General features: G+C 38.4%; 1 protein-coding gene and 1 long non-coding RNA gene across 2 annotated transcripts; one reads left to right on the top strand and one right to left on the bottom strand.

The window, feature by feature from the left end:
• Positions 1–17,864: 17,864 nt before the first annotated feature.
• On the top strand, positions 17,865–27,650 carry LOC136845065 (uncharacterized). The gene is made up of 3 exons (XR_010855055.1): positions 17,865–17,973; positions 22,627–22,717; positions 27,513–27,650. It is a non-coding gene; the product is annotated as an uncharacterized lncRNA (long non-coding RNA).
• Positions 26,769–50,041, bottom strand: INTS7 (Integrator complex subunit 7). Its single transcript, XM_067114886.1, has 19 exons — positions 49,828–50,041; positions 48,273–48,411; positions 47,683–47,806; positions 45,732–45,892; positions 44,775–44,904; positions 42,724–42,840; positions 40,597–40,837; positions 40,091–40,190; positions 39,671–39,902; positions 37,148–37,175; positions 36,834–36,982; positions 36,415–36,548; positions 35,873–36,098; positions 34,882–35,136; positions 34,120–34,362; positions 33,052–33,234; positions 31,778–31,918; positions 31,348–31,446; positions 26,769–27,116 (listed from the first exon to the last, which is right to left on the bottom strand). Exons 1-19 carry the CDS (start codon positions 49,922–49,924, stop codon positions 26,835–26,837), a joined length of 3,081 nt encoding a protein of 1,026 aa, XP_066970987.1. The 5' UTR covers positions 49,925–50,041; the 3' UTR covers positions 26,769–26,834.
• Between the last annotated feature and the right edge of the window lie 877 nt (positions 50,042–50,918).

Genomic DNA, 50,918 nt, shown 5'->3' with positions numbered 1-50,918 from the left:
GTAATGGTGCTTCTGGCAACGATATGGGATAGGCCACCACCGGGACGTTTTTAAAGTTTCATGGGCTGCGGCTTATTCAGCATTATACCGAGACCAACAAAAGATAGATCTATTTTCAGTGGCCTTGATCATACGCTGTACCGGAAATGGCGTGCAGAAAAGGATTGCGCCAAACAAACATATGCGCAGTTTTGTACCTGTTTCCAGAAACGAATTGGTATTTTCTGAAATTGATATTATTATTATGACTTACTATTTTAATGTTGGCATTACGTAACTTCTTTCTAATCACCATAATATTATTTTAGGAAGCTTGAATTTCTAGTCAGTGATTTTGGATTGTTAACATTATGGACTTTTGAATAGTTTAACAATTATTATTATTGTTATTATTATTTTTAATCATTGTTTGGGTGACTGTAACAAGATGGTGCTTTGGAAAAAGTTCCCTCAGAAAAATATGCCGAGTTGATGCCATCTTGAAAGCTGTGGTTTCAGAAATTTTATTATAACGTTTCATTCCAAGCGGCATTACGTAACAAACTCTTTCTCTTTCTCGCTCTCTCTCTCTCTCTTTTTTCTCTCTCTCAAAATGACTCTCTCTTTCTCTCTCTGTTTATTGAATTATACTATAATATATAGTCCTGAAATTCAGGGTGTATGCGTATTACTGTATATTATATATTTATACACATACATATATATATATATATACAGAGATAGATATATATATATACAATACAATAAAAGACATGGAGGCAAAAATATCAGTTACAGGGAAGAAAGATAAGTAATAACACAGTTTTGACTCACAGGGAGGGTATGAAAAGTGCCCTTCAACTCAATGACCGGGTTTCATTCACGTAAACCAATAAAAAAAAGAAAAAAATTAAATTAAATTAAAAGTGAGAAATATGACCCATTTTTAGTTTTCTGTGAAAGAAAACTATTGTTTGCCTTTGTCTGGGGTGACTGTCCGCACTTTGCTTTCCGTTCCCCCTCAGATCTTATTGTGTACTGCCATCTTGAAAGCTGTGGTTTGGTATGTTGGTCATCCGTTTCAATCCAATCATCAAACATAACAAAATTGCAGCCCTCTAGCCTCAGTAGTTTTTATTTTATTTAAGGTTCTGTTTATATAAACGTGCTTCCGGCAAAGATGTAGGACAAGCCACCACCGGGCCGTGATTAAAGTTTCACCGCGGCTCACATAGCATTATACAGACCACAGAAAGATAGAGAGTGGCCTGGATTATACGCTGTACAGAAAAGAGAGAAGAAAGAGCTCAGAGATTACTTGTTTCTTGTCATTAAAAGTTTCACTTTAAAAGGGATAAAATATAAAAGCTTACAGGGAAGAAAGATAAAATCTGGGGATAAAAGTTTGACCTGGAGGATAAAAGTGCAAAATCCAGATAAAAAGTATAAAAACTGGGGATAAAAATATAAAATCTGGGGATAAAAAAATAAAAGAATTAGGATTAAATTAAAAGCTGAGGATAAAATTTTAAGTTTGGGGATAGAAAGAAAAATCTGTGCCGGATAAAAGTATGTCCGTCCGGATTATAAAAGCTCCGGGATAAGATATAAAATCTGGGGATAAGGGCTATAAAATCTGGTATGGGATCATCCACCCTCCAATCATCAAAAACAAATTGCAGGGATAAAACCTGGGGATAGTTTTTATAAAATCTGGGGATAAAAGTATAAAACGTGGGGATAAAAGTAAAAAACTAGGATAAAAGTATAAAATCTGGGGATAAAAGTTAAAAGCTGGGGATAAAGCATTATAAAATCTGGGGAAAGAAAGTATAAAATCTGGGGATAAAAGTATAAAAACTGATTGCGGAATAAAAGTATTAAAATCTTGGGATTAAAAGTTTATAAAAACTGGGGATGAAAGTATAAAATCTGGGGATAAAAGTATAAAATCTGGGGATAAAAGTATAAAATCTGGGGATAAAAGTATAAAAACTGGGGATAAAAGTATAAAATCTGGGGATAAAAGTATAAAATCTGGGGATAAAAGTATAAAAGCTGGGGATAAAAGTATAAAAGCTGGGGATAAAAGTATAAAAATCTAGGGATAAAAGTATAAAAAATAGAAGGATTAAATCTATGTCTCCATCTAAAAAAAGAAGTAAGAGAGAGAGAGAGAGAGAGATGTCTCCATCTAGAGAGAGAGAGAGAGAGAGAGGGAGGAGAATCATGCTTTACATATTGTGTGACAATTTTTATTTATTTTTTATTTATCCATGATACAAAAATAATGGTGGTACAGAGTCCCATGACTCTCAATAAACCATTTATTTTTGCTCTCTGATGGGAAATACATTTTAGATGCTTCATACCGTGATTTCCAAATTTTCCTATTTTTCCTTTTTCTTTTTAGTTTTTGGAGAGAGAGAGAGAGAGAGAGAATGGTTTCTATCGTGAGTTACAAATCGGAATGCGTGTATTAATCGTCAATTGAAGCAATATATATATATTATATATATATATATATATATATATATATATATATATATATATATATATATATATAGAGAGAGAGAGAGAGAGAGAGAGAGAGAGAGAGAGAGAGAGAGAGAGAGAGAGAGAGGAAAAAATTGAGGCCCAACAACTACTTGAAGTCAGAACGGTGTTGAAGTCAGAACGGCGAGCGTCCAATCTATCTTCCGCACTCCATCAAAGCCCCGGGGTCTCGTTTATTCCAGCACGCAGCAAATTACACAACTTTTCCAGAGTTTGCTCTTTCTATTTCCTTCATTCTTCCTCTTCTCCGTTTTCTCTCTTCTCTTCTGTTTTCCTTTCTGAGAGAGAGAGGGAGAGAGTAAGTTCCCAAACTAGCCTCTTAAATATGGACTGTTCCGTAAAACCCGTCAGGCAAGCTCTTCACAAGCTTTGGAACTCCCCCTCCCCCTTCCTCCGTGTTTTCTCTTCGGAGGCTTTGGCATTCTCCCCCTTCCTCCGTGTTTTCACAGGCTTTAGAATTCTCCCCTTCCTCCGTGTTTTCACAGGCTTTAGAATTCTCCCCTTCCTCCTTGTTTTCTCTTCAGAGGCTTTGGAATTCTCCCCCTTCCTCCGTGTTTTCTCCTCATAGGCTTTGGAATTCTCCCCTTTCCTCCGTGTTTTCTCCTCATAGGCTTTGTAATTCTCCCCCTTCCTCCGTGTTTTCTCTTCAAAGGCTTTGGAATTCTCCCCTTCCTCCTGTCATTTCTCTTCATAGGCTTTGGAATTCTCCTCCTGCCTCCATGTTTTTTCTTCACATGCCTTTGAATTTTCTTGCCACTTTCCTTTTTCCTAACTTTTATTCTTCTGTATTTTATAACTGTTTTATTTCGCGGTTCTTCTGTCATTAATAGCCAGTATTTGTTCTCTCTCTCTCTCTCTCTCTCTCTCTCTCTCTCTCTCTCTCTCTCTCTCTCTCTCTCTCTCTGTACTTCACTGACTATGGAGGTTCTTGACTGAATTTCAAGAGATAAGAATGGGTGTGCCGTAAAATGGCTATTTATTCCAAATAAATAATTTAAAATTTTGCTCATGATAAAAGAGGTCATTAAGATCAGTACTGTCCTGAAAACCCAGGCATTTATATATATATATATATATATATATATATATATATATATATATATATATATATATATATATATATATATATAAAACACATGAAATGATTTTTGAGCTAATTTTCCTATATGGGAGTCAAGTGTGGATGCTGAATGCAAATGAAAGAAAAGATTAATTTTTGTTTAAGTAATATTTGTGGTATAATAAAAACTAAAAGGGTAAGAAATGTGGATATACATGAAAGTGGTAAAAGGACGATGGATCAGAGTATTTTGAGATGGTTTGGTCATGTGGAAAGATCAGGTGACAGTTTGGTGAAAAGAGCTTACAGTTCAGAAGTGCTTGGAAGAAGGGGATAGGAAGACTTAGAAAGGGCTGGATAGGTGGAGTGAAAGAGGTACTGGAAAGGAGGGCTCATGCCATCCAGGGAGCGAGAGAATGCGTTTAAGATGAGGTGAGTGGCGCATTGTATGTGGTGGTTTGAACGTCTTACTGATGAATCATGAGTAGGTGAATGAGACAGTCAGTGTTTATAGAAGTATATGTAATATATATACTCCGTAGGAGAGTAGTGCCGTCAGTGCACCTCACACGGTGCACTGTAGGCATTCCTGAGGGTTCTTTGCAGCGTCCCCTCGGCCCCTAGCTGCAACCCCTTTCATTTCTTTTACTGTACCTCTGTTCACATTCTCTTCCTTCTTACTTTCCTCAACCCTCTCCTAACAATTGTTTCATAGTGCAGTTGCGAGGCTTTCCTCCTGTTACACCTTTCAAACCTTTCTATTCTTCCTGTTACTTATGCCTTTCAAACCTTTTTGTTCCTCCTGTTACTTATGCCTGTCAAACCGTTCTCTTCCTCCTATTACGTGTGCCTTTCAAACCTTTCTGTTCCTCCTGTTCCTTATGCCTTTCAAACCTTTCTGTTCATCCTGTTCCTTATGCCTTTCAAACCTTTCTGTTTCTCCTGTTCCTTATGCCTTTCAAACCTTTCTGTTCCTCCTGTACCTTATGCCTTTCAAACTTTTCTGTTCCTCCTGTTCCTTATGCCTTTCAAACCTTTTTTGTTACTCCTGTTACTTATGCCTTTCAAACCTTTCCGTTCCTCCTGTTACTTATGCCTTTCAGACCTTTCTGTTCCTCTTGTTCCTTATGCCTTTCAAACCTTTCTGTTCCTCCTGTTCCTTATACCTTTCAAAACTTTCTGTTCCTCCTGTTCCTTATGCCTTTCAAACCTTTCTGTTCCTCCTGTTCCTTATGCCTTTCAAAACTTTCTGTTCCTCCTGTTCCTTATGCCTTTCAAACCTTTCTGTTCCTCCTGTTCCTTATGCCTTTCAAACCTTTCTGTTCCTCCTGTTCCTTATGCCTTTCAAAACTTTTTTACTCCTGTTCCTCATGCCTTTCAAACCTTTCTGTTCCTCCTGTTACTTATACCTTTCAAACCTTTCTGTTCCTCCTGTTCCTTATGCCTTTCAAAACTTTTTTTATACTCCTGTTCCTCATGCCTTTCAAACCTTTCTGTTCCTCCTGTTACACATTTCAAACCTTTTTGTTCCTCCTGTTCTTTATGCCTTTCAAACCTCACTGTTCCTCCTGTTACTTATACCTTTCAAACCTTTCTGTTCCTCCTGTTCCTTATGCCTTTCAAACATTTTTTGTTACCCCTGTTACACCTTTCTAACCTCCTGTTACGCCTGTCAAGCCTGTCACTCTCAATGTCCCTTTCTGCACTGAATGACCTCATCACAGGTCCCAGCGCTTGTTCTAAAACTTTATATTCCAATTCCAAGTGACATTGAGATACAGATATAAAAATTGTGCATGGAAAGAGAAAGAATAAAACTCTCTCTCTCTCTTTTCTTCTTCTTCTTCTTCTTCTTCTTCTTCTTCTTCTTCTTCTCTCGTTGCATCGAGATTGCACCAGTCATTTCCCTGTGAAATATGGCCACTTTTACAACCGGCCTCCAGAGCCTGTAATGAGAACTGGGAACTTGGGAGAAGAATGAGGCAATAATGTTTTATTTTTCTCGACAGGGGAACTTTGCCTCTCTCTCTCTCTCTCTCTCTCTCTCTCTCTCTCTCTCTCTCTCTCTCTCTCTCTCTCTCTCTCTCTCTCTCTCTCTCTCTGGTATATGTTTTTTCTGTATTCAGAAACATTTTATCACAGGCAAATATACTCTTTGAGGAATCTTTCTCATGCGCCTTTTTTTGAAGGTATATAAATGCATTTTTTGAGTCTCTCTCTCTCTCTCTCTCTCTCTCTCTCTCTCTCTCTCTCTCTCTCTCTCTCTCTCTCTCTCTCTGGCATATTTTTTTCTGTATTCAGAAACATTTTATCACAGGCAAATATATTCATTGAGGAATTTTTCTCATGCGCCTTTCTTTGAAGGTATATAAATGCATTTTTTGAATATCTCTCTCTCTCTCTCTCTCTCTCTCTCTCTCTCTCTCTCTCTCTCTCTCTCTCTCTCTCTATATATATATATATATATATATATATATATATATATATATATATATATATATATATATATATACACACACACACATGATTGTGTGTGCATGTGTGCGTGTCTCTTTTTATGACAGGTAAACACGACCTTTTCAGTCTTAAGAACCCTCCCACCCCCACCCCCACCCCCACCCCTCATTTAAGAGCCAGAATTATTATTCCTCCGGATCCAATTCCTGAGAAAACTCGGGAATTGTATCAACGGTGGCAGCCCTCGCCGGGGGAACGGGTCCTGTTTTCAAGATTGTTTATCCGATAGCAGAAATTGCCTGTGTTTTCCTGGGCTTTGACATCTCTCTCTCTCTCTCTCTCTCTCTCTCTCTCTCTCTCTCTCTCTCTCTCTCTCATATTTAAAGCACTTTTATCATAGGTAAGTATATTCTTGGGGAATCTTTCACATATGCAGTGTCCTCTCTCTCTCTCTCTCTCTCTCTCTCTCTCTCTCTCTCTCTCTCTCTCTCATATTTGTGTCATATTTGAAGCACTTTTAGCATAGGTAAATATATTCTTGAAGGAATGTTTCACATACACATTTTCCTCTCTCTCTCTCTCTCTCTCTCTCTCTCTCTCTCTCTCTCTCTCTCTCTCTTTCTCTCATATTTGAAGTCATATTTGAAGCACTTTTATCATAGGTAAGTATATTCTTGAAGGAATGTTTCACATACACATTTCTCTCTCTCTCTCTCTCTCTCTCTCTCTCTCTCTCTCTCTCTCTCTCTCTCTCTCTCTCTCTCTCTCTCCTTCCAAAACTTAGGAACAAGCACTGGCATTTCCAAGCCTTTGTCCGAACTTGTTCCGGAAAGTTGTGAAGGTGTTCCGAATATGATTCCAAACTCTTTCTTCTTCCTCTTCTTCTTCTGCTGCTGCAAATCGATCGTAAAGATTCGGGGAGGTGAATTGTGGGCCAAGTTAGACTTTCGTCCTTTCCCTTGCCCTTTTCTTGATCTTAAATTTCCTGTCCGTTATCTTGTCTTGATTCCATGTTTATCTTCACCTGTTCGGCTGTCTTCCATGAGCTCTGTTGTGCGTGCTACTCTCTTTGCAGGGTATAATCCATCCTTGTCCCCAGAGTCTTATTACGGCTCCAGAATGGATTCCGTGTCTTCAGAGAGCTTCCGAAACCAGCAACTGTGTTGAGTGTCTTTTTCTATAAGTAAGCCAGATGAATTTTGACTCATCTAGGCTATCCTCCGAGGACTCCGGAGGGAATCTTTGCTCCCTGGAGTCGCCGTGGATCCTCTTGTGCTTCCCAGAGAAGCCCAAAGTCCTTGCTTCAGAAAGTGGGCCTCTTTGCGGGCTTAACTGTGGAGCCCAGGGACCCTGGCTATCCAAGGTGACCTGCTCACGTCCTATCCTGTATAGGCCTGGAAGAGACAGGGTGCCCCTTTTAGGCCAACGTGCCTTCCGCCAGTTCGAATGGGGAATTTGAAAAGTAAACTCTTATTATTTTTGTTTGAATACCATTTGGTAACTGGTGTTACCATTTCTGCACCTTCCTTGCAAATCTGAATTATTTTGAATGATCAGATTAGTACAAAGATTGTAGTACCAGAGAGTCCAAGATAACCTTTATTAAACAGAATCATATGATTTAGTTTTGTATAAAGACACAACGCAGTTCCTGTTTTCTAAAGCTCCGTGAAGACACGGTACTCATTTAGTTTTGTATAAAGACACACAACGCAGTTCCCGTTTTCTAAAGCTCCGTGAAGACACAGTACTCATCCTTGGCTCCGGAGACTTATAGTTGGAGCCAGAGTTGGAGCCAGGAAGGATTCCGTATCTTCACAGAGCTTCAGGAAGCAGCAACTGCATTGTGTGTCTTCTTCACGACTAAATCAAATCAGTCTGACTGACAGAAGCTAGGGAATCCTTAGTCCCCTAGGATTGACGAGGACCCTCTGGTGCTTCCCAGAGAAGCCCAAAGGCCCCGTTTTGTGAAGTTGGGGCCTTTGCCGGCTTCATTTTGGGTAGCTCGAATTCCAGCGTCTCTGGATTTCAGATTTTTGCTTGCAGAATGAGTCCTTATTGGTTTGTTCAAAATCATTTCTGTCTGAGTCGACGCTAATAGTACTTACTGAGTCAAATTTCAGGATTCTCTTAGAGCTTAGCCTAAAGATATTGCTTTTAAAGTTGGGACAAGGTAAAGTTAAAGGAGTTGAACAGCCTAGGCAGTTAGAGACCCAGGAGAACGAAGGAAAACTAGAAGCACTGAAAAACATTGTAAGCATTTAATTTGCTTTTGTAAATAAAAAAAATAGTTTGGTATCAAGTGTTGTATGGGAGTCAAAGACCCTGAAATCTCTCTCTCTCTCTCTCTCTCTCTCTCTCTCTCTCTCTCTCTCTCTCTCTCTCAATTAAACGCATGCCACGTGATTGTACAGAAACAATTATAAGGCCTTGTTAGAAATTTTCGCTAAACTGAATGTTTCCAGCTCTCTCTCTCTCTCTCTCTCTCTCTCTCTCTCTCTCTCTCTCAATTCTCTCTCTCTCACACACACACACACACACACATTAAACACATGCCTTGATAAGTCCAATTTTTGCTCTCTCTCTCCCTTGATAAGTATTTTTGCTTTTTGCTCTCTCTCTCTCTCTCTCTCTCTCTCTCTCTCTCTCTCTCTCTCTGCTGTTTTCTTTTTGCCGGCTAACATCGTTATGTCCTGTGAAAACACACGGGGACGCTGGCACAACATTTCTGCTAAATTCTCCCAGAATTTTTCAGCGCCTGACAATTTTCCTCTTTTCATAAAAAAAAAAAAAAATTCAGTTGTTTGGTTATGTCCTCGCTTGTTTTTGTCCTCGAGATTTATGTTTATTACAGTTATATTGACCATTGTATGACACAATACGGAAATATGTTTCATTTCTCTCTGTCACTGTTTCGAATATTTTTCATATTCAGGTTTTATTTTCTCAATACTTCTTTCACTTGTATTGACTGCGAATAAAATATGAGTATATGAGCAGGTGAGTGTATAATGCTAAGACCATCCACTGTCATGTAAAAATTAGCGTATAGATAATGTTAAAAATAATCCAATTTAAAAAATAAATAAAAATATTAAAAAATTCTCTCAATTTTAAAGATACAAAAAAGAATAAGAATATATAAAAAAATCTTTATATTGATGAACACCTTTCAATTTTACACACGAAAGCTGCAGTAAAATCATATAAAACTGTTTCAGCTGCTAAAATACAAAATAAATCCAATCACGAACTATAGTTTCCGTTGAACAATTAAATAAAATTTCACAGCATCCGATTAGCTATGTCCATTTAATTGTCAGAAATCACTAATATTCTGCTTTGATAGGCAAAATCTTGATTAATTCTCCTCCATGAGAAAAAATATATATACATATATTGTTTGGTATCAAGTGTTGCGTTGCACTCATAGACCCTGAAATCTCTCTCTCTCTCTCTCTCTCTCTCTCTCTCTCTCTCTCTCTCTCTCTCTCTCTCCTAATTATCAAACACGTGCAGCGTAATCTTATATAAGACTGTATTTAAGCTTTCGGGAAAATTCTGGTTGAACCAATATAAAATGTTAAGCTAATGCTCTCTCTCTCTCTCTCTCTCTCTCTCTCTCTCTCTCTCTCTCTCTCTCTCTCTCTCTCTCTCTCTCTCTCTCTCTACCCTAATTAAACGCATGCCACCTAATTGCGCAGGAATAATTATCAGGCCTTGATAAGTATTTTTGCTAAACTGAATACGTCCAACGGACTCTCTCTCTCTCTCTCTCTCTCTCTCTCTCTCTCTCTCTCTCTCTCTCTCTCTCTCTCTCTCGGATAAGCTAAATCACGGGTGCCAGATGCACGAGCTGGAATATCAGGTTTTAACAGCTGCTGTGCCGCAAACAAGGCTCTCTCTCTCTTAACTTCCTAACTTTGGGCCAACTGGAGTTTCCCCGTAAAGTTGAGAAGGCCCAACTTGTTCGGCTACTTAGGAGAGAATAGGAGCCAAAATGATCGTGAAATTGAAGCTGTACTCTACTTGGGAGAGTTCGTTAGGGAGCGGACTGGGCTTTGCATTCGAGAAGGGAGGAAGCCGGGGCTTCCCATTCGAGAAGGGAGGAAGCCTGGGCTTCGCATTCGAGAAGGGAGGAAGCCGGGGCTTCGCATTCGAGAAGGGAGGAAGCCGGGGCTTCGCCTTCGAGAAGAGAGGAAGCCTGGCCTCGCGTTCGAGAAGGGAGGAAGGCGGGGCCTTGCCTTCGAGAAGGGAGGAAGGCGGGGCTTCGCATTCGAGAAGGGAGGAAAGCTGGGGCTTCGTGCCTTCGAGAAGGGAGGAAGGCGGGTCTTGCATTCGAGAAGGAAGAAGGCGGGAGAAGGGAGGAAGGCGGGTCTTCGCATTCGAGAAGGGAAGAAGGCGGGCTTCGCTTCGAGAAGGGAGGAAGGCGGGGCCTTGCCTTCGAGAAGGGAGGAAGGCGGGGCTTCGCATTCAAGAAGGGAGGAAAGCTGGGGCTTCGTGCCTTCGAGAAGGGAGGAAGGCGGGTCTTCGCATTCGAGAAGGGAAGAAGGCGGGGCTTCGCCTTCGAGAAGGGAGGAAGGCGGGGCCTCGCATTCGAGAAGGGAGGAAGGCGGGACTTCGCATTCGAGAAGGGAGGAAGGCGGGGCTTCGCATTCGAGAAGGGAGGAAGGCGGGGCTTCGCATTCGAGAAGGGAGGAAGGCGGGTCTTCGCATTCGAGAAGGGAAGAAGGCGGGTCGCCTTCGAGAAGGGAGGAAGGCGGGCCTCGTGATTCGAGAAGGAGGAAGGCTGGGACGTGCCTTCGAGAAGGAGGAAGGCGGGGCTTCGCATTCGAGAAGGGAGGAAGGCGGGCTTCGGATTCAAGAAGGGAGGAAGGTGGGGCCTTGCCTTCGAGAAGGGAGGAGGAAGGCGGGACCTCGCATTCGAGAAGGGAGGAAGGCGGGAGATTCGAGAAGGGAGGAAGGCGGGCTTTGCATTCGAGAAGGAAGGAAGGAGGGCCGCAGATTCGAGAAGGGAGGAAGGCGGGGCTTCCCATTCAAGAAGGGAGGAAGGCGGGGCTTCGCATTCAAGAAGGAGGAAGGTGGGGCCTTGCCTTCGAGAAGGGAGGAAGGCGGGCCTTGCCTTTCGAGAAGGGAGGAAGGCGGGCTTCGCCTTCGAGAAGGGAGGAAGGCGGGCCTTGCCTTCGAGAAGGGAGGAAGGGGGCCGCATTCAAGAAGGGAGGAAAGCTGGGGCTTCGTGCCTTCGAGAAGGGAGGAAGGCGGGTCTTCGCATTCGAGAAGGGAAGAAGGCGGGGCTTCGCCTTCGAGAAGGGAGGAAGGCGGGTCTTCGCATTCGAGAAGGGAAGAAGGCGGGGCTTCGCCTTCGAGAAGGGAGGAAGGCGGGGCCTTGCCTTCGAGAAGGGAGGAAGGCGGGGCTTCGCATTCAAGAAGGGAGGAAAGCTGGGGCCTTGCCTTCGAGAAGGGAGGAAGGCGGGTCTTCGATTCGAGAAGGGAAGAAGGCGGGCCGCCTTCGAGAAGGGAGGAAGGCGGGGCCTCGCATTCGAGAAGGGAGGAAGGCGGGACTTCGCATTCGAGAAGGGAGGAAGGCGGGCTTCGCATTCGAGAAGGGAGGAAGGCGGGGGGATTCGAGAAGGGAGGAAGGCCTTGCATTCGAGAAGGGAAGAAGGCGGGCTTCGGAGAAGGGAGGAAGGCGGGCCTCGCATTCGAGAAGGGAGGAAGGCGGACCGCATTCGAGAAGGGAGGAAGGCGGGGCTTCGCATTCGAGAAGGGAGGAAGGCGGGGCTTCGCATTCAAGAAGGGAGGAAGGTGGGGCCTTGCCTTCGAGAAGGGAGGAAGGCGGGACTTCGCATTCGAGAAGGGAGGAAGGCGGGGCTTCGCATTCGAGAAGGGAGGAAGGCGGGGCTTTGCATTCGAGAAGGAAGGAAGGCGGGGCTTCGCATTCGAGAAGGGAGGAAGGCGGGGCTTCGCATTCAAGAAGGGAGGAAGGCGGGGCTTCGCATTCAAGAAGGGAGGAAGGTGGGGCCTTGCCTTCGAGAAGGGAGGAAGCCGGGCCTTCGCATTCGAGAAGGGTATTTTTGTAACATGAAAATGAATTGTATAAGATCACATGCAAATGAATGTACAGAAAGAAGTTTTGAAACAAAAATAAAGAAATAGTAGAAAATTCCGGCACAAATAAGACTGAGTAATCTCTCTCTCTCTGTTACACTTGAGACTGCATCTTCTGTCAAGGAGACTTACACAGGTTCATTTGCAATTTCATGTCTTTATTTCTGCAAAATGTTTTTGAAGGTACAAGGGCAATTCTTTTGGCATTCTTTCCACTGTGTAGCTTTTACTGGCGAGGGGAAATTCAAGTTGCCTTAATTTTGCAAGACCATTGAACGAACCTTATAAGAACGTGCTGATAATTGAAATGACGTTTTCAATATCAGTTAACCTGTTTCACTAATGGTGGGATCTACTCTAAAGGCTCACTTTCTTTTTCATTATCAGACTTCTCCTTCTTCTTTTTCTTCTTCTGCTGCTGCTGCTGCTGCTTCTTCTTCTTCTTCTGCCTCTTCTTCTTCTTCTTCTTCTTCTTCGTCTTCTTCTTCTTTTGCTTTCTCTGCATCTTCACGAACACCCGTAATCCTCTTCAGCGCCTCGTTACTTCCCGCGGTAATCACTCCCTCCGATGATGATGATGATGTTGCTGGCTCACGTCAGATTTGCCTTCAAGGCTGTCCTGTGTAGAAGTGTTGTTTTGCTGTTGTTGTTGTTGCTGTTGTTGCTGTGACGCTAGGTCGTGCTAATCGACCAGGCAATCAGTCAGTCACATAGAGGAATTGGATCGGTTGCTATTAGGCGGTTTTTTTGGTATATTTTTGCATAAAACTGTGTCGTTTCTCGCAGTATTTTCCTAAATGTTTCAGTATTTTTATATTAAAATGGTTTTATTTGTGCTTTATACAGTAGATATATATGTATATATGTGTGTATATATTACATATACTTGTGTGTGTGTTTTATATGTATATATAATATCTTTTCAGTAAAAAGGTGTTATCTATTGCAATGATTTTATGGTCTTTTTTCAGTAATTTTGCTACAGAAAAGAACCTGTTTTAAAGAATCTAAACCCATTTAGCAGAATGTCAGTTAGATTGAATCCTAAAATAGACATCGATTTTGGTAAAGTTTCTCATATACATAACTTTTGGAACTTTACTGATTCGTTAAGAAAAATGTTCTTAACAATATTCCTCAACAATGATCGCACTGGTGAAATTCAAAATATGATATCTTAATCATGACCGAAGGATTTCGTGGTGGTCTTTGGTACTGAGGGATATTTGGAGGTCACGTGACTGATATATTGCCGTTCAGTGAGAGAGGGAATTTTGTAGGTCATAGGCCTAAGGTCATGAATGTTTGGGCGTTCTAGTATACAACCCCTTTCATTCCTTTTACTGTACCTCCGTTCATATTCTCTGTCTTCCATCTGAATTTCCTCAACCTTCTCCTAACAGTTGTTTCATAGTGCAACTGCGAGGTTTTCCTCTGTTACACCTTACAAATTTTTTACTCTCAGTTTCCCTTTCAGCGGTGAATGACCTCACCGTAAGTCCCAGCGGTAGGCCTTTGGCCTAAATTTGATATTCCTCTCCATTCCGTAGGCACTAGAGCTGAAGGATATTCGAATAAAACTTATAATAATCTTTCTGCGTTATGAAGTCATTTTTAAGAAGGATGCAACCTTAATTCGCTTCTCAGCAACTGATATCCACAGTCTTCCAAACAATCATTGACTGTATAGTTTTGAAGATGAAATCTTCATTCGTTCACAAACAATTGTCAACGTGACATTGAACCAATTCAGTTCCTTTCACTAAACGCTTCAGTCATTTGCACACCTTTACCAGCGATACTCGATGGAGCCATCTAGAAAGAAGGTAACTGAAGACTTATGTGGAGGTACTTTTCATTTCGTAGCATCTCTCCTTCCTTGATTTTTCCCTCGTTCCTCCGCTGCGAGGTAGACGCACCGATAGGGCCGAATTTAAATAGGACCAGCATCGGAGTTCATTTTACGAGCGCCCATAATCCATTTCAGTGCGTCGTTGTTGCCTGCAGACTAATGATTCCTCCGGCGAGGTTGCCGGCTCGGGACAGATTTGCTCCTTGTGTGTGTGCATGTGTGTGTGTGTGTTTTATAGACAGGACAAGGTGTTTTGTTTTATAAGCATGGTGGTTCTTAAGGTAGGGAGCCTAGGACCCTGACAAATATCCCCTCGTAGTGGGGTACTGCCGTTAGTCCACCTCACGCAGTATACTTTAGGTATTTCTTAAGGTTCTTTGCAGCATCCCTTCGCCCCCTGGCTGCAACCCCTTGCATTCCTTTAACTGTACCTCCGTTCTTATTCTTTTTCTTCCGTCTTACCTTCCTCAACCATCTCCTAACTGTTGTTTCATGGTGCAACTGCTTTGAGGTTTTCCTCCTGTTACGCCTTTCAAACCTTTTTACTCTCAATTTGTTTTTCAGCACTGAATGACCTCATAGGCCCCTTGACCTAAATTCCGTATTCCATTCTATTTCCAAATTTCCTCCTTGGTGTTTTATAGAACTTACGTTAGACGTGACATTCCAACGCTTCAGGAAAACGGGTACCGCCAAATTGGCACTCTAGAGATTGACAGGGCCGACTGTCTCGCTCACGGTACGGACGGAACAGTACCGTTCGTGTACCGCCAACCCTCGTTTACACGTCACCGTACAGATGAAGATTTAGGACGGCCATTTTTTTTTCACTAGGCCTATCAGAAGATCAGTGGAAGCGGCTCCTAATTGAAACGGAGCTTTCATTCCTTTTGCTGTACCTCCTTCCATATTCTCTTTCTTCCATCTTACTTTCCTCAACCCTCTCCTAACAATTGTTTCATAGTGCAGCTGCGAGGCTTTCCTCCTGTTACACCTTTCAAACCTTTTAACTCTCAGTTTCCCTTTCAGCGCTGAATGACCTCGTAGGTCCCAGTGCTTGGCCTTTGGCCTAAATTCTAGACCCCATTCCATTCAAGTGGAAATTATATGTTGTCAGTTTTGTTGGTCGAATATATATGACGATTCTCCAGAAATAATTTAAATATTTTTTAATATTTGAGATAAGAATATTTGATCAATTTGCGAAGGAGAGTAATATTTGACAAGAACAGGAATTCTAATATAAACAAAATACCTTACACTGTCTTTATTTAACATGTTAATAAATGCTATCGTTGTAAGTCCTCCCCAAATATTCCTTATTTTCTCATTGTGTCATTTTATTTAGTCTCCTGTTTCTCTATCGCAATGTAAAGGGGAGTGTTTAAAATAAAAGGAAGAAGTCTCTCATTCATAATATATATATATATATATATATATATATATATATATATATATATATATATATATATATATATATATATATATATATATATATATATATGTATGTATATATATATCACATCAGGTCCTTCATTGAAAAATGATTGAAATGACTAAAGACTAAGTAGGGAACCACAAATTAAGCCTACCGTGACAAATTTTTTGGAATCTGTGGTTGGTAGATGACTAGACAATTCGTTCATTTCCCGGACGGCCGTTTTCTATAGTTCACAAAAGGACCAATTAGGAAATAGATCCTGATTTCTTCATTACTTGATCTCGTCTCTCTCTCTCTCTCTCTCTCTCTCTCTCTCTCTCTCTCTCTCTCTCAGGTAAATTTGACGTTTCATATTAACTTAAAAAACTTGGTGAGCCATTCGTTAATTGTTGATAATTCTCTCTCTCTCTCTCTCTCTCTCTCTCTCTCTCTCTCTCTCTCTCTCTCTCTCTCTCTCTCTCTCTCTCTCTCTCTCAAATGAGTTTTACATTTTATGTGACCTTTGAAAAATGAACTTGGTAAGCCATTTCTTAACTGTTGATCATCTCTCTCTCTCTCTCTCTCTCTCTCTCTCTCTCTCTCTCTCTCTCTCTCTCTCTCTCTCTCTCTCTCTCTCTCTCTCTCTCTCAGTCCATTATTCCCCGTCCAATCCTACTGCGAAACTATTTTTCACTCTGGTGATTGAGTTTCCGGACGGGAATAATAGACGCAATCTGTTACAGCAATCATTTCATTTCCTTTTAATGGATGTTTACCGGCCCCCTGCAAAATTGCACATGCAATTGATTTATGCCCTACGGCCTTATTGTTGTATTTCCGCGCATGCGCCGTTTGTTTGCGTTTTTCGTTTGTTTGTGATATAAAAGAATAGGCCTAGGGAATTTTAGAAAGGTGACCAGTCGTTGCTAAAGCTTACGACATAACTTTAGTTCCCGTTGACAGTGGCCATGGGTCACACTGAGGGCCGAAAGATACCAAAAAGAGTGATTTTATACATATACATACTTATAGGCCTACTCCTCCTAGAAAGGATTCGATTCGGTAAGCGTGAGACCTCGGTTCTCAAAATTGATTTTAGGATGAGACTGCTAGCCCATCGCCTTCTCCTCCCTGGCTTCTCCCCACTATAATGAACTAACTACCAGGTGTACATAATTCGCTACTGGGGTCAACTGAGGTACAGTGGATATCTCAGTAGCCCTATATCGTCCCTTCCTGTTTGTGACGCCAGTTTAAGCAGCCATAAATCAATCAGTAAATCTCTTCCTGCTGCCGGTTTTGGGTGTAAAACCCCCTGACCTAATTTCATTAGAGAGAGAGAGAGAGAGAGAGAGAGAGAGAGAGAGAGAGAGAGAGAGAGAGAGAGAGAGAGAGAGAGAGCTAGCTACGCCTAATTCTAATCTTATTAGCTCCATTACTCTCAATCTTGCGTACGTAATGAATTCCAGAAGCGTTATTAAGCGCCTCCCACTGTGTCTTCATTAGACCTAATTGCAGGGTTTCCCACGTAACGGATTCGAGGATAATAATGTATACGATTGCACCTCTTCTCCATTAAAGGATTTCGCCAGTTAGCACGCGTTCTTCATAACCCAGCACATAATTATATATGTATATGTGTGTGTGTGTGTTTGTACAGCTATTTTAAACGCTGAACCGGTTTCCGGAATTTAATCAGAACAGGAATTATTTTGGGGTAGCACATCAGCGCCACCCTTCCCTGGTCGTTACGTGTTCATTAGTTTCCCCAAAGCATGCCACTCTAAGCGATATATATATACCCTATATGAGACTTTTCATGAGACATACGAGACATTTCACGAGTAGCTCGTTTGAGACTAAGATAGCCCTATGCCAGCGCGGGCTCTTAATCCAGGGCAGGCCGTAATTTTCCATGAATATTTTCATCAGCGTCCACAGAATTGTAAGGGGTACTAACTATTTTGCTAATTGGCTGCTCTATAGCATCACCCGTTTGCTATTGCAATGAATAGACGTACATTACATATAGTGAAGACAACCCCTTTTCCATACTTCAGACCAATATTATCGTATTAAATTTACCATTTCAGGAATACCTTTCGCATTCACTCAACGACCGAGCCATTTCCTTTCTGTCGTAAACGTCATGGTGAGATTATTCGAGAAATTTACCTTGATAATGAAAAAATTGTCGTTTTTTTCTATATTTTTAGTACCAGCCCCTCAGGGATGAAAATTAAAATTATAGGCAACAGACGGTGAATTTCTCAAATTATCTCACCAGTGCTGCGTTATATAAACCCTTTTCCATGTTGTTTAGCCAAAAAGTTATATCAATAAGTAATACCTTTACCAATATCCTTTTCCCAAATCATTGAAGACAGTGCACTCTTCCAGGGTCCTTGTTCGTCTACCTAATAAAGTTGAGTGTTTGAGCATCTTTGCAGGTGGTCGGTTATGTCCAGTTTTTCTTAAGAGGTGATGTTTTGTTTTACTTCATTCGTGGCCTCTGATTCGGGAATATACAGGAGTTTGGAGGTAAATGTTCAGTAAAAATAATCTAAATATAAATGTTTTGTGGGCCTAGGACAATTTTGAAAACAAAGTTTGTGCAAGGCTGAAAACTGACATTCCTAATTTTTAGGATGGCAAATGTCATTGTGATATTACTACACACTTTCGTGTCTCGCTAAATATATTAACCTTATGTTTTTCCCGATTGCCTATCCCGTGTTTTTAGCATTTTATGACCATCATTGATGGTGCAGTCAAACCCCCTTTTTTTTTTAAAATTTTTATTTTGATAAACTTGTTTTTTTTTGTGTTTTGAAGTGAACCAAAACGGTAATTGGAGGAATTTCCATGCCTGTTTTTACCTTTTAAACTTGTTTTTCTACACTTTTGTTCTGTACTGGTGTGCATCTGTTTGTTGTCGGCCAAGTGGAACCAAAATCTTACTTACTGTACTAAATACATGGTTTCTCAAAACATGGTGATTTGAATGATTTTAGTTTATTTCATCGCAAATGAATACTTATCCTTCCCGGCAATGATATATTGTATACAAAATTAATAAAACACGACTTGACCCTTCTCTCCATAGCTAATTTTCAGTAAACAGATTTTTGCCGTTGCTATGGAGAGGGGGTGCAGTATTGACAATTAATTTTTTAATTTTTTCATTTTGTAATGATATATTGTATACAAAATTAATTAACCTGTAATTAACCCCAGAAGTCCATCCAGCAAAACTGTTTCAGTAAACACATATTAGCTATGGAGGGGGATCTTCTGACAAGTCGTAATTTTATTAATTTTGTATACAGTATATCATTTGTGTTTCAAAATCATTCAAATCATCATAATCAACAGAAAAAGTGCATTTAATGTTTGTTAATGTCCATATGGGTACCATGGAATGTCCTCAGTGTTTAGTACTGGCCCAGGGGTACTAAACATACGTTAAAAGGACATTCCATTTGGAACCGTTCAACAAACAGATGTCTTGTGAAGACGTGATGGAAATTATCAAAACCCCTAAAAGTGTTAAAAAACCAATTGCAACCAAAAAAAAGGTTAAAACAGAGCTACTATATAGTTCTACCCCAAAATCTTATAACTGTACTAAATTATGGTCCCAAAAACATAAACCACAGATTAGCAGTAAGAAATATATTTGCTTCATGGCCATGACCACAAAACATTTTAAGAGGACAAAGATGTCACAAGGCCAATCAAAGATATACAACCTAACCTTACTTTCCATGACCTAAACCAGTATCCTTACTTACAGCAGGTGTAACGTAAACCAACCTAGGTCCTTACCTGGCTGGGTAGTATGAGGAAACCTAACCTGACATAAATTAGAATACTGTACTGGGCTGCTTCCTAACCTGACCTAGTGTGTTGTTTCCTTACCTGGTTAAGAAAACTTTGCCACCCTTCCCCCTCCCCAGAACCCTAAGTAGGCCACACCACAAGGTGTAGTAATAATGAGTGATAAATTTCCTGCCAAGGGCATGAACCTAACCTGTTCCGATTATTCATATATTTTATGTATTTTCTACCATTATTTTTTAAGCAGACCACTTTTTTTTTCCTTATATCTTAAAAATTAAGGGTGGACGCTGTTGGGAAGACAAGGACTTTTGGGTTGAGGTAAACCAAAAACAATTGACGTACACCATCAGTAATGGTCAGAAGTACACATATCACAAGTTGAGCTGTCTGAAAACTACATAGTTCATGAACATAATCAATAACAATGAAAAATGGAAAATATTAAGCATTAAGATATGGTAAAGATTATTACAGATATGCTGTACATCTTAGTGTAACCTTGACTTAGGTGCTTGGGGTCTTACTTGTTTGGGGGTTTTGCCTTTATAAGGCCTCTAACTAACCAGCCTAAGAGTGGTGCTAGAAATTAAGTAAAATACAGGTGTACATCCTAACGTAATTTAACCCAGGATACCAGGTTATACTTGGCAGGGGAGGATGGCTTGACCTCTCTGAAATCCCCAACCTACCTGACCTAGACAAGATAAATCATAATAGTGAAATAATGTACAGGTATGCATCTTAAACTAACTTAACCCAAGGCAGTGGGCTGCCTGGCGAGTAGGGGCCTTGTTCAGCCCCTCTTAACTTACTGGAAGTTACGTTTTGTTGGTCTTGTGCTTCTGTGTACAATATGTAATTAAGAAATGAGTAAAACAGGCTCAGTGATCACCATTAGGCTACCATGCAATTGTTACGAATCACAATTGTGCTCCTGGATGTATGGTTTAATGAAATGTCCAAACTGATCTTCCCCTTGGTGTTATAAGGTTTAGGTTTTTCATGTCCAATAGAAATGTTTTGCAAAAGTTATTCTACTAACCATACATGTCTGGCAAGTGAATTAAGCAGACAAGGCATCAGTTAGGTTTAATTTGTTTAACATTGTTTCCACTCTGTAGATTGATTAAAAGTTCAGTTGTTTGTATAGGAATACAAACCATTGACTTTTAGGTAGGAGTATTCATTAGTGTGAGCTTGAAACATTTCCTGACATGAAGTTAACAGCGCTTACGGCATTGTAACTTGATGCAACATCAAGTTACGGCACTGTAAGCGCCGTTAAAGTGCTGTTAATGGCAAAACACGACTTATGGCGGAAATTAACTTACAGCGCGGCACTGGAATGGATCCCCTGCCATAAATCGAGGACCTATTAATTGCCTGCAGATTCACGAGCCATGGAGTCAGTTGCTCCAGCAGCATGTGGCTTGACCTTTGGTTGAACACACTATGAATTTGCCATCAGTGGAGTCTCGTCTGCTGATGAGAGGATGAAGCTCTGGAGTTTGTTGTAAACCTATAGTCCAACTTTTTATCTTGAAGACTTGACCATAAGTATACACTTTTCAACAGGGAGGATGCCCACTCTGCAGAATGGATGGGTTTTGGGTTTCTCCTTACTCCTTCCAAAGAGTAAAGTTGGGGCAGCATTGAAGGGCATTGCAGCAAGGTCTTTAGGGATGGTTACACCTTTTATGCCCATCATAGGAAAGGCTCAGGTTATGCCTGGGTAAGTCCTTTCGGACAGTACAGCCTACCTTTCATGGCCTGTCATTCACCACATTCTGTACTCCAGTCAAGGCTTTTAGGATTTTTGGACTTGTCACTGTGGTCCCTCCTCACAACTACCATATAATCAGGGCATATTCTCCAGTGCACAATTTACTCCACTGTTTTGGCACTTCCTTGTCTAGGAGTAGTGCCTAACTTTTACAGACACCTTGTGGGTCTGTCTTTTTGAGAGGTAACAAAGTCCATTAAGCAACAAAAACCCTATATGTATTATAGCCTTCAGTAGATATCTGAAATTGAACAGCAATTCCACATAATTCCTAACCTAAACTAACCTGTACTGTACACCTAACATTCAGTTTAAGATTTTTAGTTGAAAATGTATGATATCTGAAATGGTAGCCAAACAAAAAACAATGATAGTAATGTAGCTGATAAGTACAGCAGAAGGCCATTAAGCTGAGGTCTGTAAGTTGAGGTGCTACTTATATGAAAAGTCGTTGCATAAATTTTCCCTTTCTGAAGATATTTATTCACACACGAGTCTCCCTTTGCGACCCCGGGAAATGACTTCACTGCAATAAAAAAAGCGAGGGAAACCATGGAAATGTAACTTTAAGCAATAAATGTTGTTCATATTTTAATGCAGTTGTGGAATGTTGATTTTAAATAGCAATGTAAGGGTGTTTGTAAAGCAGTGATTGGTATAAGACACAAAAATTACATTGTTATTTTATAGCACTGTTCATTTTCTTTATCATGCCATCCCATTACTACTCTAATAAAAATTGTGCTTTGTCGTAATTTACTCTTGACATTTCTTTATGGTAACTGGCATAAAGACTATTATTCTTTAAGTTATTCTTGAACAAAGATAATTTTCCAAAAAATATATAATAATTGCCTGAGGTGGATTTTGTTTGGACAAAAATGTTTTGCAGTAGGGAAAATATTTGAATTACACAGATTTTTACCCTTAGTTTTGTAGGTAATGTACCAGTGTTTTAGTTTTTGTCTTGTACATAAAACTGAATAAACTTAGCAAAACTTCAGTTGTAAATAAATGCAATACTGTACACATGTACTATGTTCAGTTGTAGAAATACTGAATTGTTAAGTGTAGCTCCTCAAGAATGTCAGTATACGTACTTACGCTGTTACTCACAAAATATGTCATTAAGCTATTAAGGAAAAGTGGTAAAAACCTCAAATTGAAAAGAGCAGAAACGTATCTGCCCATTATTCGCAGAAAATTCACCCATTCGCGGTATTTTTCACTGAGAAATATTCACTAATTGCTGTATTTTCAGATTTTTATGACTAAATGCACTTTTGTGATAAAACTATTAAAATACTCTGGTATAAGCATTTTTAGAGGGTTTTCTTGTGTTTAAACTATCAAAATAGGCAGTTCTAAGTGTTTTTAGAGGGGTTTTAAGTATGCGCGGGTTTTAGCTATTCGCGGGTGTGTGCGGTACACATCCCCCGTGAATACAGGGGGTTTACTGTACTTCCAAAACTGTTTGGAAGAAAAGATACTGAATGGAAATTAATTTTTATAGCTGCAAGGAATTATGAACAGTAGACTATTTTCTATCCTTTTCTCTCTTCACACAGGTCAACAATGGAGCAGATATCAGATAATCAGTTGGCAGCATTGCAGGGATGGTTGTAGTCAACTAGATGAGAATGGAGATATCTTAAGAAGGTAAATATGATGTGTTTTAGGATGATTGGCTAACTAAAACTATCCAGGAATCCTTTATAAAAATTTTCAGAAACGTTCTGCGCACAAACTTATTTTTATTGCCTTTCATCTGTACTGCAGATCCCAGTCACACCAACTTGTATTGGTCAAGAAGCCTTCACTGTGCATCCCTAAGCCTCCTAGTATGCCTTGAGAATGCCTCATACATTCTTGCTTACCAGGAGTGGGTTTGTGTAGAAAAAATTTTTGTAGTAAAAACTTTGTTTATAGTAACATTTATCATATATTGTCTGAATTGTAATTTGAGGGAGAGCGATATTAAGCAGGAGAGTGATGTAGGTGGACGGAGGGGAAGGAAGACAATAAGGTGAGATGTATTCTCCCTCCAAAGGAGCATTGTTGTCATTGTAAAGCAAAAGTCAGTTTCCAACAAGCAGCCTACTTAGATCTACGGGTAAAACAATCATTTTGAGTCTGCAGAAAAAATCAGAATAGTGCCAAACACCAGCAACATGTGTGAAGGTAGATACCACAGAGCAGACAACATTCAGTGTGATAGAAACATGAGGGATGATTTCATAAACATGGCCAACTGCAACAGTAGACACCAATGAGAAAACCTCCAGGAACTTGAGATTGATACAAGTAGATAAAATCTTTAGAAGGTAGAGTGGCATCTCCATGTCCCCACCCAAAGAATGGCATCAAGCTCAAAGTTACACTTAAAGGCTAATGAAGAGGGGCGAGAACAAAATGTTTGCCTTAATCTTGACCCAAGAAATATTCTCAAGCAAAACATTAACCTATAACTTGGGGTATAATCTATTGGAAGGAAAAGGAAATTTTGTTCGTTGGAACCAGAGATTTTTGATGGGCCATAAAGAGAAAAAGGGATATGAAGGGGGATAAACTCTTGAATATGTTTAAGATAAAAAACAACTGTATGTGCTGAACTAAAGAGAACATCTTGCTTGGAAGGTAAAGATAAGGTTGAATTGACAAAGGGAGTCACCTTTCGGTCACTGTAATCTGCCAATAAGTGTGAAAAATTTCTGAGAAAGGCAGTCTACTAAAATGGGAATAGAGGTTTTCAAGTGAGGGAATACCCTCTTCTTTACACAAACCAATGATTCTTTCCCTCTTGCTCAGATAAAATGTCACAGAAACCTCTGAAAAACCTCTTTCAGAGGCAACACTGGAAGATGAAGGGACTCAAAGTGACTGTGGAACTAGTGGAAGTTTGGCTGTTTCAGAAGAGATCTCCAGTCAAGTACACTTGGATTCTTGATGGCCAAGTCCAGGAGGTCTATTAATCACTTGTTCTGGTGCCAGAAAAGAGCAGTGAATTATCTGAGAGTCTGATGTGACTGGGAACTCCAGATCCTGGTACATCAACCTGAAGGGTGAAAAGGCTATCTGATACTGACAGCACTGTGGCTGTTGGCCACACCACTAGTTTTGACTGTAATGTGAGTGTTATTACACTTGACCAGCAGTATGTGCTACACTTGCCAGATTACCTTGCAGACGTTCATGTGGAGTAATGACTCCAGTGCAAGGTATGTAACAGCTCCAGCTGAAGGTACCTTCTACCTAGAATTGAATGTATGTCATGAACTTTGCTCCACTAATGACTTTATGTCCCTGTGCCCTTGCAAAGATCTTTACTGTCAAATGACACAGTGACTGAACATGTCCCCTGGGTTCCGAAGGTATGAAGTAGTGGTCATTTACTAGCATGACCTTGACACTGTAATGACAAGGATGTCATGGACGTTAGGAGACATAGGAAGATGGGTCCTAATTCCAGGATGTTGATATGCTGCTAAAATTTTTCAAGCAACCACAGACATTCACCCGGAGATAGGTGAGGTGGGGCCTCCAGCCTTGGGTTGACATATGTAGATAAAATATCACTGGGTCCAGCGTAACAAGAACAAACCTTCTCCACTTGCTGCCACCAGTGAAGATTATGCAGAATCCTGTCTGTGGCACCTGGAAGTTGTCCAATAAGTTGCACAAGCTACAATTAAAGGGAAGAGATGCTGAAATGGTTGTGGGGAAGAAACTGCTCTGTAAGAAGTTTCCAATAGCTATCTGCTGCTGCATTGCGTTGATCTGCCTCCCCAGACCCAAGTCCTGAGTGGAAGGGGTCAGATCAGACTTAAGGTTGACCTGCAAGTCCAAGCACCAGCAGCTAGTAGATGGGCTAGGCTAGGTAATGAGAGTTCCTCTTTGGTGAAGCCATAACCAGCCAGTCGTTGCTGATGAGGTGGCTGTAGTGTGTGGAGATAAAATATACACAACTAAACTACCAAGTTAGCACATCAGTGTATACATGATAGATGACAGCTCTATTTCAGGCTTTGAATCTAGTGTAACATTCAGAACATAAGGGTTTTGTAATATATTCAGACTCTTGCAGTTTAACAGAATCCATAAATAGGCTAATTATAATTCAATCATTCATTTATTTGTAAAGCTCAGGAGTAGCTTTTTCTCATTTTGTTGAAAAGGTCCATTTCTGCTGGATCCTAGCCTATGTTAGGATTCAGGGAAATGAGAAGGATGACAAATAGGGGAAAATGTTGCTCATAATAGTATATCAAGTGTAAGACCCATGTCATATATTTCAAGGAAATGGCAGTAGAGTCTCTCCTCTCCTAACCAACAATGAATATAAAAACCTAAGCAGCAATGCAACTTATTGGTTGTCTTCCTTCCAGACAGATAAGAAAAGCAAAATGGTTTCAAGTTGGTTGATCATTGGACATATTTGCCTAACCTATCAATATGGTATGGTGACCAACAATTGAGTGCTAAAATACAATGGAACTGCTATCTTAAGGGGGTAGTGTCACTACTGCATCTCATGCAGTACTCTGTAGGCATTACTAAAGTTTCTTCGCAGCGTACCTTCAGCCCCTAGCTGCAACCCCTTTTGTTCCTTTTACTGTACCTCCTTTCATAATCTCTTTTCTTCTATCTAACTTTTCACCCTCTCCTAACAATTGTTTCATTGTGTAACCGTGAGGTTTTCCTCCTGTTACACCTTTCAAAGCTTTTAGTCGATTTCCATTTTGGGTCTGAATGACCACATAGGTCCCAGTGTTGGGCCTCAGTCAAAATTCTATATTTGATTCATTGAAATTCAGGCACTCAATTTTTTCAAAATGGCATTAAGATTTTTAGATTAAAGCATTCATCACTTTTTCTCTAAATGGCATTAAGATTTTTAATGTAGTAGCCATGGCTATTCATTTGTAAAATTTTCATCACATTTTTCTCTGGTTTCTTAATGCAGAATCTCATTTATTTTCTTATAAACATAATGTTAATTGTATGAATGACTGAGAATAATGTGACTATTGAAAGTGAGATGCACAGTATAATGGTTTTATTTTGTAATGTTTCATGTTTTGTCATGATATTTAGCCATTTCATCATATAAAGTGTCAAGTGATCCTAATGTCTAGTGCCTGGGCTGTCCCTAAATTTCACACACCCATCCTTGAATCCTAACTGATATCTTGGATATTTCCCAAATAAATCTGACTAAGATATCTATATGTGCATCCCCGAAGATTTCAGTGACTTTAAATTCAGGTTAGTTTTATTTCAAGAGACTGCTTATGCATAAGACTAATTCAAGGTTAAGTTTTATTTCAAGAGACTGCTTATGCTTAAGACTAATTCAAGGTTGATAAAACCGAAAGGGGCTAGAGACTGCCGTTAGTTAATATTATCAGGAACAGAGCAGTTAAAATTTTCCACCAACGGATGAATAAACAAGTACTGTATCTTATTTACTGTATACTACTTTAACATTGCGCTTGATTTTGAATGTTTTATGCAACCCAGAGTTCTAGCGTTTTGTTTCACATCAGTTTGCAACAATCCCAGTGAACTTATGATCCCATTACTTTCTAGTAGGGGATTTCATTTAGACATTTTTAGTTTAGTTTGTCATATGAAGTAGCAGTAACATTTTTATAGGTCATAGAGCTTCATTTTTGGTCATTATCTTATTTGAGGGTAAATAATAACTGAATTTTAAAATAATTTTATAGTTCTTTGTAAAAATACATAATTTTAAATTTAGCATGTCGATTCCGAGTTATGGTAATCCAGGTCTTGGGATACTGAACTGCTGTGCAGGTGGTGCAGGAGGTCCACTCGTCCCCGGTGTGGGAGGTGGTAAAGTACTAACGCCGGGGGGAGGAATAGACGCCCCTTGTGCAGTAGGTGGAATGTACTGGCTTGGTGGTGCAGGCCTTGGAGCTTGTGGTACACTGGCCTTACTAGAAGGATCTTCCTGGGATCTAACGTTTAGTGTGTGTCTTGGGCCCGTTTGCCACGCATCGTCATTATCATCTGTCACCGATGTGTCTACACTCACCTGTTTTGTGAAAAGCATACGTTAATAATACATTTGCATTACGCTACATGCAAGTTTCATGTTACCCATTAATTCACAAAGTCCTAGGACAAACTAGAGCTGTTGTAAATTAACTGGGAAACATGCTTTCTTTAAAGGTAGAAAAGATAAATTACTGCTTTGAATGTTGATATTTTACATACTTTTATCACCATTCTTAGGTAAAGATCTATGTAAATCAGTTGTACTGTGTGAAATTGATGTGAGAATTTACAGTTATTCAACCTGTTTAAAATTGCAAAAGGCCATGAACTTTGTAGACTTGGTACATTAGAAGCAAAGTAGTCTTAGACTTGGTACATTAGAAGCAAAACAGTCTTAATCTGTGGATCTTATCACTTTTGTCTCTCATTACAGGTCAAGAGGAACTCTCTGGATGGATATGTCCAAAATTAAAAAGCTATTTCACAGCATCATCACCACAAAACATACACCTATGTTGTATTGTCCACTTCCACTTTTACTAGCTGCTGAATCCTTAATAAATGTACAATATCTCCTCACCAACGCTGCTTAGGTCAGATATGGAATAGCAGTCATTTGATGAAGAAATCCACAATGGCATAAGTGTAAATATATATTAAAAACATTGAAAACATGACATTTTAAATAAATTTGTATTTTTCATAACTAACCAACCATTGGTCTTAACATAAGGGAGGGACTCGTCAACCATCTTCATCCAAGAAAACTCCTCAGCAGTGACCCTTTCAGCCCCACTCTTCCAGGCCTGGGAGAGGAGGCAGAGGCAGGGCCAGGTGAGACTGACAGTAGGAAGGGCACTCCCCCACTCACTGCCATTGGTGGGGGAGGGGGGGGTGCCTAGCAAGCCATTGGGCGACTAGGCAGCAGTTCGAGGTAGAGACCTGGAGAGTAGATGTTCTCTGGGTGAGATATCTACTCGAAGGGCCCTTTAAGTTTCCTCTCCTACTCCCCGAGTGTCCACTTCACCAATCAACTTGTTCTCCAAGTTCAGCAAAACACCTAGCTCTTTGAGGCAAAGTCAAAAAGGAACCATGGAGACTGTGAAAGACTTATCTCTAAGATTTTACAGACGTGTCTTTCGGGTTCCCAAGGCTACAGGTGATTGGAAACCAGTAATAGACCTATCACCCTCAACCTCTTAATCAGAAAGACATGGTTCAAAATGGAAACACCTCGCACATTTCTTCAAGCCATCAGGGAGACAATTTCATGCTCACAATAAATCTGAAGGACACGTATTTCCAGATTCCAATACATCAATCTTCCTGACAGTCTCTGCTCCAGTCTGGGAGAGATAGTTTACCAACTTGAGGTTCTTTGCTTTGGTCTTTCAACTGCCCCACAAGTTTTCACCTTAATTTCAACATGGGCACATTCTCAAGGGATACAGATCTTAAGATACCTCAATGACTGGCTGGTGGTAGCAGATTCTCGGGTAAAGTTGACCTAACACAGGGACCCTCTTCAATTTTGTCATGGCTTAGGCATTGTGATAAATTTGGAAAAGTCATAGACCTCTTTACCTGGGTATGATGATAGACATGACAGCAGTGAGAGTATTCCCTTCAGAACAACAGCTAGAGAAGTTTAGGAACTTTGCCCATCTGTTCCTCCCCAAACAGAAGCAACCCTGCTCATCAGTGGCAGATCATTCTAGGTTTCCTGTCATCCTTAGAGAAGCTAGTCACTCACAGTCGAATACACATTCGATCCCTCCAATGGCGACTAAAGGAGTTTTGGTCCCATGCATAGAATCCTCCCGTTCCAAGTTCTGTTATCAGAAGAAGTGAGGAAAGACAGGAACCTGACTATAGGAGTGCCCCCTTCACTCTCCACCTGTAGAGATTCTACTGTTCTCAAGGGCTGGGAGCACACTTGGAAGATTTTTTTCACATCAGAAGTGTGGGATCACCAAGACAAACAGCTCCATATCAACATCCTGGAGTTGAAAGAAAGGGTAACAGGGCACTCTACATGGCACTAATGTCCAACAACACTACAGTGATAGCTTATGTCAACAAACTGGGGGGCTAGTGTCTCATCATCTTCACAACGACAGTACAACTGCACCAGTGGGCGGTCTCTCAATCAGTAGTTCTCTTGGCCAGATACATCCCAGGCAAGAAGAATGTGGCGGCAGACAAGCTGAGTTGTCGGGGTTAAGTTCCGGAACAGCGTGGTCACTGCATCAAGAAATGGCAGAAAGGCTTTTTCATCTGTGGGAAGGCCATCAATAGACCTATTTGCAGCAGGACACGACAAGAAAACTAGAGGTATTTTGTTCAGTCGTTCTAGCTCCCTGGGCCGTGGCAGAGGATGCCCTTCAACATCCTTGGGACAAACTAGACATCTATGCCTTTCCCCCGTTTGCCTTGTCCATCATGTCATCAATTTCCCAGAACCACAGGATTGACCCTTGTAGCTCCTATGTGACCTTGAAGAATGGTACCCCGATCTTCTAGCCTTACTGATAAAAGCACCGAGAGAGATTCCTCCTTGGTACAACCTTCTGTGTCAACCACACATCAAGAGATTTCACCAGTAAGTGGGGGCCCTTTCTCTTCACGGTTGGAGACTATCCAGTATCTTCTGCAAGCGAGAGGCTTTTCTCCCAAGAGCAGCAACTAAATGTCAGGCTACCTCAAGTGAGGTAACCATCAAAAACTAGCCAACCTCTTCAAGCGTGTAAAGTGGTGGTTCATCCAATGGGTCACTCCAATGATCGTCCAGACAGTTTGGGTGCTGTAACTTGGGATGCTGAAGGGCGTAACTTGGTTGCACTTAGCAACCCAAGTTGCAGGTGCCCAAGCTGATCTGGATGATTATAGGAGTGACCCAATGGATGAACCACCACTTAGACACTTGAGGAGGTTAGCTGGTTTTCTGTGGAGAACAATGGTATTACCTGAACTATGGAATTAGCTATCTTCAAATTACGACCAGTTTTCTTCTGTCAACAACACATTTTACATTATTTTTTCAAAACTTTGTACTTCAGCAGTGACTCTGAGAAGGAGAATTGGGTGGGTTCTCAAAAAATGAAAAAAGTTAAACCTATGGTTTGGAATACATTGTATGGTAGCAATGCTACATAAGAAGAATAAAAACACTTGAGAAAATCCCCTTTTTCTCTAACCTGGTACTTTCTTATTGCTTGATGTTACGTTTAGAGTAACATTCATAATATTGTAATAAAAAAAGTTACAATTGCAATTAGCAAAAACAAATTACTTTAGATGTGTTACATCTTCAAAGTGGTTACCATGTGCTGTGTGACACCACACCCAGCATTTCTGCAATGCATGGAAAGTTTCTTGTAAATATTGCACCAAGAATGTCAAGCACTATCCATGATTAACAGAGAACAACTTAACACATCAGAACAGCAACCCTTCTGGTTGAACTTCATGTTGGGGAATCTCTGAAGTTACAAGAGCAAAATCCATTTGTTGTTACTTCCAACCACTTCTGACAACAAGAAACAGATCACTACGACACATCACCAATGGTTGCTTGACATGCTTAAAGCAAAGACTGCAAAGAAGCATTCCATGCTTAACATATAATGCTGGGAGTGGTATACTGCTGCAAAAGGTAGCAACTTTTGAATGTGAAGGCTGTCAACCTTAAATGTAATACAATTTCTGTTCCTTGATATACAGTAACCAAACCATCATGGGATCCCCTACGCTTTAATGAAACTGAAGGTCTAAGCAATTATAGAAATAAATCGGGTAACCTCATGACAGTAATGGTATCATGCCACTTGAAAGACTTAAATCAAATATGGGTAATTAAGAAATAAAAAAAATGAAGTATTCTCCAAAAATTTCAAATAACTATAACCAAAGTTTCGGATGAGCTGTTTCTATAATGCTGTCATCTCTGACCAGCTTCAACCAGCTAACATCCATTTAAACAAATCAAAACTTTTGTAAAAGGTATGTGAATTCACTGCCACCAAGAGTACATTTCCTTCAGTAAGATAGTTACCTTTAAATAAACCCACCAAGAACCAGCTTTCTACATCACAAACTTAGTTTACATAACCTACACTTTCCTTTGAGACCATATTTAATCCAAGCAAACTTTAGTTGATCACATACAATTGAGACCATACTTTGAAAACTTTCAAAATACTAAACTATTTACAGCATTATTTACAGCACTTTAAATGATTTAAATAAATGCCTGATCAGTTTCTTACCTGATAGAGACCAGGAATTGGAAAACCAAGTAGAAATTGTGCTGCAAAAAAGTCATTATGAGGTTCAACAGTCTGTGTAAGAGTTTCATTGGGTTCAGTCTGGAACAAAAAGAATAATTTCATTAAACAACTATATAACTAAAGTGCATTTTTATACATCTCCAAGTAATTAAAACTGGACCAAAAAGTTAAAATGCATTGGCAGTGCTGATAGAATACAACAGACTAATTAAAGCAAATAGCTAACATTTTTCTTACAACTAAAAAGTCTGTCACCTCATCAAATAAGTCACACTGAGAAATGTAACTACTTATGTTACACTTATTCAAGTTAGTTAGTTATAAATGATTTGTTTAACCAGACCTCTGAACTCTTTTAGGGTACTGTACTTAGTTGGGTGTACTACAATTACCAAAATAAAAATCTCACCTTAACATCCAATGTATGCTGAGGGCGATTCTGAATTGTGGAATTCACTGTCAATGTCACTGAATGAACAGATCTGAAAAGACCTGGTCGTTTACCATGTCCAATAACACCTTCTACTTTAATTGCCAGCTGTGATGACGTCTGCAAAATGAATTGAAAACTTAAAATTTTCACTTTGTGTTTGAACTTCACAGAAGAAAAGGATCATTTCCAAAATATCCATAACACAAAAGTATAAGAATTGTAAAGATATAAGCAGAACTTGATTCACTCTTATATTACAAAATTTAAATTCAATGAAACTGGATGAATGTCAAAAACTGAAGATCCTCCACTCAATTACAATTTTAAGAAACAAAGTTGCCTATATCTTCCATATTCATTTTCATGTATGAGGCCATTATACAGACCGTTCATAAATGTTGACTACCAAGCACGTTATAATTGGTGGGGGATGTAAACACCTCTTTATTTCATTAAGAAAGCCACTACAAAACAAAAAAGCACAAGATAGAAAACTGAATATCTTTTGACAGTATGTTAGAAAGAAAAGTGGACATAACTCATTCTGGGGCATTCTAATGCACAAGAAGGGACCAATTCAAGCTTCCAGCTACAACTCCCACTCATCAGTATCAAAGCATGAAACCAAGTCCAACCCCAAACCTGTTAATTCTCTGGTCATCAATATTATAAATTGATACACATCAATCCAAGATTTGAGTCACAACCTAAATAAAAGAGCAGAGGAACCTACAAAGTTCCTGTAGTTTGTACACTTTACATAAAGCATAATTAAATGCTTTAAATAATATTATGAGTCCATTTTAAAAATATAATGAACACATATGCTATAATGGTTTAAGAAAAGAAATTATGTAAAGTCATAGCATAATGTAGTTCACAGAGACAGTATATCCATTCCCCACTTTTGCCAAGTTCAACTTGCACACCTCAAAAATGTAACCCAGTCATTGTTAGTCAGGAGAAACAACACAGGCTGAAACTATTACAAAAACTTAGCACTTCATGTAATGCAGAAAAAAGTCCAAAATAAGCATTCCAAAATAACAGCAATCAATTAAGTCCTTTTCTCATCACTGACTATGACTACGACTGAAATGTAGGAACAAAATCTGGAGTGCTCAAATATAGGATGGGTTTTGATTTCTTGCCCAATAATCTACAATCTTTGCAGGAAATCTCATGAAGTTGTCAAAAAATTCTGTAAACTTACCGCACTGATACACCACAATTACAGGATATGTTCCTACCTGAACTGATATAGGATCTCCAGGAGTTCTAGGTTGTGGGAGCAACGCTAAAGTAATTGTGGTCTTCTGTAAAGTTTGGAAGAAAAATCTTGGGTATGGTAATGGTACACTTGTCAACACTTCAGAAATTCCTTGCAACAGTTGAAGATGTTGCTCTCGTACAGGTTTCACTTCACAGCACACCTTAAAAATAATTAAATTAGTTAATTGTTTTACTTTACTATATGAAAAACTAAACATATAAACTTATATTTAACTTCAATATACAAATATTGGACACCACTAATGCCTTATAGCTTGACCCTACAAAATAATGAGTTTTAGATTTAGACGAAGCCTAACCTAAAAGCAAGAAGTAATAAATAAGATATGTTTACAATAATATACAAATTTAATGATTCCTTACTAGGGAAAATGGTTCATTATATCGGATAAATAAATTTTAGTTAAAAAGATTTAATGGTCATGAAATATTTGAATATTAAGCGACACATCCAATTACAGTTCTATATGGAAGGAAGAAAACATCCTCCAAGAAAATAAATTATGTTAAGATGTTTGCCACAACAGTAAATGTTATGAACATTATCCCTTCCCTATTCTCATGATTTTTCCAGGAATACATCCAAATTATTGTTTTTGCATTAAGCAAATAAAATACTGAGAAATTACTAAACAATTCCCCTCAATTCAACAACAGTTTAGCAGTTTTCAAGGATATAAACAGTACAGGAATATGAACAAACAGTTACATCAATGACAGGAACAATTTTACGAAAACCTACACCCAAGCAATTTCCTAATTCCTTGAGCTGGCCCAAGTCCACCATGAGTAAAAATGCAATTCTCTGATAAGCTGGATACACTTGACATTACATACGTTATTGCAGAGCATCCTAAACCCCTACAAATGGAACAGCCCCTCTTAGCAAGTAATCCACATGCACATGTCACCAAAACCACTAGTATTACTGAACCACAGTGACAGGATTGCTGTGATATATTTTGAATGCCAAAGATTTTTCAAAGCAGAAGCTTAAAACTGAATACTGTATCAGTTTTTAATACCTGAGCTAGTCGGCGCACCATGGAAGTAGCTTCCTCAAGGGTGGCAATAAGGGTATGTGTCTCTACGGAATCCCCACAGCCGAGTTTGCTTGTGATGGTGGTCAAGTCAGGTCCTGTGTAATCATCAGTTAACTGGCCAGCAGATGGTCTTGTAATGATTTCAATACCTTGGGCCACTAATAGTGACCCCTGCTGCAACAGTGCAATATTGCACAAAGTCTGGGGGTCTGCATCAAATACAGACTGAAAAAAGAAAAGTACATATAAATTCACCACACTGGCTTTGAATATTTACCATTACAGTACATAATTTTCTTCTTACATACGTAACTCAACTGACTGCAAAGTAAGGCGAATCATGGTAGGGAGTTTTTAAATCAAACTCACTATTACATTAATTTTCAGTAAATTTAAAATACATGTAAAGGAATATACCATATATTATTTTCTTACTGTTACTTTCAAAAGCTTTGATCAGTAATTAACATGCCATGATGTAGATAAACATTTTCCTACAATTACTTTTATGGATGAATTTTTTAAAAAGGCAAAACTGATGACCAATGTTACTCCATTTTGTATCAATAAAACAAAATGACTCAGCAAGAAAGGAAAGGCAATGACAGTAAGAATATTACAAATTTAAATACAAAATACAATTTGCCACTAAATTCTTAGATTTTATATAAACTATTTGTTTTGGGCCAACTTCCAGAGGTTAAGGCATCTTTATAAAGATAAGGGCCTTGTTGGAGAACTCACCTGATACAGATTTCCATACTGTGAAGCCAAGTTATTAAAATCCCTGGCTGACTTGGCAAGTTGCTGAGAAACTCTACCACACCTGAGCAAATCATCCCTTGCTGAAGTTGCTAGAGAAGCTGCAATTGCAGGGGGAGGGGCAGTACGTAGAGAGAGACATGCGTGAAGTAACTGAGCGTGGCACATGAAAGTTTCTGCACGAAGTCTGACATATTCTTGACAGAAGGTCATTGGCTGACTTGCTGTGCTTGCAGCCTGAAATTACACTTATCTCGGTAATGTGTCCTTATCACTACAAATTATTTTAATGAAACAACTGTGTATAACTCTTAGACTTGTAAGACTCACTCACAGGATTTCTATTTGAATAACAATTGAAAATCAGAGCAGGGTAAAGATGAAGAAGGTGGACAGCTAAGTAGAAAGATACCAAAGGAGTCATTTGAAAAATAAAAAGCAGACAGCAATGCTGACTGGGCCAAGATATGCTGCTAAGAATATTTAGTACTACCATGTTTACAAGGCACACTTTAAGTAGTATCCACTTCACAAAGAGTCGCTATTTAGAAAAGCAAAATCATACCTCAGAATGACTCTTGCTTTACAAGTATAGTGAACTATTTACAGTATATCTCAACATGTGGTACCCCCATATGAATATATGACAAACAAAAGGTCATGACATAATGTACATAAGTTTTCTGAGATTTATGCAACCGTTGTTAACTTGACCAAAAATGTTCAAGGATAGTAAAATGTGTTCTGTTAACTTGACCAAAAATGTTCAAGGATAGTAAAATGTGTTCAAAATCATCTACAAAATTTATCATTAGCTGAAACAATCTCTATGAAAAAAAAAGGGGGACTTTGCTGCATTTACTGAGAGCAGTATTCACTATTATGGGCGTAGTGTACTAATGGCTACAAGTTCATAAATAAAAAAATCTATACTTGATGATTTTCTTCAACAGTTAAACTATGCCTTCCTTACCTTGAGAGATGAAAGTGCTCTGTGCAAATGAGAGTTTGCTTTTGTGAGGCTGTCAGGTCTGTCTCTGTTATCCACTCTCTCTCCCGCTCTTTCTGTAAATGATATTGTGCTAGCTTCACCAGAGCTGAGTTCAGTCAGTGCTGACACCCAGAAGTGCTGCTGGTCAGAGCATACCCTCCAACTCAGCAAAACATAAATTCCACCTGCTAAGCTGTGATGTCCATACCTGAAATACAGTAATATTACAAGGTAAATACAACAACCTCTAAACTTATACTGTACTGCTTTACTTATCAGCTACAGGATAAGGGTTTTTATTTTTAACTAAACTACCTTTTCAGATGCAATATATTTTGTGGATAAATCTTAAAATGAGCAACAAATTGTAAAGTACAGTTTAGTTTAAGTAAGAAATTATATGGATTTACTTTTAGCTGTGGGATATCTTGAATAGGTCTTTATTACTTACTTAGAAGGCATGACCCCAAATCATATACTGTAAAACCTGAAGAAAAGTATCTGGCTGAATAACTACAACATACCTTGAAGCTTGCCGAGCCATACAAAATGCAGCCCACTGATTGACGCATTTACTAGCTGCTACAACTGCAGATCTTGCTTGAGTTGACCATACATGGCCATGGAATATTTGCATTACTAATGTAACCAATGTTACCTGTAATTTAATATCAAACTATTATTATCCTGTCCTTCAGAATGCTCCTGAAGTACTCTTCATCATTAATTTTTAATAGAGGTATCTTGAAATTCCAATTAAAAACATAAATAAAAAACAGCCAATCTGTAAAAAATTATATGGTAGCTATTTTCTTACATTCTTTATTTAACTTATTTTTACATTCTTTAGTTAACTTATTTTTCTATTTCCAGAGAAATAATGACCTCATCCCTTCTTCAGTAATGAAACTACTAAAATAATGAAAACTGACTAATAACTTACCAACAGCTTTGTTTTGTGCGAACTGAGGGGAGCTTCATGAGTGTACTTCTGGATAAATTTCAGAATAGTAACAAGATGAGGGGTGAGAACATCTCCATGAGTTCCTCCTAAAGACGCTAGCGCTTCGCAGATAAGCTGGCATCCGCAAACTTAAAATAAAAGAGTAATTAAATCAATGTTTGTTTCATTTATCCAATTCTAATGTTTAGATTATAGGGGCACATGCTAGAATTTATATAAAATAAAAAAAGTACAGTCACAAAGCAAACATTATGTGAATTTCATTATCAATACAATGAAAATCCAGTCCTTACCTGAAAGCATATTATCAGCTAATGCATCCTAATGTTTAGGTTTATAAGGGCAGACCTATTTTTGAAGGAAAAATATAACCTGAATCATGAATAATTTATATAAAATAAAATATTACAACTGATCTTCAGTATACTTTTGAGTAAAAGCAGAAACATTAATTTTATAAACAATAATTCATTAGTCAATAAAAGGTCTGCAAGTAAAATCCAACGACTCCCTATATATTACGCTCGACTTTTCTTGAAAGCATATTATCCCAATTTAATGGCAGCCTGTATCCTGTTCGGTACCATGAGTACTTCAGTGATACTCAAGCAGGTCGGCTGTCATTGTCGCATGCCCCATTACGCTTTCGTCTGGGTTTGTCCTTGCGCTTAGCTAATGAATTATGGCTAAAACTTCCTTATCCTTGGTTAAGAAAGCAGAAATTGTGACCCTATGGAAAACTGGCAAGTCAATGTCAGCTATTGCAAGAGAGCTGGGAATCTCTAAAGCACCGTCTCATTTTGCTCCAAGACAGGAGAAAATCATAACCTCAGGAATCTACAAAAGAACGGATAACATTTTAAAAGGATTGTTATGGAACATTATCAATGCCAGCCAAAATTTTCAGTTTCAAAACCCTGATCTATATTAACGGACTGCAACATCTTGCAGAAAGACCTTGGTCTTTATGTCGTGTTGCAGCAAAGAAGCCACTCCTCACTAAGCCTATGAAAAAAAAAAAAACAGGTGCTTTTTGCAGAAAATTGACTGAAAAGGATTGGGAAAAGCGATGAATCTAACATTAATTATTATAGCGCTGGCAAGAAAGTAATGATCTAAACGTTGCATCAAAATACACAGTCGTGAAACATCCAGCTTATGTGAGTCATGGGGATGTTTCAGCGGATAAGTGGGGTTTCTCCCAAGCACGACAATGAATGGGAGATTTAGAAAATGTCTTGAAAATTAAATACAAGGAACTTTTGGGCATGCGTGTATTTATGCAAGATGGAGCACCTTCACACCGATAGGTCACAAACCTTCTTAAGGAATTTAATATTCAGAAATTGGACTGGCATGGATCATTTAAACAATTGAAAATTCTTCATGAAAAAACACAAGATAAACGTCCCTCCCCAAATTCAATTGAGTTTTGGTTTGAAGACATGGATGCACAATATTTCAAAGAAGCACATTCAATGCCAAGAAGGTTGATTACTTAAAATAATGGAGAAATTCTAATTGAAAAAATAAATGAACTAAAATTTTCCCTTTTATTTTCTTTTTTATATCATTGCTATGATTTGTTTACAAAAGTGGGCGTTTTTTTTTCACGGAAATTGGGAGATGAAAATACTGTACTCACATGGATCACAATATTCTCTTCATAAAATTTACATGGATCACAACATTCTCTTCATAAAAACACAAGATAAATATCAAAACAGATGGTAAACTAAATGCAAAATGGTAAACTAAATGTAAATGGATACTACAAAATGAAAGAACAAAAAAAGCTAGGAAACTGAGAATATAAATATAACAATAAATAAAATATAAAAACAAAACTGCAGGCAAAGCTAGGCTTATAACTAGACAGCAGGTTGTATGCTTAATTACTAGTAGCCTTACCCAATCTGTACAACCTTTTTACCAGTAAAATTAGAAAACATAAAACATTGAAACATGAGATACGCAGGAAACTGAGTGGTCTGAATTGAGGCAACAATGAAGGGATTACCTGCCCCCATATTAACCCTTATTGATTCTGATGCACTTACTTGCAATTCTGATAACTGCAACGACATTATCAGTCAAAAATTTATGGCTAACTTCAACCTGCTATTCTAACAATTTATTTTAGTTGTTTTCCATTTTTGAACACAACAGAAATATCCAGCCTCAAAATGGCACCATAAACAGTATTATACAACATAAAATAAATTTTCAGTGAATACTGTAATAAAAGAGTGATATTTTTATGCCCAAAAGCTGTCAGCATGGGTTTTGCTATGCTATATGCAAGTTTTGGAACCCTCCCAGAATTGCAAAATGGTCAATCAAATAAAACAAAGATTCACTGGGCCTCATTTCCAACAGCAAGAGTTAAGGGGATCAATTTAATATATGATGGTAAGACCAGAAACACGTCCAAAATCCTTGTTTTTAAAATCAGTTCAATACTTATTTTGAAAAAAATCATAATGAATGGAATGTTGAACTTAAAGTTCTTCGGCTAGCACCCTGCCAGGCCGGAGTTCAAGTCTCGGCCGGCCAATGAAGAATTAGAGGAATTCATTTCTGGTGATAGAAAACCGATTAAAGATTCCACAAAGCTGTAGGTCCCCTAGGTAACCAATTGGTTCTGTAAAAAACAATAAGCTGTTGGTCAGCTCAGTGGTCTGTTAAATGGAATTTTTAATTTAGGCCAAAGGCCAAGTGCTGGGACCTATGAGGTGAGGTAAGATGAAAGAAAGAGAATATGAATGGAAATACAGTAAAAGGAATGAAAGGGGTTGCAGTTAATTCAGTACTACCAACACTGCACCACATACCGACGGCACTAACCCCCTAGGGAATGCATAATGAAGTAACTCTACACATTCTCCAATCAAACTTACCAAACACGTGCGGAGCCCACTCGGAACAACGCTTTCATCATTTCCATTAGATTCATCTACCTGAGAGGCACTGATCACACACTGTAGCAGACTAAGAGCAGCACAATGGGCTTCTTCACAAACAATGCTGTTCTTCTGTTCCTCGTGCCTGCAAATCAACATTTTATATTATATACAATTTTTATCTGCTATGCAGACAATACAGCAAACAACATTAAACATTTAAAATAATGAGGTGAATATAGAGATACTCTACTAAATATCATTATCACAAGATTTATTAAACAATAAGCACAAAGACCACTTCAAAACGATTTACCTCCATGCGATACTAACATGTAAATAGCTATGTTGGTGAAAAGCTGAATTGCTCGGCATGACACCTTTATACTCCCATCATAGACACATTCTCTGCACAAATCTACTAGTGCACACTCTGAAAAACAGTATTTCAAAGGCGTAAGATTCTACAATTGTCTTACGGCCGCGTTAAACTGCATGACAATACTTTTCACAAAAAAAAAGTTGAACAAAAGCTTTATGTTTGTATTTATACAGAAACAAATATGTGACATTCTTTCAAACAAGTTTTATGTCTTCTGAATGTCTCAAATATTGCTGTACACTTGATAAGAATAAGAAGTAACAATTCTTGTTATGTCTTCTGAATGTCTGAAATATTGCTGTACACTTGATAAGAATGAGACATAACAATTCTTGTCACTTGGGGGAAAGAAGCAGTGCTAAACCTCTCTCGTCATTTGGGCCAGATCTATGACAGTTAAGTGTTCTGACTCAGTAATATGATTAAACTAATTAATAATTTTAATCTTAGTCCCCACCTGGTGTTAACGAGACTGAAGGTAACGCTGGAGCGGATGTTAGGGACGCTAACACGCACAGGGCCGTAGTCGTTATTGCAGCATTGTGGCGAGAAGCCCTTGTGAATTCTATCAATGTCTCAACATTTTCTGCGGACCAGGCATGTGGAGCAGCTTCGGCCAGATATCCTAGCTCTCCGAGAACAGCCTGCCGAACCCCTAAACGGGCTTCACTTTTTAAATATCCCATCAAGAGATCCACCTAGAAAATTTTTATTTAAATTGAAAAATTCCATTAACCTTTCTCCATAATATTGTATTTCCTTTTAAAAGGACACAGACTAAAGTAAAACCTCAAGTTGTCAGTATTATGAACTGACAAAACTACTACATCTGCTATTCACTGCTACAAAAATTTTCTAATGAAGAAACTCTAAAACTGAAAATGAATTACTTCTACAATGTTCTTATCACATCCTTCCCTTTTAACCCATTTTTAAAGTACTCTACTGTGCATACTATCTGTAACCTTATTTCATAGTACTTAACGTTCAAGAATCATAAGCATCTAATATATTTCTAGAAGTCTGGCTACCATAAAACTTGTACTTTGTAAAGGAAACTTGGAGGATGAATAGATGTTTAATAAACTTTGGTCAGAATACCTGTTACACAAAAACGTCTTAGTTGTAGGCAACAAGGCACAAGAAGTTGTTAACGAGAGAAAGGCAGAGTACGAATAATGATGAAATACAAAGACTGCCAGAGTACAAATACTTGGGGGAATGGTACAATGAGAAAGGTGACAATTAGCTACGCATGCAAAGATGGGTAAAGGAAAAATAGAATTCAGGACTCATGAAATAATGAAATATGGAAAGTTATGAAAAATGGGAGACATGGACCTAGAAATAAGAATTAAAATGTATGGAACCATGGTAATTCCCACTGTCTTTGCCAACGAAGAAACCCAGGGAAGACAAAATGATGAAACTAGAAGGGATACTGTGAGTCATTAAATGAAAGGAATATTTGAACAACCATTGACTTGGCCATACTGAGGGCAAGTACTGTACCTGAAGCAGGTATGTGGCTTGTGGAAAATAATCAGGAAAAGGATTGAGAAAGGTAGTAAACGACCAATTAAGGAATCCTTGCAAAGAATGCTTGAAAGCAAGGAAGACAGATGCATGTATCAAGTACAAACAGTGCGCACACCAAACACTTCAAAAGGAAATAAACGACAAGGCTGTCAAAGGATTTAAAAGGAATGTAAAAATTAAGAAGACTATGCTGGGGTTTACTGATGGGAAGGGTAGAAAGAGATAATTAAATCAAAAGAACAGTTAAGCCCATCTCCAGAAGTAGCCAGCTGTATAAAGGAAATGAACAAACTTTCTGTAGGTCCATTGCTTTGCAGCATTTTTCATTCCCAGAGGTATTCACAAGCTTAAAAGAAAGCTGCTTAAACTTAACGATCAATTAATTTCATAGAAGAAACGGTTCCCTTAAAAATCAACAAAGCAAAAGATCAGATTACATTGCATATGGGGTGAAATTCAAACAGTATGAAGCGTGGTGCTAATCAACCTGCTTCATGTAGTACCATGACACTTAAGAGCAAAATCTTTCTTGACCAAAGGACACTGACTAAAAAATACAGCATTCAATTGTAGTTCAGAAGAAAATTCAAGAAATATGAAACTGATAAAAATCAGGGCTTTGATTACTAATGAAGCTGTATTTGACTTTACATGTTGCTACCAGGCCTAACATGAACAAAGAAGTACCTTCTATAGTAGCTGTTACTTGGGAACTTAAACTATTTGTATCCTTTTGATTCTAGTTTTATTATCATTGTTCTACAACCTGGTACCCTGAATCACAGGATACCTAACAGAGCAACTGAAGATGCTTTGACCAGCAATTATTTCCCTTCTCACAGATGAGGTCCATGCAAATAAAAAAGTGTAACATAAATAGGTAATCCAAACTACCCCACATGCAGTGACCTACATTGATGGTTATAAGAAATACACTTGCACAAGTGTAAGTTATTTTTTCCTGGGTAGGCCTTACACCCCAGTCTTCAGAATCTCCCTTCACTTTTTACCTATCTAATATTACTGAATTTGTTCATATGCTCACCTGCTGCGGGATGTCAACAAGAATATGAGCTGCTAACTGGGTTAGTGTGTGAAGTGTCGTTATTACCACCCGCTGTGTTGGATACTCTTTCAACAACTCTAAACATAAGCTTCGGACCTGGAAAATTGTACACACTCAGACACAGCCATAAAATAAAACTATTGAAACAGCCCTTTATACCTGCTGCAAAGAAATATTAAAAGAGCATAATGTACAATATCTGAAACTCTTCAAAGCAATTCTAATGGATCTTAACATATGAACCTTTATTTTACAGAAGTTCATTACTACTTACACTAATTACCAGGTACAGTGTTCCATATTGACAGTTAACCAGTTGACAGTAATAGTATAGCTAGCAGCGAGTGAATGCATCAAAAGGATAAATCACAGTTAAACAGTATGGGCTCTATCATAACACCCCTGTCTACAAGCACAGATCAATCTCAGACGTTTGCCAGTTTTTGTTTATCGTACTGTAGAAGTCAGTGGGATGGTTAGCCTGATGCCCTTACCCACCCAAGGCCAACTGTAACAAAACAAAAGCAAAGGAAAAATAGTGGGTTTAACCCTTATGGAATGATAAACCCTATTCTTAGGGAGACGACTACAAGAGGCAGGACAGGGAAAATGGAAGCAGTGAGTTCCAAAGCTTTGCAGTAGAGGGAAAAAGTAATCGAACTACGTACATTACTCTGAAATATTATTACCGACTTTCAAAAGTGGTTGGCTAACAGGTGTTAAGAAGTCCAAAATAACAATAACTGAAACAGAATCTAAAGTAAACAGACAAAGCCTACAAAAGAGATAAATATAAAATAACTGATCCAATGAAATGACTTTGAATAAGCCGTATCTAAACAAGAGAGACAAAAGAAGTTGCATCCCAAATATGAAAGCAATATTTCAAGCAGGGATCAACAAGTCCAAAGTACAGAAGCCAAGTCATCCGTAAATTCCTCAATGAACCGTGCAGCAATACATCCCTGAGTACGTGCCTTGCTGGTTTCAAATGATGCAAAAACTCTTCAAACTTTGTCAGAATAAAATATTGGGAAGGGAACAGAACTGGTGAGGAGTGAGCAGATGGGGAGCACCAGAATCTTTGACAGAAAAATTAACCGAGAAATGAGTACTGATAAGAACAGAACTCTCATTACAAGGACAAACAATCTGTCAATCAGGGCATTAGCAATGAAGAAAGTAGGATTAAGGAAAGATATTGAGACCTATTAGCAAAGGACCAAAAACCTTCTCTTCCATGGGAAATAAGACTATGATACTGAATTTACTCTTAGTATGGGAAAAATTCCAAGCAAATGTAATAGAGCCCACCTAGCAGAATAAGAAAAAATTACTAATGCATTTGCTCCACTGACTAAACAGCCAAAGAGCTAAAGCAATCAAAGAGAGTTAGTAGAAAAATTTTTTAACAGAGAAGGGGGACACAAATTATGTTTCAATAACAGAGCTTGGACAAAACAGTAGTTTGTTGTTAAGTTAAAAATAAAGTATTCATTAAAAATATTAAGAACCTCCAAAACAAAGCCTTACTTTACATGCATATTAACTATACACCATGTAAATATGAGAATAGTATCCCCTCAACTGCCATTTAATGTGCTTTCCTTTGCACCCCATCAATATAAGGAGTCATGGTAACCCAGAGAAAGTATTCAGAGCAGCAAACTATATATGGGGCAGACTGAGTCCAGTCATCTCCACAAGGCTGAAACACAAGGACGGTAACTATCTTAATTGCTTCTAGTATGGTAAGCATCATCCACAAATGTTCGCATTCACATTTTCAATTCCTTTCCAACTAATGTCTTCAAGTATCAGGTGGAAAACATAGTGCATAAAAAATCTGGACAAATTTGAAATCAATAATCAAACTATATTTCATACAAAACCACCCCATTAATAAAGTAAATATTAAATTAACAATCGAACAATGATGAAAATAAAGTGGCGAGCAGAGAAATTATGAACAATCAGTGTATTATGCTTTTGACTGTACTAAAATACTACTGCATTAAATCTTCACTTACAGTTGCAGCTGTTTCAGCATCATGATGCATATGTTGAAAAACCTGTATTAACTGAAGTTTCACATCAACTGGCGTAGCTAATCCTCCAATCATATGTGTGAGACGCTCACACATGTTCATGGCAAATGTTCTGTAAATGAAGACATGGTATCAAAAATTATCGCCACAGCATCAACAGTGAAATACAATAAATGTTCATGGCAAATGTTCTGTAAATGAAGATATGGTATCAAAAATTATCGCCATAGCATCAACAGTGAAATACAATAAATTTGCCTCTCAAATCTTTTGAGAGCATGAAAGAAACTCACTAATCATAATGATATTTGAAATGGTTAAGATCCTATAAGGAAAGTCATAGAACTGTCGAAAACTTGGATGGTTAAAAAGTTATATTTACAGTTTCTAATAGAAATGTATTCCATGACATTTTGAGGATCTTACAAGCACTCCCATGCTTGTTTTAAGTTCATGGAAACAACAGCAATAGACTCATGAAATTTTCTATTTAACACAACCTCTGTACAAGCATTATTTGGGAAACAATAATTTCTTGAGAAGAAAAATAAATTTTAACTGTTACATCTTTATGATACTTTGCCCTATTTCCTTATGCCTAAACATGATCACTGCCATATACTAACACACTGTAGATACATAAGCCTTCCCACCAAAGGGAACCCAACATTCTAGCAATATTTATACAAACCAAAGTCTAGACCAAAACCACAATAATAAGTAAACACAAAATTCTGTCTTCTACTTATCATTATGCATAATCTTGTTAGGTTTGTCATCAAAATAAACCTGATGGCATATGTGATGACCCTCTGGCCCATCACAAGTTTTAATTGGAAAACTATAGTGGAAAATCACCACCCCAAACAAGCTGGGCAAATATACTGTGTTTTAGGCAGGAATCCTAGGCCTCTTAATTAGAAATACAGTGAGACTTACTTTGATTTTGCAGCATATTTTTCTGAGGCCATTATAGCCGCTTGAAGCTCAACAGAATCTTTTGCGTCAAGGGCTTCTCGTATCAGATGCTGAACCTGTCTGTTTTCACCCACCACTCCCGACATCCACCCCAACGTACGTAACGTTAAGGCACGAGCAAGCTGAAAAGTATTGCTTTATTAGATCATTCTTTCCAACAAGTTTGACTAAATCCTGAAAAGTCAAAAAACAAATAACACAACTCGAGCCATCAGCACTTATCTGTTTAACTTTAAATACTAGCCATACTGGGAATACAATGGCCAATGAAAAATATGAAAGTAAAGTGTAACACATAATCATCAAGTCAAATTAGCTTCCTTTTCTCAGAAGCCCAATATCAAATTCTAATTACTGTATTACAAAAACCATGGTTTAAGGAATGGAGAATATTTTACTAACACTTTTGAGACATCACATCTCTTCAGCGTAGAAAACACTGGTACACACTTCCAACCCATGGTTTTCAATGTCAGACCAACATATAAATTCGATGAATGGTTAGCAAAGAACCTTATGCCACCTTTGGGAAAACCATCTAACTCTCGTGACTTGATTCAGAGGTGTAAGAATATACATTCTAATGGCAAACTGTTTGAGCTCAGATGCTGATTTTCTTGTTAAGATGGCTCTGGAAATAACTTTAGAATTTTGACAAATGACACTAATAGACTTGTATGTTTTAACAGAAGATTTATCCTTTGTTATAACAACATTTGTTGAGCTTAATGAATTGTAAACAGATATATAAATGTCCTGGTATCCACCATACACAAAAAAATATGGTATGAGTCTGGGCAGCCTACTTTAACCTGTCTTGTATAACTTGTGTAGTATTTTGGGGACGAACTCGTATATATTTCTAGTTGAAATGCATAAGGTGTGTAGAGGGCATTCTCGTGGTCTGGGCAGAAGATCATGATTTCAATACAGCCATTCTTTGATAGTCTGGACCGCTTACGTACTACTATATGCGTGGAAAACTTGGTTTTTGACATATTGAACCACAGAAATATACATTTTAATTATTGTAATTTAACACATTTTATTTATGAAGACAAGTAAGTTTTATTTACAGTATTCCTTTAGCTTAGGAGATTGGAATATCCGCTGGGAACATTACAAAACACTGACAATAGTAGACTGTTTTCAGCTACCAAAGTTCTACTTGTCAATTACTTATTGCAGATGGCAAAAGTGAGAGTTTATTTAAAAGGTACCAAGTGTGGAATGAAATAGTTAATTTTAGGGAAATGGGTAGCTTTTATCAATAATAATAAAAAAACATGAGGTGGATAGCTTTTATCAATAATAATAAAAAAACATGAGGTAAGAAATTGTCATTTTTATCAATAATAATAAAAAAACATGAGGTAAGAAATTGTAATATGTCTAACATTCTCTTTAATCATCAAATTTAATTCAACCACACAACTGACTAGCTTTGGGCTACAATGACTACTGCATATTGACTCATTCCAGTGAGAGTGTTTTAGTAATGTTATTACATTTATAATAATTATTTAGAAACAAATACTTTGGTCTGTAAATATATTCTACACAAATAAAATTTATCTTTATGCAACTTAAGTCTTAGCAACTCATTTATTTCACAACAAAGAGGCAATGTGAGTTTTCAAAACTATCTTAAATACAATAATACAGTTTTCTTATGAACATGGGTGTAGAATCCAATTGTACTGAAGCTTTGTCCCATTTCCCGGCAGCAAATAAAAATTTTCAGTGTGGGTAATAATAATGAATTTAAGCAAGACACTAGAATCCCCTTTCTTCCATAAGAACACCAATTCTGAGATGGAAGATCAGTGTCACTGCAGTATACTATATAATCATGGGAAAAGAAATTTTTTCAGCATCTTTGAATGAAAATTTTCACGGGTGAAACACTTACTGGATCGTTGGAGTGCATAACTGTGGTAATACGCCGAAGAAATTCATCAACATTTATAAGCTTGTCTAAATGTCGTCCACACGACTCCACTACTTCCACAACACATACTCGCACAAAGTTACTCCTGGAGAAGTAAAAACTGTATTAGAATAATGGTATTTTAACTGCAAGAGCATAAGCACTTATGTTATGTGTGTCATTTCAGTTACCAAGTCAGAGGAAAGTTAAATAAATGCTGGTACACATCCCAGACATTTATTGTTAGCTTTGACTATAATAAACTTTATTTCAATGATGCACCTCATCTGCACCTGATGCAGGATAAGGAATCAGAATTATCAAGAGCTTTCCATCTCAATGAAGAATCTACAAGATCATCTACTCAATAGGTGGTGTTTAAAACTAGTTTTTGCTTTTGACCGATATGAAAAGCTTATTTACTCTGAATTACTGAACCCTGTTCAACATAACAGATTGTTGGTTGTATTCCAATTCTGAGATTGCATTACTCATAGTTTCTCAAAACAAAGCATCAAAGGCATTATTTATTGCATTACAGACATGACTACACCATCTTTCAAAGCACTTACCCAGGAGTTTCTTGACGAAACACTTCTGCCAACTTCAAAAGAGCAGAGTTGATGAGGATTGGAAAGGGGTACCTCTCAAATAATGCTGGAAATTTTGAAATTGCTTCACACTGTTCTCCAGTTCTTGAGGACTTTAATCCTGACAGGATAAATATAAGAGAACAAAAAATTATAACATGATTTAAACTGAATCGAAATTTCATACATGTGCTCAATAATATCATTGTTATAGAAATCAGTACAATTTCCAGATACAAACAATTTTTAAGGAAAAATACAGACAACTGCTACAGTGTTGTAAGTTATAAGTAATATTTGACTGAAATTTATTGCAGTCACCATTTTCAAGAAAATAAATTTATCTGGTAGATAGCTTATTTTAAGAAATATCTTCAAAATAGCTAAATATGCAATAACCAACTGTTATACTTCACTTTTTGAAAAAACATACATTTTACCATTCATTGTAAAATGTTAGCTATTCTGTAGTTTAACAATGGCTTTTGTTCTTGATAAAAAAAAGTCTGAAACCTCTTTGCTCAGATATTTATAGTGTTAGCCCAGTGAAAGGAGAAATTGTTAAGAGTATACAATATACTGTATAAAAGAATGTATGACATTTAGGCCATATAACCCAGAGCTGGAACTTACTTCCCCAGCTACAATCAGTGCCTAATGTACTGTTGTTGAGATATAGCCTAGTTTCAAGAGGTTGCTCATTTTGAAGCAGATGTCAGTGTTTGATGGAGAAAGCTGGTCATTAATGTTAACGACAACACATAAATATAAAATATTACTGCCAAACATGGTCACTGAAAACTATAGCATAAAGTCTTGAATATTCTGAATGTCTCATTTGGGGTTAATGATCCTTCCCCCTCCAAGTAAGGACACAGCCTGCTAGGTTAGGTTAAGCAGAGGGTCTAATTCTAAGTAAGGGCCCAGCATCCTATGTTAGGTTATGTGGGGGTCTTCAAGGAGGAGACCCCATGGCCTCCTAGGTTAGGTTAGGTAAGGCCAATATAACCTGGGTTAGGTTAGGTGGGAGGCTCTGGTGGGGGGGGGGAATACAGCCCCAAGGTTATGTTAGGTTAAGCTAAATCGATCTTGATTCTACTCGTTTATAATTTTCCCCACCCAATTACCCAGCTTTCCCGCAGTAGTCCCCCGAACTGTAGGATAGGTTATAGTCTAAGGGTAGGGTTCAGTGGGGTTAATGTCATAGGTTAAACACTCATAGAGCACATTAGAATAGGAAAAATGGCATTTTTTCAAGTTCAAAATGCAATAATGAGGGTAGTTTGCAGAACGACAGGATCAAGCTATAGTCCACAGTTTCCGATGTTTAGAGTAAGGGGGTGGGGGGTTATGGGGGACGAAGCCCCTTCGGCCAGGTCAGGACATGGCCTTCTAGGAAAAGTTAGGTTTTCTTTCGTCCGCGGAACCTGTTCCTGTCGTTCCACACTCGATTTAAAGTGAAATTAAAAATGCAGGGGGCAAGGCGTCCCAAGGGAGGTCAACCTCACCTCAGGATCATGTGGTGGTTCTTACTGACCTCTGTCCAATTCCAGGAGCGCCGAATTCCCGTCTTGATCTTGGTCGCCAAATCCAATTTCTGGAAATGATATCGGCCTCATCAACGTCGAAGCCATCGTCCTTGCATGGAAAAATGGATCGTTTCTGGCCTAAAACGATACAAATAGAGTGAGACCGCGAGCGGACGTCAAGCCGACAGTCAAACCTCGCCACAATCAAAACATTACACGATTACACAGTTCCGATTCCGAACTTCCGAGGGACAGGTTAACGAGTAATTTTTCCTTTTATTTTCATTAATAAATTTTTGTTTTGATTAATAAATGTTATAATTAATTCTTTATATGTACATTTTCTTATAGAATATAGTATTTCACATGATGTGTTCAAATATTTATTCGTCGTAATCAAAATATTACACGATTACACAGTTCCGGGAGATGATATGGTCTCGGGCCAACGAGTAGGTTTTCCTTTTATTTCGAATAGTAAATGGTGTGTAAGTTCTTCTTTTGATGTAAAATTTCTTATAGGTTACAATATCTTACGTGGTGGTGTTCAACTATTTATTCGTGCAGTTAAAACTCAAACCTCGCCACAATCAAAATATTTCACGATTCCACAGTTCCCCGAGATATTGTCGCTGGCCAACGAGTAGTTTTTCCTTTCATTTCGATTAATAAATGTGGTAAGTTCTTCTTTTGACGTACAATTTCTTCTAGACTACAATAATTTCACATGATGGTATTCAAATATTTATTCATGTACATAAAGTTTACTTTGGTTAAATCGTTTTACTTTTTGTTTCTTCTTTTTTCTTTTTAGCTCAGTAAGATTCCCTCGCCATTTTTTCAGTCAATCTTTTATATTATTTCAGTCGCATTAATGTTTTTGATACAAGAAAGAAAGTCGCTGTTGGATGACAGACAAGAGGGAGCATGAATACACCTATGAACTCGATATTAAGTGTTGCTGGGTTTTTTTTCACAAGTCTGGGGAACGTATCTCCCATTATAGATAGAACACCACAGTGACAGCATGTTTTGCAGTATTCATAATAACTCATATATACATTCTTTTGTTACATAATGCAGATTTTAAGTACATTAA

This window comes from Macrobrachium rosenbergii, chromosome 13 (assembly GCF_040412425.1).
Source record: "Macrobrachium rosenbergii isolate ZJJX-2024 chromosome 13, ASM4041242v1, whole genome shotgun sequence".
In the NCBI taxonomy this organism is placed as follows: Eukaryota; Metazoa; Arthropoda; class Malacostraca; order Decapoda; family Palaemonidae; genus Macrobrachium; species Macrobrachium rosenbergii.
The sequence above is the reverse complement of the archived record's forward strand: the minus strand, read 5'-3'. Positions and strand labels throughout refer to the sequence as shown.

Coding starts and splice junctions, on each gene's coding strand:
- INTS7 (XM_067114886.1), bottom strand. CDS start 49,924: ATGGCTTCGACGTTGATGAGGCCGATATCATTTCCAGAAATTGGATTT. Junction 47,807..48,272: donor TTTCGTCAAGAAACTCCTGG/GTAAGTGCTTTG, acceptor TTACTTCTCCAG/GAGTAACTTTGTGCGAGTAT. Junction 42,841..44,774: donor ATGCTGAAACAGCTGCAACT/GTAAGTGAAGAT, acceptor ACAATTTTCCAG/GTCCGAAGCTTATGTTTAGA.